At 25.8% G+C, this 72,089-nt stretch overlaps 1 protein-coding gene across 1 annotated transcript; it reads right to left on the reverse strand.

The window, feature by feature from the left end:
* Positions 1–14,502: 14,502 nt before the first annotated feature.
* On the reverse strand, positions 14,503–32,631 carry LOC145836402 (rhodopsin, GQ-coupled-like). The gene is made up of 7 exons (XM_082944203.1): positions 32,519–32,631; positions 23,842–23,978; positions 21,529–21,691; positions 20,971–21,116; positions 17,643–17,863; positions 14,808–14,919; positions 14,503–14,603 (listed from the first exon to the last, which is right to left on the reverse strand). Exons 1-7 carry the CDS (start codon positions 32,629–32,631, stop codon positions 14,503–14,505), a joined length of 993 nt encoding a protein of 330 aa, XP_082800329.1.
* Positions 32,632–72,089: the final 39,458 nt, after the last annotated feature.

A 72,089-nucleotide genomic window follows, 5' to 3' on the forward strand; every position in this document is an offset into this window, starting at 1 on the left:
AAAACTGTTGGAAAAAATAAAGTAATTTTAAGAGTTTGATACAATTAAATAAAGAGTACTTTGATATTTAATCTGAAAAAGAGTTAAATTTATGTATGTCAGAAGCTTTAAAATGATTTATAATTTTAGAACTTTAAGTTAATTGGCTTTCAATCAGTTTATGCAAAACTATGCTTGTAAAAAATTGCTTATAACAGATAAACTAGCTGACTAATATTGTAGTATTATAAAGAAGTTGAAAAAGTACTTTTGTAGCTACACTTGTATTTTGGGTTGTTAATTAATATAACGCTAACAAAGATATCATTTTTTCGTTTTCATAAGTGTAAAATAAGCTCGTTGAAATTGAATATAACATTAAAGTCTATAAAAAATTGCAAAGTTAAACTGTATCTCTTTTTTATTAATATTTCTATTTAAATAACCCCTACTGCTATGTAACAAATTACTTAACAGAAAATTTTACTTAAATTTAGTTTAATCGATACTAATGTAATGAGCAAAGAATACCAAACAAGCAAAAAACATCCATATTAAGAGTTAGTGACTTTAAACGGTCGCAGTTCACTGAAAGTTCATATACTTACACAATGTAGAACCCGTGTAAAAATTACATAAATTTTAAGAATGATCTTTATTTAAACATGTCGAATGCGTTGTCATTAGCAAGTTATTTTAAGTTAAATCTAGGTAGCTAACCTCTTAAGTTTTATTTTAATTTTTTTTATTACTTGATATAATTTTCTGTACGTGTGTAAAATTTACACTTAAAGCTTAATCATTTACAAAAAATAATGATTTAAAATAAAAAAAGTTTCATTTTTGAAAATAAAAAGACAATTAGTTAAAAGTCCTAGTTTACAGTTTTTATATTTGTTTTAGGTTTATAGGCAAAAACTATTTTATATAGTAAGGCTATATATTTCGTGCTATTTAATATTGTATAACTTTTGAACATATTAGTTATTTAGTTTTTTACATGCAAAATATTTTATTTATATCACTTAAATAAACCAAAACTTTTACGAAGAACTTACACTAAAAAAAACATTAAGAAAAAAAGTTCAAAGTTTCGTTTAGATTTTTTAAGTGTTTGGTTACTACATTAAACTCAATTAATTTACTAAGACATTTCAATTGTTGTTAACTGTATTTTTACTTAGTTTAAAAATTCAACGTATATTTTTAAGTAAAACGCTGTAACGAACCACTCATTACATAGTATGTTTCGTTTTATTTATGATTTCAGAAGAGTTAAAATAAAAAATTTCCGGTAGGAATTTTATGGGTACTATTTTATGGGCACTATTTTATGGGTAGAATTGCTGCAATGAAATCTGCCCATGATTTGATGTGATTTCATTAAAATTATGGGTAGTATTGAGATGTTACTGCAATTAAACGAAAAATAAAACAGTGTCTAGCCCTTATATAAATATTATGGATAGTTTTTGTAGTTAAGATTTTATAAACAAAAAAATAAAAAAACAACTTAAATAAAAATAGACTTTTTGTTTGATATATATGTACATGTATTTATTTATACTTTGTAAACTAACAAAAGTAGTGGCTAGACTTATTAAAAGATTATCTATAATATTTTTACTTAAGATTTGATAAGGAAAATAAACAAAAACTTTTATACACTTAAAACATTTGTTTGATCTATTTTTTTATTTATATTTAATAAACTTATAGAAGTAGTGGCTTGGCCTTATCAGTACTATTTTATGTATAGAATTGGTTGAATTAATTCTGCCCATAATTTGATGTGATTTCATTAAAGTATGGGTAGTATTGAGATGTTGCTGCAATTAAATGAAAAATAAAACAATTTCTAGGCCTTATATAAATATTACGGATAGTTTTTGTAGTTAAAATTTTATAACCTTAATAATAAAAAACAACTTCAATACAAATAAAGTAACTGTACGATTTATATGTACATTTATTCAAATTATATTTTGTAAACTAAAAAAGTAGTGGCTAGACTTATTAGAAGATTATGGATAAATTTTTATTTAAGATTTAATGAAGAAAAATAAACAAAAACTTGTATACACTTAAACCAATTGTTTGATTTATAGGTTTTTTTTTATAATTTATATTTTGTAAATTAACAAAAGTAATGGCTTGGCATATTATAAATATTTTGGATAGTTTTTATATTTAAGATTTTATAAACAAAATTAAAAAGTTAAACTTGAATAAATAAACCAATTATTTGATTTATAATTGTTTATATGTAGTTTATAACTAGTAAACTTATAGAAGTAGTTGCTTGGCCTTATGTGTACTATTTTATTGGAACTATTTTATAATTTTAATAAAATCTTTAATTATTAAATTAAAAAAAAATATTAATTTAAATAAATGTACATATATTTCAAACAATTAGTTTATTTGTATTTAAGTTGTTTTTTATTTTTGTTTATAAAAACTTAACTACAAAAACTATCCGTAATATTTATATGAGGCCTAGGCATTGTTTTATTTTTCATTTAGTTGCAGCAACATCTCAATACTACCCATAATCTAAATGGAATCACATCAAATTATGGGCAGAATTGATTCAATCAATTTTACACATAATATAGTTCCCATAAAATAGTACACATAAGGCCAAGCCACTACTTCTATAAGCTTACTAAGTATAAATTAAAAAAAAAAACTTATAAATCAAAAAATTGGTTTAAGTGTCGAAAATTTTTGTTTATTTTTCTTTGTTAAATAAGATAATTTTTGTACTTAAGATTTAAAAGCAAAAAAAGAAAATCAACTCAAGTACAAACAAACTAATTGTTTGATTTATATGTACATTTATTTAAATTATATTTTGGTGAAATTAAAAAAATTAAAAATTTTGTTAAAGTTATAAAATAGTACACATAAGGCCAAGCCACTACTTCTATAAGAATACTAAATATTATCTACATATATACACTTATAAATCAAACAATTAGTTTATGTGTGTTCAAGGTTAACTTTTTTATTTTGTTTATAAAATCTTAAATACAAACATTATCCAAAATATTTATAATATGCCAAGCCATTACTATTGTTAGTTTAAAAATTATAAATTAAAAAAAAACTTATAAATCAAACAATTGGTTTAAGTGTATGCAAGTTTTTCTTAACTTTTCTTTTGTTGACTAAAATAAAAATATCCATAATCTCTTAATAAGTCTAGCCACTATTTTTGTTAGTTTACAAAATATAATTTAAATAAATGTACATATAAATCAAACAATTAGATTATTTGTATTTAAGTTATTTTTGTTTTTTTATAATACCTTAACTACAAAAACTATCCATAATATTTATATAAAGCCTAGACACTGTTTTATTTTTCATTTAATTGCAGCAACATCTCAATACTACCGGGTAGGACTTTTTATGGGTAGTTTTAAATATTGGGTACTTTTAAATGCATAAATTTTGCAAAAAAAAGTACCCAGTATTTTGATGATGTCATTTACTTTACTTTGGGTACTTTTGAAGTTTAAACTTTGTAAACAAAACAAAATTGCTGTCTAGGCCTACGATAAATTCACTTTGTTATTTTTCTAAATATGAAAATAACTATATCTGAAATAAAACAATAAAATATTACTAAATATTTCCCTAAGTTAACAAAATTATAGAAATATAATCTTCAACCTTAATGTTTTTTGTGTAAATTGCAATTTTAAATTCAAACACAAATTAAGCTATTTACTTTTTAAATTTTTTGTTTATAGTTTATTGATGACTATAAGTTATCATATTTTATCAACATTTCATTATTTTACAAGTAGAAGTAGTTTAAAAATTATAGATTTTTAAATTTTTTTTTATTTTACAAACTCAAGGTTTTTCCAGTTTTTATTTAAACTGTCAAGTTTCTGGATTCCAGGTATGTTGGCAACCCTGCTCAAATTTTAAAGAAGTATTACTTTTAATTTTTATTAATAAAAAGAAAAAGGAAAAAAAAAGATGACTAGTAAAACTACTGTACTCTCCTATTTTAATGTTACATATAAAATCTTTATAAAGCTACTTGTAGTTTAGATTAAAATTTATAAAGTGACATCAACTTGTAATAAAAGTGATCTACACCTTTCCTGTACCCAAATTGATTTTTTAGAAATTTCTTCCAAATTTTTTAAATTTAATATATTATTTAATTTTTTAAATGCAAGTCTTATTTACTTTTCTAGAAAAAACAAGTGATCAGAATTTCAAGCCATTCTAGGATTTTATACAGCATTCCAAGATTCCCATAAGCATCTAGGTTTGATGGCCACCCTGTTAACTTTATTTCAAACTAAGAAAAGGTAGCTTTTATTGAAGTACATAACTTATGAACAACTAGTTCAAATTTTTCTATAACTTAAACTAATCAATAAACTATAAAGAAAATTTTTTAAAAATCAATAGCTTAACTTGTGTTTGAATTTAAAATTGTAACTTCCACAAAAAATATCAAGGTTGAAAACTATATTTATATAATTTTGTTAACATAGGGAAATGTTTAGTATTATTCTATTGTTTCATTTTAGATATGATTGTTTTCATGTTTAGAAAAAATAAACAAAGTGAATTATCATAGGCCTAGACAGCAATTTTGCTTTGTTTACAAAGTTTAAGCTTCAAAAGTACCCAAAGTAAAGTTAATGACGTTATAAAAACATTTGGTACTTTTTTTGCAAAATTGCTGCAATTAAAATTACCCAATATTTAAAACTACCAATAAAAAGTCCTACCGATACTACCCATAATTTTAATTACATCATATCAAATTATGGGCATATTTCATTGCAGCAATTCTACCCATAAAATAGTGCCCATAAAATAGTACCAATAAAAAGACCGACCCAAAGATTTTAATGTTTTAAGTGACGTCACGATTCGTACTGGCAATAGAAAATGAGAAAAAGAAGCGTGAAGTAAAATTGAGAGAAAATGTTTTAAACTTATCTTGCAAACGCGAGTCGGCGAATTACTGCCGGGGGAGAGAACGCACACAACGACGTGTTGACGATAGGATTGCGAAACGTATGATGAACAATCGAGAAGGGTTTTGAATGTGGATAGAAAACTTTATTGTCGAGTCTACTTTATGTCCGTGTCAACAATGTCTATAATTTGGTAAATGTGCTTACTGGGCTCTTTTTAGAAAACAATGGTAAAACTTTTATTTTTTTTAATTATTTCACAACGTGTTTATTAATCTTGTGTATAAAGTAAATACACTAGTAACTAGTTTTGATAACATCATTTTTGTAATAAGTACTAGTATATAAAATTAAGTCGGCGTTCCATCTGAACGTCAGTGATACTTTAAATAACCGTTATTAATAATCGTATTTAAGAGCAGCTTTATTAGTAACAAAACCCAACCAATCATCATTATTATTGAGGACAGTTACAAAGCCACTAACATATGTATTTAAAAACATTTGAAAAAAACTAACTACTAAAAAGTAAAGGAACTTTGCTAAAAACTGTTAAAATTTTATTCGAAGTACGACGACTGTTGATTTCTAGCAACAATTTTTTTAATTGATGTTGTTCAATAAACATTTTTATTGTTAATTTTGATTACAAATATTAATTCAACGAAAAAAATAGGTTAAAGTAGAAAAAAAACTCGACTAATAAAGTATATATAAATTAACAACTAAAAACATTGGATTTTAAATTGATACAATAGGAATAGAGTCTATTCAATAGAGTAAAGGTTATATTTTTTTTCTAAAAACTTCGTCTCATATCTAGTTTAGTTTAAATATTAAAACCATTAGTATTTGTGAACTAAAGTCTAAACAATAGTTTTTTTCAGCTAGTTAAATATGTAAACTCTCTAAACTGTGAAAAATATTATGAAAATTATAAATTTAAACCTTATCAAAAAATTTTTTTAATTAAGTGGTGATTTTCTTTTACTTTTTTGAATCAAAGCTGGTATAGATTTACGAAAGGGGCATAGGGAGTCACAAGCAACATAAATTGCCTTGTATACAGTTATTACTCATACTTCAGGCATTCCATTTATTATTGAAATTTTAACATAACTGCGTACTTTTATATAAAATACAATAACATAAAAGATAGTTTAAATTGTTCTGTACCCGGTATGATACCATCACGCTTTATTTCAGATGTTTTAGTTTTTTGCAGATTCGTAACTTTATCGAGCTAGCTACGTACCTGATGTTGTGTAAGAACCTAAATGTAGCAATTATGTTTTATTAGAACATATGTCTGCAAAATTTTAATAATAAAACTGCGGACTGCGCGAGAAAAAATGCGGCCTGCGAAAAAAAGAAACTTACTCTAGACGTTCTGGTGTTTGAGGCACAATTTACGAAATATTTGAAACTTACACTACATGTTTGGGTCTGTAATTCAGAGTAATAATCAAAACTAGAATTTTGGCCCGCAGATATTTTTTATATTTTTAAAGTTTAGCCTGCGACCATAAAATGTCTTCCGACCTCCGAGATAAACTTTATAATCTATGAGTAATTAGTTATTATTATATTAGTTATTAGTTATTATTAATCTATGTTTAATTATTTCATTCCACAGCAAGGGGTTCATTTTCTGCTACGAATTTGTATCACATACGGTGGTAAAATATAGGCACTTGAATAGAACTAGCTGAGTAAAAGATTTTGTAATCAACTATTATTAATGTATTGAGAAAAAGCGTTTATTGGAATCTTTTACACTCCTGTCATTTCAATATTTACCTGTTTTATTTCTTTATGAATTCTAACAAACCAACGCTCCAACCTCCAACTTTTTGATTATTTTATACTAAAAAAAACATAATAAAAGCTATTTACTGTACAAACTACCTTAAACTCATTTGATCGAGCACAAATAAATATATTTTGTGTTATTATCATTTTGAAATTATTTCTTTAACATTATTGTTTTAAAAATAAAAATTGAATACTTTTAAAAAATTAATTCAAGCTATTACGTATAAATTGTCACATATCATTATCTAAACTCTGAGAACACTGATACCTGAAGTTTTGTCATTTGAAATAGTTTACTTTTGACTTGTAAAAACTATATTGCAATAAATATACTACTTTTAATTATTATCTGTTGAGCAGTTTCTTTTATATACAAACAATTTAGTTTTGGTTTTGGATTTTTATTTATACGACATTGAAAATATTTCACTATTTGATAATACGTTTGCAAACCTAATAAGATCTGATGGAAATAGAAAAAACACTTAAATTTAATTTTACAACATTTTAAGTTGATAATTTTTGGTTAAATATTTGTTTCTAAAAAAGTTCACGCATTATTTTTCAGTTACTTATTAACTTAATGCATTTCGTTTTAAACAGTATTACTTAAAAAAAAGTAATTTTCTTAGTAACTTAACACTTTTCATTATATGTACTTGTCGATGAAATAGATATATATTGTAGCTATGGTATCTTGAAAATTAAGCTAAAGTTAATGTTAACACTAAGTAAACTGACTTTAAGACTTTTATTTTAAGTTAAACAGACTTAAAAATAAAATTTCTAATGTAACTTTTTTTTTTGTAAAATAAATCTTGATAAACTAAAATAATGCGTTCAATTAACTTAATAAGCCACTTTATGTCATGTAAACATAGCAGTACATAAGTTGAAAAAACTTTTCAGTTTATTAATGAAAAGAATCTGATGTAGTAAATTAACGCGTAAAAAGTGCAAAAAAACTAAAACAAATGATTCTATGCCATTTAAGTTTTGAATTCTAAAAAAGCACTACAAAAAAAACAATATGTTCAGCCTGTGGTGATCGGTCAGGGAACCGCGCAGTTTTAACCTGTGATCCCCCAACTCCTAACCGCTTACCGACCAAGGTTAGGGGTAACAGTGAGAGTAAAAAATGAATAAAAGACAAAAAACATATATAAAAACATAAAAAAAAAGTTGGGTGGAAATTGAGCGCGGGTGGGAAATGATTGCAGGTGAAAACTGTTAGTATACCGATCGGACGCAGTCTGAGTTGCTTGCGTCATTCGGGTTGTCGAGCGCCGTATTACACAGGGAACCCGAATTCGAACTTTGTTCTGTATAGCATTCTGAAATGTCCTTCCTCGCCTATGTCGTCGGCAAAAGTTCATGTCGGATTCCCTCACGGTCAGCTCCTTGACTTCGCTGATTAATTATAAGGATTTGTATGCTTTAACTGCTGAATTTTGTATTACTTTTTCATTTCTTAAAAAAAAATTGAGAAATGAAGAGAAACGTTACATAAACAAAAAAGGTAACAAAAGCACTTTTTACTAAGTATACATTTTCAAACGTGAATTACGTATACATTCAAACGTATATTACTGTGAATTTTAGTAATACATAAACTATCAGTTTAGAACTGAGTTTCACAAACTTTTTGTCATAAGGCCTCCTTTGATAAAATAAAAAATACTATTCTCCCCTCTGACAATTTTTAAAAAAATACCCTTAATAACGCTTAAGACCTTTTTTTTGCTCTTCATCATCAACTCCAGAATATCTAGTGTAAATGTAAAATTATGGCCTTTTATTACTCACAGCCCCATTTGGTCCCTTTGCAGCTTATGGCCCCTAAATTTATGAAATGTGCTCCAAGAGGGCTTTATGGCCCACTTTGGAAAACCCATTTTAAATCTCTGGTTTAGACTATCCGTAATAATTTCGGTTTAAACTGAAGCTTTTTCAGATTTTTATGCTTTAAAGGTGTAATATAGTCCTGTATTTTGAGTAGCAAATCACATCCCATGAACAAATTTTGCTTTAAGATATTAATTTAACGTTTAAATAAATAACACAATGAATTTTTTCAAGTATGGTTCCGACACTCTCAGTAGTTTCCTCTGTTTGGAGTTACTACGAACTGATATGTTACTGAAACTGTATAAAGCTTTATAATTAAAAAAAATTAATTATACTGCTTTTAACTTCCAAAACTTTAAAATTGTACTAAGTGAGTTTGTCTGTAAAAGTATCTTTCATACCTAGGGCTTAATCACATGCAAAAGTAAGACCTATTTCAACTATGTTTTGTTGACTAGCTACAGACGTACAAAAGCTACGAGTATCAGCTCAAAGTCAAAAACAAGTTTTGTAGTTTTATAAAATCAGTGTTTTAGTACAGTAACCTCTCGCATCTTTACGCACTCGTGACGTTACGCACTCTCGTTTAGTTACGCATTTTAGAATTCTTAAAAATTCAAAAAATAAAAATTTTAATTTTTAAACATTGCACATGTAAAGTTTATTGTTATAGGTGTCTTAACACCCCTCCTTTTATACCTTTAAATAAATAAAATTTTTCAACTCCCCAAATTCTTATAGCATAAAATTTCATTCCTTCTCAAAAATCCATAAATATATCTTTAATACAATGCAAGAAAAGTTTATCCTTATGTGGGCGAAGGTCAAATTAAAAAAAGTTGTAGAACATAACCCATTTTTATTAAACATTTTTCTAATATTTTATATATATTTGTTCATTAGAAGAAATCCAAAACAGCACCAATTGCATATTTTTGTAAAAGGCTATAGAAGCAAATTTTTATATAGACACCACACCATTTCTTAATTGTAAACAAATGCTTAATTATAAGTAGAATTTCCTAAGTAGAATAGAATACAAATGTTAAGTATCAAATAAGTCACATATAAATAAAGATAAAATCCACTTATTACTAAAACTAGTAAAATTTTTATACAAGTATTATTATTTTGTATAAATTTATATCCTTTTTTTAATATATGTATATTATTTTATCTTTTGTTTTCATATTTATAAATAAAGTAAACAGATTGTTAAAAATGGGAAAGTCCCCAGTCTGATTTTAACTAGAAGCAATATCAAAAAACAGCCATTATAGTAAGTATATTTGGTACCTCTTGTATCTTTGCGATCTCTCGTATCTTTATGATTTTTTCTGTGGACACAATGTGCGTAAATAAGCGAGAGGTTACTGTAGTATCAAATACGTACAAAATTTAAATAATCCTGTAATTAGAAAATAAATTACTTTTGACTAAAAGCTTTTACTAGTTCAGTAATTTTTTAAAAACTTTACACGTTTTCTAAATTTAACATAAATTTAAATTTAATAATTTTTTTCATGTTTGAAGTTTACTTTATTTAAGTCAACTGACTGTTATTGGTTCTGATAAGAAAATTACACTTAGTTACAGTAATTAGAATAACAAATATATAGTTGTTGTAGTAGTTTTCTAGGGTCTTAAATAAATTTATTGTTAAAAAGCAAATAGTTTATTTAACACTTTTTAAGTTTGACCTCTTAATCATCAAAAACTATCTATGAACTTCTGTTGATCTTTAACGCGTTTTTCAATTGCTGTTGCTTGTATAGATATGCATATTAATGTATATATCTCGAAGTTTACAAACTCAACATTAAGTGTTTGCCTTGGATAGCCATTTCAGCGCTCTAAACGTTTTTTTAGCAAGTTGTTTTATATATATATTTGTTCATTTAGTTATTTAGTAATTAATCTTTTGCCATGATATGCTAAAGACTAATCAATTTTTAGCTTAGCACCTGTGTAAATGAAAACTTATACAAGTATATGACTTTAGTCACGAAAGTAATTTATCAACGCTTAATATAAAAAGTACATGACTGTAGTGGTGCTTTAAATAGCATGTTTGTTTAGTTAAGCTTAAACTTTATATAAAAATACTTTTGTTTTACTAAACCTAATATATAATAAGTACCTTAAACTAAGTTTAGTTTTGAAATAAGTGCAAATAAAAAAGAATTTTATATGAGCAAATACTTAAAGATTTTGATTGTTTTAAAGCTTTCTGGTAGTAGATTATACCAAGTAATCAAAATTTTAAAATGTTTATTTAGTCGTGTCATAAAATTTTCTTTTTTTCAATAAATATGGTACATTAGTTTTCATTTATTGTAGCTTCGATGAAATGCAGAAAAAAAAAACGTTTTGCTAACTTATGCTTTAAAAGTCTTTTTAAATAATTTTTTAAAATAAATTATAAAATTTAAAAATGAAAACTTATTTTTTTTACCGTTAACAGGTATTCTAGTGTTCAGAAAGTTCAAATAATTTAGATGAGGTTTGCTGCTTTTAATACTTTTTGAAATTAGGCTAACGTTAAAAGTTTTAAAACTTCACATGTGTTTCAATAAACTTTTGCTAACTTTATGAAATAAAAATATAGTTTCAAACTGTTTAAGCAGAAGATATTTGGATTAAAACTTTATCTAAAGAGTCAGAAGTTTTATAAACTGTTGATGAATAAGTAGACTCTACCCAGACCGTACATACGCGCGATATAGATTTGTTTTTTAACAAAAAATTGTTTGTAAATGTACATATGTTAAAGAAAATTAAAATTGGTACATTTCTAAAAGTTTTAAATCTTTAGTAACACGAACCATAATAAAACCATGAAAACTACATTCAAAAAACACCTTAGTAACTTAAAATGTAAAATTGTTTTGTTGTTAATAACTATTAATAAATGAATAGTTTTAAGTCATAAATATCTAATACAGTTTTTCTTTTACTTTTGATATAAAACTGTGTGTAAAATGGTTTCAAAAAAAAACTTTTTAAGCAAAATTATTTTTTTTAACTTATAGATAAATTTCACATTTTGGAAAAGTTTAAGGCAGCAAATTACAAAAAAAGGATAAAATTGGCTTCTTAAATTAGTTGTTCCGTACCAACGACTTTCAACGAAACAGTATTGAAACCTTCACCTAACCGTAGACATATGTTAGTAAACAATTTTACAGCTTAAAATGTAACTAAAAGTTTGCGCTGCACGACTCTAGCAAATCGGTCACACCAAAGTTTTATTTTTTCCCTGCATATGTCACATCGAAAAGTTAGTTTCGCCAAGTGTCTGATGACTTAACGTCAAAAATTTTGGCTTGTGCAGGATCATTTCAACTTTGTAACGAGTGACATACGCCTTCGCCAACCGTGACGAGTGTTACGTAACAAAAAAAAAACCCTCAAAATAAGATGGAAAAATACTCGAAAATTAAGTTTCTACTTATGTTTAATGCAGAATATTGGTTTTTCAAACGTGCTTCAAATAGAGGTGGGCAACTTTTTTAGTTAGTAGGACACAGGGGCGTCGCGTGGGGTGTTGCACTTCCGCAATTGCACCACCTTAAAATTTTGTAAGAAAATATTTCGTATCTATAACGTTCTATTCCTTTTTAGAATAAAATCTTTTATGAAACTCCAATTTAAACAACGACCATTTTTCTCACTACACTGCCGCAAACTCTTAGCTGCCTGCTGCAAACGAACTCAAAAAATCAAAACTTCTTCAAGAATTGCCGCAAAATCAATATCTTGCGGTAAGTAAGCTAAATTGAAATTTCCCTAAAACAGTACAGGCTTAAGTATCATTCCATAAGCTATTGTGAACAAAAAATTAAAACAAAGCTACGCAGAGCAGAGGCAACTCGGGCAGAGGCAACTCGAGCAGAGGCAACTCGAGCACGGGCAACTCGGCAATTTTTTTAAAATATTTAGTACCACCTAAGAAAAATACCACGCAACGCCACTGGTAGGACATATTTACCAAAATAATTAACTTGTGTGCCGGCTATGGTATAAAAAGTGTTATCCTACAATGTATTGTTGGAAGATTATTGTAGCATACACCTAAACAAAGTTTATTAACGTAAACTAAAATATAATATACGAAAAAATGCATGAAATAAATTTAAGAGCACACTTTAAAATATTATTTTTGAAAAATTTAAACTTATTAAATTAGTCATGTTGTTTTCAAGCTGAAGAATATGTTGTCATATTTCTTAATATGTGGTCAAATATTTCTATTGGCAAACCAAATCGGCTTAGCGGGTTACTTTACAACTTATAAATAATATGATATATCAGTAACTTATCTTTATTATATTTAATTTTTAGATGTAACTAAAGTACACCAATGTTCAAAAAAAAAAAAAAGAAAAGAAAACTGCTTAAGTAAGTAAAATTGTTACTGTAAAAAAACATTTGAAGTCATGTTTTTATATTTTTATTCTATCTATCGTCTAAATTTGTACTATTTCATAGTTAAAAACCACAGCTAACTAAATTTGTTTTTTTTTTATAAAAAACAATTTCTATTTATTAATAAGTATTTTTTAATTTATAACTAAAAGTATTTTTCAAGTTGAAGTTTTGTAATTTTGTTGGTGTTCAACGCCTAAATTGCTCAATGTTTTAGACTAAGTACGTTAGTAACTTACTAATAAAGTGCAAAGTCTTGTTGCAGTAAAGCATGCACTAAAAACTTTTTAAAAGAATGTTTTTTATTTATTAAAATTATTATTGTTAGTAGCTTCAATATCATTACAAAGTATTTGTCTTTAAGAGCTTAATCGTTAACTTATTTTGTATACATTGTTGATATAAATCATAAATTAGTTTAGCTTAGGATTTTATAGTAAAAACTGGTTTAAGATTTATCAATCATTAGAACTATAAGCTCTAAATCTGAAAATTGCTGTTCACTTATTTAAGAACTTTATATTAGACTAGGTTCACTAAAAATGATACAAAAAAAATTCAAATGAGCAAATTTATTATGACGTGACTTTCAGCCGGCAAAAAGTCGAAAAGAAAAGTAAATAGAGAAAATACTAAGTAAAACAAAACCTACAATGCTAAAATGTTCAAACGACAAAAAAGTGCGGAGTTGCGTGTAGAGCGCGCAAGTGACAAGTTTTGGCGGGAAAATATTTTGCGGGCGAAATGCGTCGGCCAAAGAGGGTAGTGCACTTTAGAAGCGAAAAAGAACCAATTGCAATTTTAACTCAAAGACGAAAAAGAAATAAATAAGCAGTTAAAGTTAAACTTGTATTAAAAACTATTTCAGTAGTTATAGCGTTAAAAAGAAAAATAATGGTTTACAAAGTGAAAAAACAAAATACTTTACACAAAAAGTACTTGATCAGTTTTTGGAAAAAAAAAAACATCAAAAACTAAAAGATCTAAATGCCATGAAATGCAGTAAACTAATTAATAAAACAAATAAACATTCAGTTAGCGAGATCGTGGTAGTAAAAGTCGTAATCAGGCATGCCGATTTAGAAGCTAAATTTTCATGTTTGCAGCTTTACTATTGCTTTGAAACTTGTACTCATTTACAAGTTTGTTTAAATTTTGAAACCATCAAAAAGTTATCATGTGGTATCATTTATTTTGTGATTTTTTTATTTTGATTTTTGAAATTTAAATATAAAGGACAAGACGTTAAAAGGTATTTAAGCGGTGTGCGACTCTATGACCGAAAGGTTCTTCGTGCAACAGCTCTTGGAAAATAACATTTTGAGAGTCAATATTTTGTTGTTAAATAAACTACAACATAGAAAAATGTTTTTTACTTAGTTTTGTTGTTTCTAATATTTAGCTGCTAAAAAGAAATCGTTCCAAATCGAGCATGCGTTGGCCTGTAAGTCGGTGATTTTAAATTCACAGAGTTTTATTTTTTCTCGGCAGGTGGCGCTTCGGACTTCTCGTTGACTGAGGTCATGGCCATTTTCGTTCCGGTTGCTTGCGTCTGTTCCGCTTGAGCGCCCTTCTCTGTATGGAGGAAAGAAGTATATGTTAATAACAAAACAATAGAAGTCTTTATCAATTGTTCGTCTTTTGTTAAGGAAATACTTGAAACTATTTAAAAATGAGATTAACTATCATGTATTTTTAAGCAACATAAAACATATGTATATATATATATATATATATATGTATGAATATTTTTCACATAAGGAAAATAAAGCAACTTACTGAGTATGTTAGCTTTGAACTGGGGATGATTGTATACGTAGATGACCGCGTTGAGGGCAGACGAGAATTTTGCGAACACCGCACTGAAGGTTTCTGCTACCGGTGGGACACGCTGAATGAAAAATAAAATATTAGTAAAAAATTATAAAAAGAATAATTTAATTAAACAATAAAGTAAATGGAATAACGAAAATTTAATACTTATTCAAGATGTTTACTTAAATAGAACAACTCGGTAAGACGCACTGTAAAAGTAGTTTTAAGCTAACATAAGTGTTGAAAGAAATGCAAACCTACTAGAGTACATCAATTAATTATAAACACATAGTTTAATTAATACGAGTACATGGGACTCGCTGGTTACAAATATAAAACTTAGTTATGAATGATAATAATAATTTTAAAAATTTAAGTAAATTAAAACATTAAAAAATTGAATAAGATTTCGAAAATTAAATGCGAATGCCGCTGACAGCCTCTACTACTTTTGGGACACGTTGAATGAAAAAAATAGAAAGTTACTTTTGCAGGGTTAAAAAATGTTTTATCAAACAATTAAAAAAAATATATAAGTTAAAATCTTAGATGATTCTATTTTTGATCAATACAGTTACTTCGATAGTACAATTTGGTAAGACGCACTGTAAAAGTCATTACAAGTGTTGAAAGAAAAATAAACTTACTTAATTACTTCAAAGGTTTTAAATAGATACATTAATTAATACTAAGTTTTAATAAAACTGTAATAACTGAGAACCAAAATATTTAAAATAAATTAGTATTAAGAAAAAAACATGATAATTCTGTAAATCAGTCTTCAAATTCAATTATCTTAAAAGTACAATAAAATATCAAATCGCTTGATAGCTCAAGCTTAAAATCAGATTTATCCAAGTTGTTTGTGATTTGATAAACAATACATTATTTGAGAATGGTTGCTCAATGCACCATCATCAAGCAATACTCAGGTACGAAGATAAACGTTTAAAAGAATAAAGTAAAGCGTTTTTAGGTATTTTTAATGATCTTAAACCTAGTTTTCAAGCACTAAATTAAGATCTCTGTATGCAAATAAAGACTGAATAAACAATAAATTTTCAATAAATTGTTTTTGAAACCTGCAGCGTTTTTAATGTGCTTAGTTGCAAAAATTTACTTAATTAACTCGGTAAACGCGTAGTCTAAAGTTTATTAGAGAATAAGTGTAATTTGGTTTACCAGTAAGCCGCAGCTTAAAATAAAAAAAAAATAAATATTTTAACTTAAATCATTAAAATGTTTAAGAAACAAGAGTTTCCATTCAGCGCCAATTTACGTGTCTGGTGTGTTTACGTCATCATTGTGAAAAATGCAAGCATTAGTTTTGAAACTAGCACATTTCATTGAACTTTTACATTTTAGTTAACAGTTTTTTGCAGGTAGTTACAATCAAAAATTAAGTTTAAAACACTTTTTGTTTAAAGCAAAATAAATTCATCACAAAATATTTTTGAAAGAGATTAAAAAATGTTTTATAATAAAAAAATACAATACAAAAAAGAGATGCTTTCAAATTTTACAACTTTTAACTTATTTTAACAAAAGCAACAAAACTGTTTATACAAAAACAAGATCGTCTATGAAATTTGCTTTTTTTAAATTTAAACAACCTTCAAAACAAAACATTTTATTTGTGTTTAAAGATTTGATCTTTGCAAAACATTTAACATATCAATTTCAATAAAATAAAAACATTGGTAGACGGTTTGGCACAAATCTTTTAAATCAGGTCTTTTAAATCAATTTTGCAGGGTGTTTTTGTAGTACTTGCCAAGCATAAAAAATTTCCAGCTGAAAACTCAAAGGTCGCCGTATTTATAAGCATCCTACTAGACATACATGCTGAGCGAGAACAAATCTAATAAATTCAACGCGACTACAAGTAACTAGTAGTAGCGACCGGTGAGTTTTAAAATCGATTTTACCGAAAGTATTGTTTCGCTTGTCGTATGTTTGATTGGAATATGGATTATTTTTCAAATAACGATTTAAAAATATCTACTTGATTGATAACATTTTTTTGCTTACTTTGGCTTTGATTTGCTTTCAAAAAGAAATAACCTATAAATTGTTTCAAAAAAAAGAAAACTTACTAATTTAAGCAAAAAATATTTATGCCTTAACTTTATTCAAGTTGTTAGTTTTAGCAACTTACATAAACAAAAAGTATTTTAATACTAAGATTAATATCATAATTTTTTTGTAACTTTTTTTTTATTTACTTCAGAGTCTTTCAAGCTTATCTTTCTAAAAATATCTAATATAACTAGTAAACAAGTTTATTTTTTCATATTTTAAACTTAGTTTTCCGACCCCATTGTTACGATTGATATATGCATATTCCAAATCATGAAAAAAAAAACGCAAAATTAGTTCTTTAGATGAACTAAGCAGCTTAAACTTTCATATCCTTTTTCTCAATTAACTATCATAACTAAACTAAAATTCTTACTTTTTTACACTATGATAATATGAAAATGAATTACTAATTTGCCGAAAACACCCATCATAGCAATGTACGCATATGGAGCCAAAGAAACAAAAAATCACACGATCAAAAAAAGTTGTAACATTTATTATATATATATATTTAATATATAGAAAATAAGGTGATTATTTATAGTTGATCACTCTCTACAGAGCCCACTTGAAGGGCTTTTAAACAATTTATTTAGCTTTTTAAACCAGCTGAAGATTAAAGACAATCTTTTTTTTGTCTTTATAAAACATATGTTCTGGAATTTCAAATATCGCATTTTCCTAATAAATTGTATACATACATATATAACAACTAACCTTGCCAAACACTCCCATCATAGCGATCGAGGCGTAGGGAGCCCACGAAACGACGAAGCACACGATGGACACCGCGGTGGTCTTGGCCAACTTCATCTCCAGCTTCCTCTTCTTCTCCTCCTTGTCGGCCGACATCTTGCCCCCCTTGTTCATCTTGTTGAGGGATGCGCGAGCGATGCGGAAGATGCCGGTGTAGCAGAAGCTGATCGTGGTGATGGGGACTGAAAAACAAATACTTAAATACATAGAGTAAAAAGCTCAATTTGAGAGACCTTTATGTTATGTGATTAAGAGTGTTGTGATAACGTTGCTGTCGGATTGTTTATTTTATTGTCATAGTCATACAGACACAGTTAGTTTATGAAGAATATGTCATTTGTGCTGTTGAATATGTTGAAATAGGTAAACAAGAAGAGTAATTTATTTTTTGTTATTTTATTTATTTTCCCGTGTGGCAGAGAAGCTTATCGGCGTGATGGCGACTGCGTTTGGGTTTGATAAATGTTGTTAAAGTCATACTGCTAAAAGCATTAATAAAGTATCGTAAAGAGCTTAATGAAAAAAAATATTTATTTTACCGTCTTTTTTTTTAATTTATGAACTAATTGTCTACTGTTTGGGTAATATGAAGCTGCTGTTGAAGCATTTATGATGTGTTGATAGAGCAGTAAGCTTACATATTAAGATTAACAGGTCGGTTGACTTTATAAAGAAACTAACAGTGTATGGGTATTTTTAAATTTGCTAGCATTACCTTTAGTCGAACACTGTAAAAAGCTTTATAAAATATTTTTGTTTTACTTTATTTTTCTACTTATGTAGCAATAGCTATTTATGGTAGTTGAGTGATACTTGTGAAAAAATTTATCAATTTTGAATCCCTATAAAGTTTTTTATTACTTTGTTCACAATCATAGTTATAAGTAGCAAAATAAAAGTTGCGATTAAAGAAAAGAGTTGAAATTGTTTATTTATTTTATTTCTTTTAATCAGTTGATAACGACACCGTTAGATCATTATAATAAATTTACTTAGATATAATATTTGGTTTTATAATCACAAAAGACTTTATTTTTTTTGTATGATAATGTAAAATTCAGTGAAAAAGTAGAAAAAATAGACAAACTGTTCTATTGTATATGGTCAGTACTAACTATCATGAAATTTAAGATAAAACTCAACTGTGTGTAACACTTCAAAATAGGGTTTAAAAAAAGCTTTTAGTAAAATTACAACAAAAAAAACAAGTGGTGAAAATTATGATTTTTATGTAAAGATATACTTTCCAAACACTCAAATCTCAAAAACAGCACTTAAAAAACCAGTTTCGACAAAATTGATTAATGTTTCGTCAGTAAACATATTTTCATTAGGAAACGCGTCAAAGAAATTTTAATTATTTATTTAATAAGAAAACTTAAACTAAATCGCAAAAGTGATTGAAAACTGAAGTCTCGTTTAAATATCAGATTAAATTTAAAAACCTTCTGCTTTGAACGATTGCTTTTTGCTAGTTTAATATAAATATGTTTTTATCGGTAAATTTGAAGTTTAAAACAAAGTAGTTATTTGTTTCGTTTGAAAGTTTAGCTTAGATGTTAGAAAGAATTGTTCATTGAAAACATTTTTTTTTAGCTAAACAAAAATTTTTTTTAGACAAACACAGCTTTTGACTAAAATTCTTAAAACGTAAACACAAGTTTTTTTTACTAGTAAAACGGCTAATAAAGTATCAAAATAAACTTTAAAATTACTACAAAAGCGCGATTAAGTCGCATTACACAGCAATTTCCTGTAAATATACGTAATTCAATCCCACTATGAGCTCAGTGAGTAAATAATCACATTGGAAAGCGGCTAAATCGAGTTAAAAGGTTAGTTGCGGTGCTAAACGAATTACAAATTAGTTTAAATTGCTTGCTGCTAAAATAGTTTATATGTTTTGTAACTGTGTGTAGCTATTGTAATTGTAAATACAAACCTTCAAACTTTGTTGGTTGTTTATCAACGATGAAACAACGGGGTTGTTAGGAGTATAAGTGGAACAATAAACATAAACAACTTAAAGCTTTTGCAATTTTACTGTTTTATGATTAAATGTAAAATACTTGATTTTTTTAAATACTTGATTTTTGTAAAAATGTTTGACTAACATGCCAATGAGAGGTTTGTTTGTTTTAGAAAAAAATGTAATGTTTTAACAACTATCAAATAAAAACAAGTAAAAAAAACTTCTATAGAATAAGATAATTTAAAAATCTGAGAAAGAAATGTCTTTTTGATCTATAACCTTGGTTATACAACATATGTCTTGCAATAAACTGCTGTGAAAAATATGGGTTACAACAATAACTAGAATTAAATAATTGGGCAGTAATAAATTTTTTTACACATAACAAGAACAATTTAGTTGAAAAACATGTGACTTTGAGTTTTATTACATCAATTCGTTATTCAAAATTGCATAGTCATGTCGTAAATTAAAATAATGCAATGATTGCTTTTGTTTAATTTTCATTATGTAAGCTTTTTTTTTCATTGCAAACTATAATTAGAAGATAAAAATTTCATTTGAATACTAGTCTTTATTCCTAAACTACATCGTTTTAGCTATTGCAGAATAAAAACAGAACGATTTCGATCTGCTTAAAAGTGCTCGCTATTAGTAATTTACTGGATGATCAAATAGAAGTATTAATATCGATAAGAGTTTGTAATTAAATACTTATAAAATAAAATTGACTTAGCTGATTGTTTTTTTAGTCAATATATTGTAAATTCTTAACATAAAACCTATGAATATAAAAATTTTTAAGAAAATTAGATTATATTTTAATTGATTTATAAAAAAATTCTACACGAACAACAGTATTGATCATAAGTAATAATAGTAATGATTAATGGTAAACGCAATAGTTACAATTTGTTACAATAAGTTTTACAAAATATTAATTTTGATTATGATTTACGTCTAAAACAACCAGAAAGTAAGTTTTTGCAATATCTATTGATGTATATTCACTTACTCTTATAAAACTGTTGGCTTTCTCAAGGGGGCGATATTTAAACGTCCCCGTATTTTTAACGTCCCTCACTTAGACGTTTAAAAGATATAACAATAAAGGACCTTAAAGCAGTTTTAGTCAAAAATGTTAAACCTTAATGCTCTTACTATTTTATTTTTATTTTTCGTTAATATAGGAACATAACTCACATATGAATCTGAACAGGACAGAAGTTATGAAAACTTAATACTTATAGAGAAACTAGTTATCAACATTTCACCCTGAATATTTTCATTTTTTTAAATTGTAGAATCAAAACTAACAGATGAATCCGAAGAGGACGGACGTGATGATGTATGCCACGTTCAACGTCGACCTGTCGTGGTAGTCGAAAGCGCACGAAATTTCGATGCCGTCCAACGTGGGGTTTTTACCGAAACCGAAGAACGGAAGTCCGGACAGCAGGACCCTAATTAAAATTTTATCACGGTTGTTAAAGTTGTTGAATGCTTAATAAATATGAAAAATTTTTTTGTAAACTTAAAATGATCTACCTAATGAAAACAAAACACAAACATTGTTACTTTAAAAAAATCTGTATTGATTTTCTCGAAACAAAAAAGAAGAGTTTACTTTTACAATTTTACCATCGTTGTACTTGGATAACTGAAATTGTAAATAACTGATAATTTCCGTTGTTAATTAAACACAAAAAAGCTATATTTAAGCCAACTAATAACAATTTAATTTTTTTTATAATAATTTTCTTGATTTCTACAAATTATAATTAAACATAACTGACACAACCAAAACTGAAGTTAAAAAAAGTAACGATCAGCTAACGACATAGATAAAAAATATTAGTAACCAGAAAAACTAACGACATGGCCCACACCAGCACGATTTTGGTCATGATCAGGCCGAACTTGGGGTTGACGCTCCTGGGCTGCTTGATGATGTTGTACTTTTCCATGGCGATCGCAGTCAGCGTGAACATCTGGCTGTACGCGAACACGCCGTCCAAGAAGCCCGCCATCATGCACGCTGTGTGACGTCATAACGTAATTTAGAATTAGATACGTTAGATTTAGACGTCATAAAAACAGATGTTGTTACGTTTGGTAAATCTTTTAGTCGTTACTTTAATCTTTTCAACTACAAGCTGTGGGTTGAAACTACAAGGAGAAAGGATTACCAAATGGCTTTTATTAATTTTGTTTTTTCTGTAACTGCGTAAGAAAGTAGAGTAGTTTGATGCGGTAAAAGTTGTTTTAACTACCTTATGCGATGAAATTTTGCACGTCGATTATAATAATTGGGTTTATTTTCAAAGCAATAAAGTAATTATTTAATAAAAAAGGGTGTTAAGTAATTTTCAAAATTATTGTGACGCAAAAAACTAATCAAGTCAATGTAATGTCATGGTCATTATGTAAGTTATAGCAAGTCACGAAAACTTTAAACTATTGTTACTTACAGCTGTTCTTTTTACGTAGCAAACCTGTTTTTCTACCCGTATGTGTTTATTTTGGACAAACTAAAAAAAAAAAAAGAGCAAAAACGCATTTAGTAATATAATTTTACAAACAGCTTTTTATTTTATTTTGTTATTGTTGATTTAAGCGTGGCAATGACGAAATTAACAAACTTGAAAGACTATTTTTTTTTATCATTGTTATGTAAAACAAAATTAAATCAGACTTTACACTATTCTTTTCTTCAAAAAGCAACAAATGACTACAGCTTGTATTTGCGTCATCAAAGCGGAAATCTCAAAGGTTGTTTGAACTTGATTTTCGAACCAAAGCATGTAGAGAGAACGACATTGTGCTTGTTGTAATCAATTTAAAACTTTTTTTTATTAAAATAAAATTTCAAAATGCTTTCACTACAAAGTTAGATGATTTACTGAATGTACCTACTTAATGTTAATAATGATAGGGCCCGTAACAAGTTAATTAAACCTAAAGACAAAAAAAAAATCGCAGTGAAATAAGAAAGTTTAAAAGAGCTTTATGTTTCATTTAAATTATTTGTTTTACTTTACAAGTATGCTATATTAGTTTGTTACTCAATTTTTAGTAGATCTAAAGTTTTTTTTTATATTTTAAACCATATACAAATTCTTAAACTAATTTATTTTAGCCTTAATTTAATTAAATAAATCATTTTTAGGTTGTAAAAAGTTTTATTGAAAACTTAGAAAAAAAAGTTGCAGATAATATGATATTACTCAAAAGTATTTTTTCATCAAAAAATATTTCTCTTTTTAACATACCCGTTAAAAAATTTGAAAAGCTTAAAAAACTTTATCAAATAACATAGTTAACTGAAAAATGATAATGAATCTAGTCGATAAAAATTAATTACTACTTTTAAATATAAATCAAAAGCGTGTTATATGTTTAAGCTAAAAACAGTTTAAGCTCTCAATAAATTGTTAAAAAATAAATACTTTTTCGTTTGAGTTTTTACATTTAAGGTTTCAGCTTGTTACTAAAAGCATGATGAAAACTAAAACAACTTATATGTGCGCTCTGCATGCTATTAATTCAATATAAACAAGTTCCAAGTCAGCTGAACTTGTAAATAACTTTGGAATGTTTTATTGCAATTATCTGTGCTAAATCAATCGCAGATGTTTTCCTAGAATGGTGCAATGGTTAATTTTTGCATGCCCATTGACAATAATTTAAAATGCAAATAAAGTGGTCAAACGATATAAACTTGGCTGTGAGAGCTCGATTAGAGCGCGTATAGAATTAATTTAGTATTGTTTTTAACGTGTCTTTGTTTTGTTATATGGTTTATTAATGTTTATAAGTCTAAATTAATTTGTCTCAATTTTTTTTTAAATTTAATTGACTTGCAGTAAATTCTTTATTTTACTTGTTTATTTTTTGTTTTTACGTTATGGTAATTGAATCAACATAATTTAAAGTAGCTATCGTTATTTGAAGTAGTTAATGACCCAATTAGTATAACGAAAACAAAAGAAAAAAAACATGTAAAAAATAAGAATTCATTTCAAGTTAATTAAACCATGATATGCTTTTAGTTCTTGATATAAAAATTTTACACTTTAATTTAACGTAATAACTTGAACAGGTCTCTGTTTCCGGTTTCTTAAGTAATTATATATAAAATAAACTGAAAGAATTTCACAAAAAAAAAAATAATATGACGTCACACACCTGTTTCGCTGAACCTCCATCCAAAATGGAAGGCGGCATCCAACTCGAGGGGGAAGACGATCACGATCCCGATGTCGGCAATGGTCAGGGAGATCAGGTTGAGGTTGAACAGGCGGGACTTCTTCGTCTTGAACATCCTTGAAAGAGAATTATTAATTAAGAAAATTTATGAGAATATCGACATATATGTACATATTTATTAATATGAGTATTAAACTTTAGTGTTTGGAGGTTTTAATCTCCTTATTTTTAATTTCTACATTTTTTGATATTAAACATGCAAAATTCTTTGTTGCGAAAAATTTTGAATAAATGCTGTTTTCTATTATTTACCCAACTTAAATTAAAATCAGGGCAAGTCTGTGAAGTCTTTATATAGAGAAATTTTTTTTTCCAGTATGATAAACAAAATAAAAGTGAAAACAATTGTAACTTTTAATTTCAAACATTACAGACTTAGCAAACAATCTTCTTTGGCCCTTAAGTTTTGTTTTTTTAGGTTTGTCTGTATAACTTCCAAAAACTTGCCTAAACATCGTTGAACACAAGTAAACAAAAAAATAAGTAGGAATGCAAGTATGTGTCTATCATGGTGCGATTTTCTTTTTGTAATTCATATTTTTCATTTTTGAAGAACTCTAATTACAAGTTAATATCGTAAGAAACGAAACACTGTAGTATCACAGTTAAGTGTGTTGAAATAAGGAAATACAATTTACAGTTAAAATATTCATTTATTACATACCTGATTATTTTATCGTTAGTTAGTCAACTTTTTGAATTGGTTTATAATTTAGTTTACCATAGATAATATTCAAGCGGTTTTTTTTTCATGTTTTTACGCAGAAGAAACCATACGGTTAGTTTAAAAACTTAAATTACTTTGATTGGTTTCAATTACCAATATGTTGCTGTAAGTATCCCAGCGAACAATTTTACTAATAGAATTAGTTACACCTGTTTACTGAAAAATATTAAAATTGTTGCGCTTTTTAGCTTTTAGTTCTAAAGTTTAGATCGAAAAAGCTAATGAAATTTACTGCTCATTACGGATACAGATTTTTTCATCTAGTTATCTATCTCACTGTAAAAATAAAATTCTTATTCCCTTGGCAATGTAATACTTATGTTTGAAAAAAATCTTAATCAAATTAGTTTAAAAATAATTAGCTGAAACTAAAATTCGTACAGCAAGGAAAATTAGTTTTTGTAACATGTATTTTGAAAGCAAGTAAATAAACAAACAAGTAACAGAAATAATCAGCGTTTTGATTTAATTTAGCAGCTAGCTTGTTCGAGTAAAAACTTGTTTTTAGAAATATATGTCTCAGTTACACCAATTACGGTGAAATACTGCTTCAATCTCAAGTATAAAAGCATACAAAGTTTAATTAAACTAATTTTATGTTTTGTTTTAAGATTAAAATGTGTACTGGCTAAGTAACAAGTCTAGTTAATAAATAAAGTAGTTTAAAATTATTAACTATACTAGTTTAACTACAAATCAATAAGTAGAAAAAATAAAACAATATGTTTTAGCGTTTTACATGAGCAACCAACATCGAGAGCTGGTAAAAATCTTTAGTAAACACACTGACCTTTCTGATTTTCTATTTATACAACGTTTTGCGTTAGAGAATATTTTCGTTTAAAACAGACGTTTCCGCTTTGCGCATTTATTTCCATATGCTGTACTTACTTCAAAAGTAAGAATGGTGCATTTTTAATGTTTAAAAGTCAAATTTTGTGTATGAAAAATGTTGACTGATATAAACTGTACTAAATAGCTTGGAATGATTTTATAGAAAATTTACGTTTGGTTTTGAATCATAGCTTTTATTGCGTGATTCATCGGGAATTTATTATCGTTATTTTAAATATTAATTTCAAGTTTTGTTTCTAGTAGAACGAAATCTATAGTTTACTTATGAGTTTGCATAAAGTTTACGCAAACTTTGGTTTTATTTATAAAAAGATAAAAAATACTATTAACAATTTCGTATAAAAAAATAATTGAAAAAACAGGAGTATTTTTTAATCAATTTGAAAAACAAAACTATAATTTTCGCTCTAAGCAAAAAACACTTTATGAAAAAAAAAAATTCTTTCGAAACCAAACTATAAATCATACTTTGAAGAAACTCTTGAAAACTTCAAAATCTTGCAGTGAAACTTTTAAAAACTTCAATATTTTGCAGTGAAACTTTTGAAAATTTCAAAACTTTGCAGTGAAATTTTTGAAAACTTCAAAACTTTGCAGTGAAACTTTTGAAAACTTCAAAACTTTGCAGTGAAACTTTTGAAAACTTCAAAACTTTGCAGTGAAATTTTTGAAAACTTCAGAACTTTGCAGTGAAACTTTTGAAAACTTCAAAATTTTGCGGTGAAACTTTTGAAAACTTCAAAATTTTGCAGTGAAACTTTTGAAAATTTCAAAACTTCGCAGTGAAACTTTAACTATTCGAAATGCGAATCTTCCATCTTAATCAAGTTTAAACTAAACAGACGCATGTCAAAATGCCACAGACAGGTTGCTCTTTTACGTAACATTTAAACAATACCTTTCATTAAAAAAATATATGCATACACATAACAAGCGATAAATGACTCGTCACAAACTTCACTGCATTAGCGGCCTTGATGCTATTTGATAAATAATATGTATAGTATTGATATATGCATATTACATACATATGTATAATATATTAAGCATTATTTCTACTTATCTGGAAAAGTATTAGATATGACCGTATCTAACATGTAATATTTTTACGTAACTTTTTAGCAGCATATGTTTTAGCCAGTAATCAATGCGTTCTAACACTGTTTGACACTAGATTTTTTGTAAAGTCGTTAATATGTTTTTAAATGAAAATTAAATAAAATATGACTTGGTCAACTCAAAAATAATGTTTTTTTTTAGTTTAAACTGTACATTTTATGAATGTTTTTTGTCTAAGAAAAATGCACTGTAATTTTTTTTTTTAGTTTTTAAACACCTGGAAAAGCAGTAATTAAATAAAATTTAATAAAGCAACGTCAGACCAGTTTGACGTGTCGACTCTACAATGTCTACGTAAAATTTAAAACTCACAGATAGCAAGTTTTTAATTACACTTGGTACAAAAAAAAGTAGCAGTTTTAAAGGTTTTTTTTTTCATCTTATAAGTAAAATGTTTGCTTGACACAATAAAACGTAAACTAAAAACGAAACAGTAGTATGCAATTCATAAAAAACCCTTCATCCGTCCAATACCTTTCAAAAAAATTCCAGTCCATGAAAAGTTTGACACTTTTAGTAATAAAAAATTTATTAATGTTTCCTTTAAAATTAAAAATAAAACAAGTGCTGAACATACAAGGCAAAATTTTATATGCAAATGTGTTTAAACAAAACCAGACTTCTTCAAATTAGAATTGAAAAGTGTAGAAAAGTATAAAAAATTTCAGATTATTTTTTACCATCTTGACTTTAACGAAATTTGCCATAAAAGCTGCTTGTTTTACTTTGACCTCGCTTTTGATGGAAGTTAATTTATTGTAATTAGCTCACGCCTCTATTAATTAACTTTTAATAAATAAACTCAGCCCGTAGTATCAAACTTATAGTAGAAAATACTTTTGACTAGTAGTTGTGTTTTTAAAAGCTAATCAACTAGGTAAGACTTTACTTTTAGACTAAAAAGAGAATAGTATTAAACTCACACTAGAGTTTTTTTTTTTTGTTTATTAGTTTTGTTTTTGAGTAATAGAAAAAAAAAACATTTAATACTAATATTGAAATTAAAATTGGATATACTATTAAATAGCTTCAAATAAGGCAAAAAAAAAAAAACTCAAAAAAAGGTACAAGTAAAATGTTACAAAAGCTTTTTGGAAGGAGACTTTTTACTATATACTATCATTAAATGTTTTTGAAAAGAACTATTGAGACTAAATAATTAAACTTTATAGAAACAAAAGCCTTATAGTTTGAGTTTTAATCTAAAAAAGGTACAAATAAACCGTTACGAACGCTATTTGGAATGCCGTTTTAAACAGATCGGACAAGTCTAACTTGCCACTTGTTATCGTTAATTTTTTAAAAACGGCTACTGAGACTAATCTGTCTGAATTACTCGCAAACAATCAGTAAGTACCGGTTGTAGAACTTTGCCAAAAATCGCAGTCTGTGCGTAAAACTACAGCAAAAAATCGATAAGAGCAAGCCACGTTTGACTGCAAAGCGAAAAGTTTTTTGAATTGAAAGTTTTTGAATGATTCATCTTTGCAAACATTTTGTTGTTTCTGTTGCTACGCAATAAATATGCCCTTTGTGAAAAAAAGTGAAAAAGAAGAACGCTTTAAAGCAGTGGTTCCCAACCTTTATGATGCCCCGCACCCCTAAAGTCTCTTAATTTGATCTCGCACCCCTAACACTATATGCTATTATTATTTATTAATAATTTGATTATAAAATCATTGTTTTTATTAATTAATAATTTGTATTTTAATTTTTATGATAGTGTACTATATTAACAAAAACAAAATACTTGGAAATTTAGAAATATAATAAACTATATTCGAACAAGTTTTATCGATTTTATAATTTTTACAAAAACAATGCTTCAGCCTATGTCTTTTTCATTTAGTTTTTTAAGATTTAAAAATATATTAGAAGTGAGGAAAAAGCACTAGAAATTAATAAATATTAGGCTTAAAATTAAAAATAAACTTTTTATACATTTTGTTATGAATATGTGTACTTATAAAATAAAAATCATCTGTTTTAAGTTAAGCTCATGTGATGTTTTATTTTCAAAACTATTAGCAGCTAGGAGGTTTCAAAATAATAAGGGTTTGAGTTAAGATTTTTTAAAGTTAAAAGATTTAAAAGTCTTAAATTGAAAAAGATATGTATAAAAGCAAATACAAAAAAAAAAGTTTGTATGCTTACAACAGTGGCGTAGCATCGTATTTTGGTCAAAAGAATTCCCTAAATTAAAACTTTTGTAATTAGCTATAAAAAGATCTTTTTATAAGTAATACAATTGAAATTAATTCATTAAGTAAAATAAGTTCGAAGTAACTGTTTTAAAAAATACTTAGAATTATTAGAAGTTACTTAAATAGAAGATTACATTATAAATGTAATAGACTTAACAGAACCTGTTCTTAACAGCTAATAAAAAACCTGCTTAAGATACTAATTTTTATTTAAGTATTTCAATTAAAATAGATGCTAGCTCATAAACTGTTTTAAACAACTAATGGCCAGTTAAGAAAATAAAATATTTAAAGAATAGATGATTAAAATTCACAGGTGTTAAACTCTAAGAAAGCTTTACTGAAATGTTAATTCTAAACTAACAGCTATTATATGAAATTAATAAAATGAATTTACTTCTAGAAATGCGCTCTTGCTTTATGATGTATAACTAAAATTAATTTATTCAGAAAATTAGCGCCAACTTCTTTTTATAACAAAATGTACTTTTTAACTTAGTAAACTTTATTAGAGAGTGAAAATCTCCTTATTTATCATACAAAAATGAAAAGCCATCTCGCACCCCCAAGGGGTGCGAGCACCCCTGGTTGGGAACCCCTGCTTTAAAGCTTAAGTTATACAGTAAGAAATTAGCTAAATCAGTTTTGCAAGATATAATAATTTCTATAACGAATGTAGTAATTTATTTATTTGTTTATTTTGATTTTGAGATGAAAAAAAAATTATGAATTGACTTGACTTGACTTAAAAAACGTCAAGACTAATAACTACCCAAGAAAACAATTAATAAATTGGATGGAAAGTACAAAACATTTTATATTTTTTACTGTTAAGAATTTTTTTAAACCAATTTGTGGTCTTTAAATTCTGTTTAAAAACAATGTTAGCACAACATTTTCGTTTATGATTAAATAAAGTTATACTGTACGTAAAACTTTTAAGTCTATTTTTTTAATGTTTTAAGTCATTTTTACATTCATTCAGTTACTTATACATCTTTTGGTTGGTTGAAAGCAGCTTGTATGATATTGGAAAAATAAAATATTTCTTTTGTTAGTTAAAAAGAAATTTCATTTAAAAAAAATAATTTCTTCAAAAGGTTGGTGTATACTGTGCAATTTGTTTGAGTTTAAAAAGTTAAACATTAAAAAAGACATATTTTTTATCAGCAAAACCGCATTAAAACACAGCTGGTTTTAAAATATTTAGCTTTGTTGTTTTGAAAATTAATATAGTTGTACGGCTAGAATTCGTGGCTCACCAAAATGGATTTAGAAAATAAAATGTTTAATGAATAATAAAGTTTAATAGTTTACAAATACGTTTTATTTCAAAACTTAAAAGTACATTTTTTTTATTTATCTTTTTAGAATGGTTCAACTTATTTTATTATTTTTGTTAAATTTTGTTAAACATCATATGAAAAAAAAAATCGCATTTTCCACCAATTATACCCCAGGTAAAATTTGGAATTTGAAATTTATCAAGTATTGCTTCGAAGTAACAAACCAAGCAAGTTTATTAAAATCTCAGTACGTGCTACGGGGACATGCTAGTTGTCTGCGTTTAATCGCCAAATCGCCTTTTGTTTGTTTGGCTCGTCGGCTGAAGACGGTTTATTTTTGTTTACACGACGTTGTAACAAGCCGTGAAAGAGGTCAAAACAATTCCTCGAGCTTGCACGTTTCCGCACAAAGTCTCAAAATAACCTCGCTTGGGAACTCGGAGTATTTTTTTGCTGCGACAAATGTATTGTTGGGAAAATTTAATTAAGTGCTAAAACGTCGCACGCCTGTTAGGAGTCGCATGAAACTTGATTTTTATTTCAATTTGCTTTCATGATGTTTTATTCGATGCTGTTTAATCAAGGCTTTTGACCTATTTATTAGTACGACCACAGCTTTTGTTCTTTGGAAAACCTAAATTAAAACTAAATGTTTTTCAAATCTTAATTGTGATTTTTAAAATTATACACACTTTAGTTTTAAAATATAAAGATTTCTTGTTTGTTTAAGTAAACTGTTTTATAGCTATTTTACTACTTTTTTAATTTGTAAATACATTAAAAAGTTTTGAACCTTATTCAAACTACTTTTTTTTAGAGTAAAAAAATAACATCGATACTTACTTATCTGTTTGATTTTACTCTTAAACAATTAAGTTATCCAAACATTACAAAATTTACTGAGTTATAAATTTCACGATTGCCTTTAGTATTAATAAAAAAAAAATTCAATTTTTTTTTGCATATTTTAAGATAACCACTTTTTTATTCTATAAATTAAAAGTTCTAACTATATCTTCAAACTTTCGTACTTTTACATCAATGTTATTCTGAAAAAGACCATAAAATAACTTGTGGAAAAAACTAACTATTAGTTTTTCTACCTAACACTGTGTTTTAAAGTAATGTAAATTTTTACTATTGTTCTCATCAGAACGTTATAATTTCAATCGGCGTTGTACCAAACAGGCTATCACACAAACAAAATCAGTCACACAACATTTAACAAACCTCACTTCTTCATATGAACTCAACATTAAAGACGATCTGAAATTCTTTTTTCAAATTCTCCTTTCAATGCCATTTGAAACTGACAATCAAACGATCTTGCTTGATTAAAGTTGTCGTGAGAAATCAACTCCCACCGAGATACCCGTGTCAAGGCGTTCTAGTTCTACTCTCGGCTTCGTTAACTTTGTCGAACGTGTCACAACTATAGCGGCATGACATATATACATATTAACTACTTTCGAATTTAATATAAAGTTCACTTGACACTAATTGCACGCGTGTTTTTGTACTTTACACGGTTTAGGGTTAATTTAGTGTGTAATCATGTAAAGATATTAGTCAATCTCTTGGAATTTTTCAGTCTTTTGGCTTGTATTTTTAGTAAAATTTCTTAGTTAATAAGATGAATTTCATTTGATGTTGAAATGAAATTGGTTAATCAAAAATTGTATACGTTGAAAATAATCTTTAATTTAAAAATTTCCTCAACTGCGTTGAAACTATTTTATTTGAAAAGATCGATAAAGTTTTCTCTTTTTCTTATTTTTATAATTTTCAGTTAACTATGCAATCAAAACATTGTCAAGTCTTCAAGGTTTAACTACTGATATTTATTTGTCTTCTTACTTTTATAAAACTAGTTTTTAATACTTTATAGTTTCTGTTGTAAACCAAGTTAGTTAGATACTTTTTTATTTAATTGTGAAAGTTGTTTGACTTGTTATTAGTATTTTTAATTCGCTGTACAGTATTTTATACACTTTTAAAAGCAATGGTAATAAAAAATTTAAAATTTATATTCTTTCATTGTTTTTGAAGAACATACTTTTTAAAAAAAGTATAAACCTTTTTTTCAGTTTATTAATTTCTACCAAACAGCTTTTTGTTCAAGTAACAAGTAAAGTGTTATTCTTTGTTTTGTTTGATGTATGAAACAATATACCGAAGTCATAATAGCGATACTAACAAAAACTTTACCACATATATACTAGTTTTTGAAAAAAAAAACGTTTAGTTCTATACTTTTATTAACTGTTTTACTTTTACAACAACGACCTACTTATGTACATGGCTAGGATAGCAAAACCAATGAAGTTTTACATATTGGTTTTTGAAAGTTTAAATGTTCATATTTTATTTCTCTTAAATTTTTACTTTCATAACAAACAACCAACTTTTTGTACATGGCGAGAATGGCAATGTTGAACACCAGCGAGCAACTTCCCACCACCAAAATGAGGGCAGCGATCAGGTAGAACCACATGGTGCTTGTTTCCTCGGCTGTCATTGTTGCTGTTCAGGGGGTTTTTGTGAGATTCTAAAAAGCTGTTTAAGTTAACCTGTGTGGAACGTTGAACGTTTGTTTAGGTTTAAACTATAAATTCCAAGTTATCAAATTTTGAAAATTTAACTTTTTATAGATAATTTTTTACCAAAATACTTAAAATCTATGTATTAGTGACGAGATATTTTGCAATTTCTCTAGATAAAGTACTATTACTTGATAAAGAATCATAGCTAATCTTACCATGGTTTAAAGTATGCTTAAATAAGTTTAGATAATAAATTCTTGAATTTAATTCATTTTGTTTTATTAGAAAAGTAACCGAAATTAAATTATCGTGTAAAGTGAAGTTAGATACATTAAAAAAAAGTTATGAACACATTATTTTCGAAACCAAACGTTTTTCAAATATAATTTCAGAAACTATTCAAAAACTTTATGAAGAACCTAGACTTAATAAAATTAGTACAGATGATCTGTACAGCTATCACTCTTGCTCATTCGAATTTCGAATCCACGCTGTGCTTTTATAGCCGGCAAAACTCTCGAAATTCACTCTTTTCTTGCTCGTCTCTTTTAAATTTACGCGTTGTCGACGAAAATGAAATTTTTTACGTAATGGTCTGAAAAATATGTTTTCAGGTAAAATATCAAATTATTTCAACCACGTAGAAGAAAAAATATCGTACTTATTTCGAATTTAATATTTCACTAAACAATTTTCACTTTGAAGTAAAAATTAAACTTTTTTTTACTAGCTTTTACCGTTTGAAACAGTTTAAGATAAAAACTGTGGTTTTGATTTAACCGCTTTCCAAAACAATTTGTCATGAAACAGTGTAAAATAAGTTTTAAGAAACATTTATGCAAAATTTACTTAGTAATTATAAAAAAAAACTGTCTATGCAAACTAGTTTGTTTAATCTTGTTTCTATAACTGATCCGACATTGTCGTCATTTTCTCATTAATTTTTTTTTACCGTAATATACATGTTTTTGTATTTTACATTGTACTTTGTGTAGAAACAAAACTTATTAACTACCAAAGTACTAGAAACGTAAACAGAAAAAAAAAAGAAGAAAACTCAACATTTTAGCTTTTGTTTCAGCAAAAAAGTTTTAAAAAATGAATTTAAATACTCAGAGAACTAAAAAGTCCTACAAAGTAGAATTATAAAAGTAAATGAGTCAATAACCTGAAGTTAACATGTGCGTTAATTACTTTTTTAGACAAAATGTGAATGAGAATTTTCAAACCCTACGTATTTAGGTCTAAAACTGTTTTAAATTTAATAAATTATCTTAGCTTTTGAGCATCGAATTGTTAAAAACGTACTGTAGTTTTTAATATACTGTTTTTTATTGAGCAGCTAAAAAAAAGTTTTTTCCATATGTTGAAAACTTAATTATCAGAATTTTAATGCCAGCATATGTTTTTTTTAAATAAAGTACATTTTAAATGTTTATTTATTTTATTTTATGTAGACATATTTGTTTTACCTTGATAATAAATTATTGCTGAGCCATGTTAAACTGAATAATAAAAGACTTAAAATTGCGTTAGAAAAATATTATATACCACACATTATTGTCAAAAGCTACTATCACAATAAATCTAAAATTAAGCCTTTTACTCACGTAACAGAATATTTTGCAGATAAAACACTCGCTATAATATTTACCATTAAGGAACTCCTAAACTTAAAAGTATAATTTAAAACAAGTTTTTTGTTTATTTACTTTTGTTTAATATTATATATCGAAACTATTTGATTAGAGTAGGTCTACTTTTCTAATTTGTGTAGCTACATCTAACTTTTGGTTAAAACGATTGAGGAAAGTGACTGTTTAATAATGTTAAAACTAATCAAAAGTTTAGATCATTAAGTTATTTTTTTTCTCTTTTTCAGATATTTTACGATAAAAAGATTAAAAACAGATTGATTTATTGGTAACTGCCGGCAAAATTTTTTAAATATTGAGTTTTTACCGGTTAAGCGTTAAAAAATCGTTAAGTTAAAATGTATATTTAGACGGTGGCTTTTGAAAAAATTACGTTGTTTTAGTTTTAGTTATACCGTATGATACCTAAAAGTGTTTTGCAAAGAAGTAGCTTTTAGTAGAAAAGTCTGTTATGGTTTTGACTTTATTCTTTTTAATATTGTAAAAAAATATTACTGAACATTTAAGATTGCTCCACTTACTTTAACTAAACGAAATCAAATCAAAATGATTATTGACACATTTACAAATTTAATTCTGCTCAATTGACAAGTTATTGTTTCAAAGGTATACATTTTGCTTTCAGAAACTTAAGTTTTTTGTTTTAAACCAACATTTTACTTCATTAGCTTAAAGTATAGACTTTTTTTTATTACATTATTTAAAAAGCTAAGTAACTAAACAGGTACAGTTTAATATATAAAACAGTATGTATATTTTGAGCCTTTTAGCTTTAGTTGATTTTAAGCTGTTTTTCTATTTAAATACAATTAACAAATCATCAAGCAAACTTTGAAAAGTAGAAAAGTTATCTTTGTAATAAACATCCGTATTACAAAGATAATAAAAATTAACTCTTATTAAAGTAGCTATTGTTAATAAAACTATTAAAATAGTTTAAAATAACTAAAATTTTTAAAGAATAATTAAAAACATTTTGTTGATAGTTTGAATTTCTGAGTTTGAGAACACATTTTAAATACTAATAAAAACTATTGCTTTCAAAATGCTAGCTTTTAATAATATTCTTATTTAAAATATCTTCTTAAGACCCTTCTTTGCAACCCTTCTATTTCCTTTAAACCCTTCAATGCATTTTATTTATATCAAGCATCACAACTACTTTTGTATCGAAATTTACAAATAAAACTCAAGGCTAATAGTTTTTAGCTATGAAAAGAATTTACCAACTTAAAGTTATTTTCTATTAAGTATTTCAACAACAAGAGTTTTAAAAATTTGTTCTTAACTTACACACATCGATTTTTGATATAAACCTAAAATTCGTTTTTTTTTTCAATAAGTTATTAAAAAATTAACTTTAAAGCATAACCAAACAATTCTTAAAAACTGTATCGACATAAGATCTGGAAATAAAGCTGTATCAATTTAAATTTATAGCAAATAATAGATAATCAACACATTTACGTAACAACAGCAACATTTATTATTTTTATGTTGATTTTTATGCAGTTAAATTGATAAATAACATATACAAATTTAATAATTTACGTATTTATATGAGGTCAGCAGCTATTAAGAAAAAATATTTTTATCATTTTTTAATAAAATGACCAAATGATAAATTTAAAATATTATGAAAGAAAATCATTGAATAAAATTGTGTCATAATTAGACTGTTCATTAAGTATAATTAGAACCTTACTTAAATATTTAAGTTGTGTAACGCAACAGTAATTATTGCTAACTTATCTTAATATTTGAAAATTAGTTTATTATAGATTTTATCTGAATTTCTATTACTTTATTAAGAAAATTAATACTTTTTTTCTAGTGGTTATTTTTTATGCTTAATTTTAGTTGCGTTATAATTTGTTTTAATGTTTTTTACGTTTGGGAATCAGTTATAAGTTTTATTAACCAGATTGTTTTTTATTACAGTTTGTACTACATTTTAATGATAAAACTATTTATAATGAATATAAAGATTACGACATTTCAGTGAAATAATGGCTTACTTTTTGTTAAGATTAACAAAGATACTATAAAGTTCAAATATGTTAAGTACGTAATTTCTTTAGTCAAATAAAATGCTACAAATTATAATGACCAAGAAAGCTTTTAAATGTTGAATGTTTATTTACTTTTGTTTCAAAATATAAATGTAACGCTGTACTGTATATATTTGATAGCGTTATATGTAAAAACCTAAAAAAATGTTTTAGCGCTAAAAAATTTGGTGCGAAAACAAGAAAAAAGATGAATTCAACATCCTGTTGTGACGTCATAAATCATTAAAATTTTACGTAACCTCAAAAATAATCTTCACTTTTTTTGCGCGACCTTATTTACAACTCTTAATTGTAGTGGGCATGTTTTTACTATTTTATGTTTCTTTTGAAAGATTGTTATGTTGAAGAGGTCAACAAGTTTTTGTAAATAAATTCATATAAGCATAAATATCATTATTTGATTATTTAAATTTTTGCTTTCTGGTGCCAACATTGTTATATTTTACGTAAGATACTCAATTATGAAAAAATGATATCTTTTTGAACTTTAATTGATCTCAACTTTGTGTTAATGGTGCAAACGTTCTGTTTGAATTACACAAACAATGAACTTACATACAAAACATCGCAGACAGTTTACAAAAATTGCAACTGATCGAAAAAGGTTACAATCATGCACAGTATTACTCTTACTACGACAATTGGTTTGGGTAGCGGCAATTGTAATTTAAATGCACAGAAAAAAAAGCTACACTAAATGTCATATTGATAAATATCTACATTGCATCACAAAAAGGTTAGTTGGGTCTTTTATTTGCCAAAAGAGTTGCGTGCCTTAAAAACTTAATAAAGATTTGGTCAGATGACTTTAAGTTTTTAATCATCAGGAGTTTTTGCTTTATTTTCAAATCTATAAAAAAGTACTTGTTAGGTTTAGTAACAAAAAAGAACTATTTTGATAAAGCTGTGTAACCAAATATTTATTAAAATCTCTAGAGTGCATGTAAATATTATATATTCACTTACTATACATAAAGCATCAAAATAGTCAAGTTAAAATAAAATAAAGTTAAAAATTACTTATAAAGTTAAAAAGCAACTTAAAGTAATCTTTCTTTTCTTCCAAGTTAAAACTATTGTTACAGTAAAACTTTAAGTATATTTCATTTGTACTTATTTTGACTTAGTCTAAATACAAAGATTATTTAAATAGTTTAGAATATACTTGCAATGCCAAACATTTAAGTAACAGTTTTTTATACATTTGTCTTTTGGTTAATTTTTTTAAGTTAAAATTCTGGAAAATTGTTATAGTTGTAGCTTTTGTATAAACTTTTAGATAACCGTTTTTCCTATTAACTAGAGTTAACTAAAATTATTATTTTGGTAAAAATTACATTAAGTTTATTACTATTATGTAAACTATACAAAACTATACTAAAAATTTTTTAATACAATACGTACAATGTAGTAGTTTAGTTGTGTGTTTAATTATAAATTAAGTTTTGGTTTGGCAAATAAATAATTTTATTATTTATTTTTTCATAAAAACAAAAAAAAAAAAAAAAATTAAGTAGAAAGCTAGCCTGTACACTAATTTACAATAAAAGAACAAAAAGGAAACATTTATTATTGTAGATTTCAAGTTTTGTGTATAATTTTGTCTTAAAACGGTATTTTTTGACCTAAAAGGAAATTAAAATTAAATAAAAATCATAATGTATAATCATTAATACCAATTGGAAATCGAAACTTTTAGAAACTGTTAGGTAAATGTTTTTCCGAAAAATAATGTTTAGTTACTCAATAAAATACCAAACTAACTAAATGTGTTTGAAAACTTTTATTAAGTTATTACTACAAAAATTAAATCCAAATGTCTAAGTACGTGGTTTTGCTTTAATGTAATTTATTTATATGCGTTTTGCATCTTTTTGTTTTCGGTTCTGCATTAGTAGCAGTGGGTCCACCACTGTTAAAGTTCTGAAAAATAACAAGTTTACAAAATTATTTGACAAGCCGTATAAAAAAAGTATAACAATAGAAAATATGAAAAATGCTTTTGTTGCCTTGGTTATTTTAAAACGTAGTTAAAAGTATGGCTAAACTAAGTTTGAAATATTGTAACTTTTAAGTTAGAAATTTAAAGCCGACAGAAGGGATAACTTAATTAAACGGTACGAACTCTTTTATTCCTGCCCGCACTTCAAAAAATTCCACTTAAGTCTGAAGTTGTTCATAATATAAGTTTATACGTGCGCTTTAAAAGTTTTATGTAGCTACTATTTTTTTGAAACTAAAACTTTTATAAAAAGCATTCAATCAAAATATCAATTTCTTATAGTTATTACAAGTCTATAGTTATTTAAATTTTGGTTACAATAAAAATTAGCTACATTAAAATGTTTTGCAACTTAAAGCTCATTTAACTACATTTTTATTTAAGCAATGTTTATTTTGAAAATTGACTACAAGAAAAAAGAAGTTTACATAAAGGTTCTTAACATTATTTTTGTTATTATACTAATTTTGAAACTTAAGTCAAATTTAAATGTTATTACAAGTTCAAACTTAAGATTAAAACTTAATATGTTTTATTCAAGTACAAATTTAAGTAAAAAATTTTAGTAAAATTAGTTTTTATTTAATTGTTTAAGTACTATTTTCCTTGATTGTTATCTTTTTAGATCTTTTTTTTTAAGCGCTGACGAGGTCTTTGACCGAAACTTAGTTTGCATAATGAAGTCTTGAAAGAATAAATATATTGTAACTTCTAGTAACTTCAAAAACTCTTAGTGAATAAAACATTCTTTCAACTATTTTTTAAGTGTTGAAACGTAACTTATTAGACCCACAAAAGTAAATTTTATTTAATTGAAGACATCTATTAGTTTTTAAGATTTGGCCTTTAAATACTTTTTTATTAGAATCCAAACTAAAAAAGTTACCTGCATTATACCTGAGTTAGCTATGTGAAACAGCAAAATATCAGACCTCATGGTATAAGCTTAGAAAAGATTAACATATTTATAGTTTGTCTATTTTTGAAAGAGATACTAAATTGGTGCTTTTGAAAATAGTAAAATACGTAACAATTTATAATGAATTTTGTTTGCAGTCGTCAATTCTTTCTACGTAAGTTAAATTATTTTCCAATGGCTATAACAACTGTCTTATCAATTAAGTGTCACAACACATATGGTGGAAAACTAATTGAGGAAATACAAATACGTAGTGTTTCAAACTACAAAAATACCATAATTTAATAAACAAAGCTATGTATTTTTAGTTTTTAAAGTAATATGACTTTGGTTGCTTTGTAGTTTTTAAAATTTTAAAACTTTTTAGCTAAATATTTTATGCAAGTTTTCTTTGAAATGTTTAGTTTGCAACTTTTTTAATAAGTTGCACTTATATCTATTCTGGTCTGTCAGTGTTTTAAAGTATCGATTGGACTTTTTTGTTGTTAGACTAGTTTTTTTATAAAATTTTTACGTATATACTTTTAACCTTTTTGAGTAAATTTTGTCTGAATATAAACGGTTAAGTTCGAAAAATATGCTTCATGTTTTGAAACGAAGCCTACTAAAACAAATTTTATCAAAAAAAACTTTAGACAATATAAATCATACTGTTTATAATTTTCAGTTTCAAAATCAATACACTTAAACTAATATAAGCATGTTAACAACTATGTACCCGCTATTATTATTGATTATAAATTATTTTTTATTTTTGTTTAAACACTACAGCTTACAAAAGAAAAGTGAGCCTGCCAGCAAATAAAGATATTAAAAAAACTTAAACGAGTTAAACGTAAAATGTTTGACGTATTCTGTCTCGTGTCCCATTATGTTGTCTTCACAGTGAGCATGTGTACCTGTAAACAGTGTATCGGTGCACAATGTATCGGTGAACAGTGTGCACGATGAATAGTAGTGTGAAAACAGCATCAAAAGAAGTCATCTTGGTTTTTTCGGAACGTTGAGTAAAAAAGCACCTTCATTTGAGAATGTCTTTTTTCAAGAAAAAGTGAATAGCATACTAAAATAAAAACCTGCAGTTGTTTGCATACTACAGAAACGGTATATTTAACAATGTTTTATGTTTCATCATAATCTAGTTTTATATCTATATAGCACAGAACTTGTTTTATAACAATCTACTGTGTATGGCTTTCAAACAGGTTTTAAAAACACTCGTTTTATGTATATTTTATGTTCGTATTTGTTTATGCACTAAAATGTGTACAATAACAACTTATTTGTCAGCTTGTGTGCACATTATTATATTTTTTCATAATTGTTTAATTTTGCAATCAACAACATTTTTTGTTACTTTTAAACTGTTCAGCTGAGTCGTAAGATATTTGTTTAATTTTAAACGCATATGGTTAGCCTAATTTAATTTTAAAAATAGTTAGTGTATTTTTGAAAACTTTTAACATTTGGTTTTAAAGTTGTTATTTACGTCTTTAGTAAACTTTTACTCGTATTTAAACTTATTTAAAAATCAAACTTTGAAACCATTTTGACTTTTATATTTTATTTTTTACTGCTTAAAAGAAAACAACTTGTACTTATTATATCAGTTAAGATTAAAGTTAAAAGTACACTTTTTGAAGAACTTATAGTAATGAAAATTGGATTAGTAGTTTATTTCTAGAAACTTGCTAACTTAGCCAAAATATAACTTTTAATATGTAGTATATTTCTATTTTAAAATGGTTAATCTAAAATTTAACTATTTCTGTTTGTTTTATAGGTAGTTGAAAAAGTATTCAAAAAAATAAATTAATGTCTAAATAAACAAATATGACAGTTAATTTGTTATACAAGACACATTTTACTTAAGTCAATAAAATCTATTTTTTTGTTGTTGTAAATCAAAAACGGTATTGGTATATACAGTTTTAGGTAAGAGAACTAACAAATGCTTTCAACATCTGAAGGCTTACTTAAATTGTGTTTATTTATAATTATATTAAAGTCAGTAAAAGTAGCGTGCTTAGATAGTTTGTACTTGGAACATTAAAAAGTGTATTTTTTTAAATTTAAAATATTAAAATTATAAATATAAAAAATTACAATGTATTTTTATAGTTTTGTTATAACTAAAAGATTACCGGTATATAATTTATAAAACACAAAGTATAGTTAATTCATTTGAGCTCATCCTAAATGAAAACAACTCAATATTCGAAATATAAGACAAGCAGTTATATTTAGTCAGAATACTTAAACATCTTTTATTTGAGGCAAAAAAAATTGAATCATTTTTTAACCAAACTTGCTTATCATTTGAGAAGACCTAGAAAAAAATTATTAGATATAAAATAAAAAACTTTAAAGCAGGTATTGCAGAAGATAAAAGACCCCGAGGATCTATCATACAAGGTGAGCTTACGTAATTGCAAAGGTTGACCAATGAAACCTCCGAAAAGATCAACCAGTATTTGATTGTTCTTCTGTTCATCACATTTGCAGTTTCCTTTGAAACAACCGAACTTCTTAGAAGTCTTTACACCAGTCACGTGCCTGAATTGAAAAAGTTTTAAAGTTTTAAACGTTTTTTCTCGAGTTAAAACAATCAAGCTGGCAGAATAAGGCAGTTGTGGTGTCAAAACAACCGAACTAAATATCAAACTGTTGCGTTCGAGGATGCTCGATTTTGTTTTTGAGGTAGAAATAGCTCAACTAGTTGATTTTTTGCAGGATGCGGAAAAAAAAAGAATGAAAGCTTCAATTACAAAGTTGACTTTTCCTCAAACAACAGAACGGAAAAGTTCATCCGCAATTCAGACGGTCTTGCGTATGACTCGTGCACAATTTATTATGACGTGTGCAATAGAATACGCGGTGAACAGATTCAAGTAGTTCGAAGATCAAAAGACGCAAAAAAATTTCAAAAACACGACAACCCGACGAAGCTAAGAAGCATTCTGACCAAGGTTAAACAATAAGATGCGACGTATTGGACGGTGATTGGTTAGCGAAATACAAGAATGCAAAGATCTTATAGAATTAAATGTGGGTCGAGGTTAGTTGCATTGAGTGTTCAATTTGTTTTGATTGTTTCGTAGAGAAGGAAGTAACCGAATTGAGGTGTTATACTATTAGGAGTGCATAAGGGACTGACTTGAAGAGAAAGTTGTTTGGAAATTTGACATGCTCGATGTGCAGAATGGTTTTAGCAATTGACGATCATTGTTCGGTGTTTATAAACCTAAGTATCACTAATTTTTGTTAGATTTTTGTATGCAATATATATTTTTTTAATTTGATAAAAGTGATAAAACTAATTTAAAACTTAGTTCAAAATATAAAGTTAATAATTTTAATACGATATGACTGTATAAATACTGTAACGTCAACTAGATATTAATCAAAAACTTCTGATCTGTTATTAGTTGTTAAACTGATTAAAAAATTTATAACTATGTTTAAAACTCATAAGCAATTTTAAAAGTATTCTTCAACGTAGTAAAAAAAACTTATATTGAAACGAAAAACAGAAAACTTCTATTTATGATGAACGTTATGATTGCCGAGTCGACTATCACTAAAAGCATTTAAAAATTTCTAGACTTATTTTGGTATTAACAGTAGTATTTTTAATTACAACTTTTACTTTAGTATAACCAAATATATTTTTATAATTGTCTATAAAAAGAAATAGTTTTTATAAAGTTTAAGTAATATTATAAACTTTTTACTTAACTTTATTAATAATTTTTAGTGATCGCTTTAAAATTTGCTTATAACCTAAATTTACAAGAAACTTTAGATATTAAAAAGTGTATGACATAAATCAGAAACAAAATGTTTGAATATTCTTAGCTTTTAAACTAATAACAAAAAAATCTTTTCTGAAAAAACATTTAACTTAAATAGTTATGCTCAATTTCGAAGTAAACTATGATCACATTTAAAAAGATAAATTATATTTCACATAAGTTAAATCTTTATACAAAAGCGATTTAAAAAAACATACAAATGTAAAAATAACAACCGTACAATAAAATTAAAAAATAAATTGAAAATATTTCTTAGTTTTTTGAGTATCTTAGAAGTTATACTTTAATATTAAAATAGATTACCTGGAGAAATGTTTTATTTTTAAGTTTAATTTCATATTTTAAAAAGCTTATTTGAACAATAATAACACTTAAACGCCTAGTTTTGTGTTTAAATTTTTGTTTTTTAGTTTATATCTTACGCTCGAATGATTCAAATTTTAAATTTGTTCGGAAAGTTTATACTGAATTTAATTAAAGACTTGTTACTCTTTAATAAAACAGGCTTTGTATTGAAAAAATCGAACAATTAAAAATTAAAATCGCTTTACCTAATAAAAAACGAGCCTGAACTTAGCTTAAAAGCTTTTTCAGGAATCTTATAAAAATTTCCAAACTTAAGACCCAATTATTTTCCTTATGTTAATAGCTAATTGAAAACTTTTTTTTATTCTAAAGAACGGTCTTTTGTCTTTATTAAAAAAAAACTCATTGAATTGAGGTTTGACTTTTTTAGTGGGCCCAGTAAAAAATTTTGTGTTTTTTTCAATTTTTTTTATTTATGCAACCTGTTCTCCGAAAATAAAAACTAAAAAATATTTTTTTTTTAAACTTATTTATTGAAATGTGTTGAATGATGTTGTTTTTTTTTTCAATTTGTTTTTTAGTCATATGCCTGAATAAACTTTTCAGAAAAATTCCAATTTTGCACGATTTTTGTATTTCAGATATACAACTTATAATGCAAAAGTAAAATATTTTTTTTATTTATATTTTCAACAGATTTGTATATTTATGTATTATGATGTTGTGATATTTTTTCCCAGTTTATTATTGCTTTTAAAACATGTGACCCATACATGTTTTACCTAAATTCTTAGCACTTGAGAAAAAAGTAGCGTTGCTAAGAATTTAGGTACAACTTGTTTGGGTCATATTTTAAAAGCATTTATAAACTGGCAAAAAAGTATTTATAAAACTCACATATATAAAAGTTACTACTATTAATATTTTTTTTTATATTTTACATAACTTAAGTTTAAATAATCATTTGTCTTTAAAAATATTATTAATATTACGCTAGTATGTTGGAATAGATATTTGCTATTATTTTAAGCCTTTTTCTCATTATAATAATCATTAAACACTTAACTAAATAAAAACTAATTTTTGTTCTAAATAAACTAAAATTTGTCATAAAGTGGCTAAACTATGTTTTAAATATTGTAACTTGTAGTAATTTCAAAAACTTTTAGTAAATAAAACATTTTATTTCAACTACTTTTAAAGTATTAAAATGTAATTAATTAGACCTACGAAAGTATTTTTTCTTTATCAAAAGATGTATAGTAATTTTAAGGGTAGCTGTCTAAATTTCACGAACGTACAAAATTGCACGAGGTGACAAAATTGCGCAGGTGCACAAAATTGCATTAAGATACTTTGCTCAAGAGGATAAAGTTGCACGAAGATATTTTTTCACAAAGGGTCACTTTTGCACGAGCAGAAAATTTTGCTCGGGTGAAAATTTTTATTTTTTAAGTTTTTTATTAAATTTATTTATTGTGTTTTTTAGTTTATTTTTTTACAATCATTGTTACCCCTAACCCTTACAATTATTCGGTAAGTTTTTTATTTTGTTTTATTGTTTTTTTTCCTTATCACTGTTACTCCTAATCCTTACCCTCGGTTAGTAACTCTTTTTTTTTTTAATTAAAAATAAATTTTTTACGTTTTTTTTGTTTTAACTTTTTTTTTAATCTATATTTATTACTCCCGTGCAAAAATGTAAGTCGTTCAAAATTGACCTAATGGTGCAAAATTGTCTTCGTGCAATTTTGTTCGCTCGTGCAATTTTTCGCTCTCGCGCAAATTTGGCTTCGTGCTAACTTGGCTTTGTGCAATTTTGTGCACTCGTGCGATTTTGTTCTCGTGCAATTTAGTCCCCTCGTAAAATTTAGTAACCTCGTGCAATTTTTTCTTTGTGCAATTTAGACCTGACCCAGTTTTAAGATATGCTTTTTAAATACTTTTTTTAAGGATCCTTGAAAAAATAAAAAAAATACCGGCCTTACACCTGAGAGAGTAATGTGAATTAAAAAACTAGTAGACATCACGATATCAGCTTAGAAAACATTAAAATATTTATAGCTAGTCTAATTATGAGTGAAATACTAAATTGGTGCTTTTTAAAATAGTAAAAGACGTAACAACTAGTAGTAAATTTTTGTTTGCAGTCATCAACTTTTTTAAAGTGAGTTAAATTTTTTTCCAATAGCTATAACAATTGTCCTATCAATTAAGTGTCACAACGCATATGGTGGAAAACTAATTGAGAAAAATAAATGTGTAGTGTTTAAAAATACAAAAATTCCATAATTTCCAAAAAAAGCATTTTATTTTTTGTTTTGAAGTTATGTAACTTTGGTTGCTTTGTAGTTTTTTAAAGTTTACGATAATATTTTAGCTAAACATTTTATGCAAACTTTCTTTGAAATATTTAGTTTGCAACCTTTTTAATAAGTTTTACTTATATGTATTCTTGTCTGTTAATGTTGTTCTAAGTATCGATTAGATTTGTTTGTTAAGATTAGTTTTCATATTAAATTTTTTCGTGTATTCTTTGGACACTTTTGACTAAATTTGTCTGAATATTAATGATTAAGTTCGAAAAATATGCTTTATGTTTTATACGAAGCACTAAAAACAGATTTTATCAGTTTTTCTTAAACAATATAAACCATGCTGTTTATACTGTTTAGACTTAAAATTAATCATGTTAGCAACTATGAACCAGCTAAAACTATTGATTATTAATTAGTTTTTATTTTTGTTTAAGTACTACAGTTTACAAAAGCAAAGTGAGCCTGATAACAAAAAAAAAAAAACTTAAATTAATTAAACGTAAAAAGTTTGATGTGTGTATGCTCGTATTCCGTAAAGCAGCTGTCTTCACGGGACACGTTCAAAGTCATTCCGCGTTCACAATCCACCCAGCCAAAACGAGAATCGAGGTTAAAGGTAAGGGTAACAATGATAGTAATAAAAAAAACTATATATAAAACTATAAATAAATGAAAACAAAAGGTCTGATTTTGAACGTGGGTTGATTTTGATAGTACACCGTCTTCACAGTGTAACGGCGAACCGTGCTGTAAACAGTAGTGAAGAAGTTATCTTAGTTTTTACTCTAAAGTGAAAAAACACTTTTATTTGAGTATATTTTTAGCTTTAAAAAAAAGTTTATAGCTAATTAAATGGAAACTAGCAGTTGTTAACACGTTACTTATATATTTAACAAGTGTAAACATAATAAAAGACAGTACTTTTAACAATATTTAATGTTTTATCATATTTGAGTTTGACATTGAGTTTGCTGTAAAGTAATTTACTGCGTATGGCTTTCAAACAAGTTTTAAAAACACTTCTTTTATGAATATTGTATGTGTATGTTTGTTTATACTTTAAAATATGATTATAAATACCATGTCAGCTTTTATGGATTTTATTAAGTGTTTCACAACCGTTTACTTTAAAAAAAACTAATATTTTTGTTGCAACAACTCTCAAACAGTTCAGTTCACGCATTTATTTTATTTTAAACGCATATAATTAGCCTAATTTAACTTTAAAAATATTTAGTGTATTTTTGAAAATTTAGTTGTTGAACATTAAATTTCTTTTAAAGTTATTGAAACTTATCTTTGTTCTGAAATTTTGTTTTATATATTTAAATGAATTAAAACAGCAATTAATTTTAAAGATATTAAGAATAATCAATTTTATGCTTAGATCAAACTTAGTTAGTATTTAAGTATTGTTATATTTAAAGTTTTTAATGAAAATCTGTAAGACTACTTTTATCAGAGTCAAGTCAAAAGTTGTACAATAAACGCTAACAACAAAAAGAGTAGACAAAAACATTTATTAAATATTCAAATATTAATAAGTAATGCCCTAGTATCAGTTACAAAAAACGTCCGGAGCAGAGGACAATAATTTTGCTAATTTTGACAATAACTGTAAACACTTTTTATTTTTGTGCAGCCCAAAATTGAATGAAATAAATTGCTAAAAATACGTAAAAAGATCCCATTTAAATTTTTTTATGACGAATAGAGCATTATTTTTAAGATGTTAAATTTTATACACGTTGTGCTGCTCAGTTTGAAACTATACTCTTTTAGTAAACGAAAAAAACTGAGACGTACGAGAAAAGAAAAATACGTATAAAGTTTTAAATTATGAATATTCTAACGGCAGTATGTACTTGTAAAAACTTTAGTTTTTATTTCAGTTTCAATCAAAATCAATACTAAATCAATAAGTTTAGTTTTATTTTGAACTTTTCAATAACATATTAATACTTGTTGTTGTATATAAAATACATTTTTTGTTTTTAATTAAACAGCATATCCGTTATTTGGACTTTAGATTTAGTTATAAAACAAAAAATTATTAAACATTAAAGGTTATATAGCTTTTTAAATACTTTAGTCTACCTAAAAACAATTTTTAAAAAACTATTATAAATTATCTTCAAAATTTCCAATAAGTATGGTGATTAGAAGTTTTCCTTATTTTGTTCTTTACTTTAAATAACATATGTAATTTTACATTAAACATGTGTTTTAAATTAAAAGTTAAGAAAAAACAGGTCTGTTCAAATTATTTTTACCGAGTAAAATTTTTTGTTTTGTTATGATTAAATATCATTGAAATTAACAATAATTTAAAACCTTAACATCAAATGTTTATAAAAAACTTTTCTAATAACTTTTCGTGTTGATAGATCCAAAGGAACCGAATTCGCTAAAAAAATAAGGTCTAATTATTTTAATTACTTTTTTTTGAACTTTGTTTTCAACAACTCCTTTGAGTATATACGAACTAGACTAGAAAAGTGATTTTAAGACTTTTTTATATTGGTAGAGGCGTTTATTGTGATTTTCCCTTGCATGCGATTAATTTTATGACGTTTTTTTTACTTTTTTAAGTTTTATTACTCTAAAAAGATAGAACTTTAATTCAATAATTATTGTTATTCATTAAGTGTAAAAGTATATCAGTTTAAACTAAATAAGATTGTTATTTTATAATTAATTTCTAAAGTAAAACTATATTTTAAAACCATCACAGAAATTAAAAAAAGTATACTTCATAAAATGTTTTCAATCTTATTCAAAAAAAAATCAAGTTTAACTTATTTGTATGGTACAATTTAACTTATTCAAAAAAATATTTTACTATTTTTTAAAATTATTGTCTCAAGCATTCAAAATAAAACACAAAATTGATTGCTTTAGTATTGAGGTTAAATTTAATTGCAGTTTAAGTTTAGTATCTAATTCTAACTGTGATTAAGCATAAGTTAAATTGTTTTTAGATAAACTATTATTTAAAATTGAAACTGGTACTCGACTAATTAGTTTTACAAAAAGTACTGAAAAAATACAAATAAAACTTATTTCATAGTTATATCCAAATAAGTGTCAAATTCATAGCTATAATCTTTGTATCTAAATTTGTTTTTATGACTATCATACTAACTTAATTGCAGTTAATAATTGATACAAATATATTTTTTTTTTCATAACTTACAAAATATAAATCGGTTTTTCTCAAAATGAGTTACACGAAATATCAAACGATTAAACCTAACAGTAAAATTTAAAGTTTTAACGCGCTAACATTTAGTTTTTGTTTTTACTTGCTTTATTTTTTTATATAAACAGTAGAAAACTGGATAACTTTCTACTACTTGCTTTTCAGTATCGTTTATAGTAATTTAATTATTTTTTTAGTTGTAGTTATTAGCTATGTAAATTACCTTAAAGTACAAAACCTATACGATTATTGTTTTTAATCAGTAAATAATTTACAATAAAAAAAATACTATAAAAGACAAAATATGTTTAAGATAAGTTCGTACCTTAACTACCGCAATTAGAGTTTTATAATTTCATTAAATGAAAAACTTTTTATTTAATTTTTTTTTGCCAAGAACACAACAATTTTCTACCATTTTTCTTTTTTTGTTGTTAGTTTCTATTTCAACTGTTATCATATTAAATATTTTAAAAATTTTTGAAAAACATAACATTTCTGAAAAATAACAGTTTTAACTGCTATAAAAATCTTACAGCATAATTTAGAAAAATTGAAACAAACTCACATATATAAATACTACTACTAATTTTTTTAAATAGTTTACATAACTTGAGTTTAAGTAATCATTTGTCTTTGAAAATTCCATTAATATTACGCTAGTATGTTGGAATAGATATTTGCTATGACTTTAAGCCTTTTTCTCATTAATATAATCATTAAACACTTTACCAAACAAAAACTAACTTGTGTAGTATATAAACCAAAATTTTCCATAAAGTGTTTCTAAAATTTTGTTTTAAGACTTTTTATACAAGCTTAAAATCTCTATGGTTAGTTTGATTTGAACACTTACGAAGGTTGAAGTTGCTTTGAAAAAGTAAAGTATAATTTTCAATGGCAAATGCTAACAACCTTAATATGTATTTTATTGTCAGTGTACTTTATAAGCATGTGATTGTTGTAATAAACATCTACAATTTAAGTTATATCCAAATTATAAATGTATTAACTATTAATTGTTTAAGTACAGTCTGTACTGTAGATACTTTAGCTTCACATATGTTTTTATCAAAATCAATACAAATCGATAAGCCTAAATTTGTACTGCCTTTCTGAAAAATTAACCGATAAAAAGTACTATCAATAAGTTATTTTTAACTGACACTAAAAACTAAATTAAAAGGTATAAAGTAACTGTAGAAAAAGTCAGATGTTGTTGTATACATATATATAAACTAATTTCTGTAAATAATTTAAAAAAAAATTATGTATTGATTTACTAGCTGTTCTTTTCTTCAAAATTTCAAATATGTTGAGTTATAAGAAAAAATGTATTATTAGGTTGTTTACTTTATATCATGTCTTTACTTTTTATTGAACTTGATTTTTTTAAATATATCTTTAATCAAAATTATTTTAACAAGTAAAAAGTGTTGCTGTTTAGCTATTATGCAAATTGATGAAAACAAATTTTGTGTTCAATGGGTAAAATGTAGGATTTTTTATTTAACTTTATTTATAATTTACTAGCTTAGATAATATTATTTTTTAACGTCTAAAAATTTTATACACTTTTTACTAGAATTTTAAGACGGAACATTTTCGTCAAAGTTTAAGTTTTACAACACTTAGCCTTTAAATTGAAGAACAATATCTTTTTATAGTATAAAGAAAAATAACAGTTTATTCTAGCTACTTAAAAATACTTAAAAGAAATACTTAATAGAGGGTAGTTGTCAAATTTGCACGACGGGACAAAATTGCACGAGTGCACAAAATTGCAAGAATATACTTTTGCACAATTTTTTGTTATATTTATTTTATATTTTGTTTACTCTCATGCATAATTGACCCTTGGTACAAAGTTTTCTTCGTGCAATTTTGTCCCCTCGTGCAAACTTGTCTTCGTGCAATTTTGTATACTCGTGCAATTTTTTTCTTGTGCAATTTAGTAACCTCGTGCAATTTTGACTCGTTCTTTAAATAGTACGAATAGCACTTTGATTGAATTATTTATTTTACTTTTTAACTGTTTTTATTAAAATTTACTTAGTTGCTACTCTTTTTGATACTTTGATTTTATTGTACTGTTTGTTTCAACTACGTACGGTTTATAATATTTTATAGTATTACTAAAAAAAAACATAAATTATATTTTAAAACCTGTTATGTTTCTCAAAAGTTTTTGTTAGGCTAAACTCATGCTTTAAAAAAACACTTTTAATTATTTTAATTATGATTAATCAGGTGTAGTTATGGCTTTTCAAAAAATAAAAATAAAACAAACATTTTTTAGTACCTGATTTATGATCAAACTATTCATATGATTTGAATTTATTTCAGTACATTTGTGACGAAATGTTTTTACATTATACGCACAAACGAAGCTTTTTGAAATAGGTAGCAAGAATTTAAATATTTTGCTTTACTCTATAAAAATAAATATCTAAAAATTATAAATCTTTTACAACAAGTTATTTTTACTGCAAAAAGTTAAAAAAAAAGATTTTTTCTATTTTTCAAAAAATTATAATACATCTAGTGTTAAGGTGTACTACACCATATATTAGTAAGAAACAATAACTTCTTGAAATCTAAATCTTATTTGAATTTGAAAATTAGTTAAGGATTACCATGAGTTTCTTTTAATCGTGTTTCTTGGTTGTTGTTTACTTTTGAAATAAAAATAAATAACATTAAACTTTAATATCCGAAAAGAGGTAGGAATTCCAATACTTAACAAATAACATTAATTAGTTATATTAATCTATTGACTTTATACTTGAAAATGATAAACTAAGATAAAACAGAAATAAAAATCATACTGGATGGTAATTAAACGCAACAGGAGTTTATCGATTGTGAAAGTTTAGTTTCGTTTTCCAAACGACTAGTTATTGCTATGAAGGCAAATGCATTCACCACAAACATCCACAGTAATGCTCATTTAGCTTAGATGTTAGTTCTCTACTGTATATTTACAAACTGTGAAATAAAATGATTTTTTTTGCATAAGCGGGCTAATAAGACTTAGTTAATAAGATTAGGCCTTTTTGTTAACGAAAGTATTAAGACCAACATGTTTACACTTTTTATTTTTATTGTAGTAAACTATAACAGTTTTCTACTCTTTTATGATAAATATGTGTTTTATTTCATAATATAAGTACTAATTATGATCATATATAACTAAAATAGAAAGAAAATATATTTTTCAAAATAGCCTGGTTAATTTAAAAGATATGTTTAGATTAGAGTTTTTTAGATTAGAAATAAAAAAGTATTGTTATAAAATTTGTATTAAACTTTAAGTTTATTAAAGACGTTTAAACTAAAAGCTTCAATTTTTTTATATATATACTTTTTAAACTATCTTTCATTTTCTAGTTTAACATTTACTTAAGAAGAATTTCTTTTAAAAAGTATTTTTATTATTGAGTAAATATAAAACCAACGACCTATTTTAGTAATCAGTGACTTTTAAAACAGTCAAACCAAATTTAAACTGAATAATATTAAATCTTTTTCACAAATAAACTTTAAAGTATTTTATGTAACTGAAATCTAACTGAAATAGATTGAAATCTTTGTTTTTGCAAATTATCAGCACATTTCTGTAATAAATAAAGTATATATTTGATTCATGTCTCTGTACCATAACCTTTTTATATTAGTTTTTACGTCACATAGCACATTTTCAAAAGCCAACTGTTAGTCTAAATTTAAAAAGTAGTTTTTTTTTGCCTTGTAAATAAACGATTTTTATATTTAGGCATTATCTTTTTATGAACATTTTAAACTATTTATAATATTCGGTTTTTTTAAATGTTAAATAATAAACGTTTTCTTAAGCTTCTAGAACTTTTGCATCTAAAAAATAGTTTGATCATTTCAAAGTCTAAATTCAGAACTAACTTTTAAAAACTTAGTTACAATATATTTTAAGAAATTATGTGACAAAAAATGTTAATAGAAAAATTTTTTGTTTTATACATTCAATTAATTGAGTATAAGACATAGTTAGTGTCTGTCATTAAGCCAAGAAAACTAAAAAAAAAGAGATCATTGTTTAGTTTAGTGAGCTAAAAGTTTAACTTGTATCTTTAAAATGTTTTACTTTCATTTCTCCTTTGGTTTAGTGTTTCATTATAGTTTTATTTTTTTTTAGTTGGGGTTTTACTATAATTAGTTTAATTTTTTCAATTTCCGATTTAAAAAAATGTGTTTATAAGAATTACTTAAAAATGATAATTTCTTATACCAAATTTCAGTACGAAAAAAAGCTTTAATATGACATTAACGCACAAAGATACTAAGCCAAACTAAACATTCATAGAACTTCCTAAATTTTCATTAAAATATTGTTTCTTTTTTATTCACACATATAAAATTTAAACACTTTATTCTCAAACTGTTAAAGCTAATATTTATAAAAATATTATAAACAATTATAAAAGTCAAAATCAATTGCAGCAAAACTTAAAAACATTTAACAAAATTTTTATTATTATTTGCGTTATGGCTTTTTTGCTATTCTGCTTATATTTTTAATTAATGTGTATTTTTCTTAGAATATTTTTCTGATTCTTTGTAGTTAAAGTTTTTTTTTGAGTACTTTTATTTAGTTTACGTTACAATATAAAGTTATTTGTTTCAAAGAGTGTTTACAAGAATACTAAAACTATAGCCGTACTTTGATACATAAAAGGTGATTATAAACAAATAGTGTAGCTTATTACAAAAAAAAAATGTTTAGATAATTTAAATATGTTTTCTTTAAATAACCTGTTTCATGATAAATGAACTAGATCTAGAGCAGGGGTCGGCAGGCAGTTGGTGCTTGCGGGCCAAATTTCAATTTTCCAAAATCTTCGCGGGCCGCAGTTTTAGTTTTAGTTACATTAAAACATATTTTGATTCTAGTTTAAGTCACACTTAAGAAAATTTTACTTTTAATCAGTTTACTATTTTTAAAGACTTTTAGCTTTTCAAAAATGCTTATTTAAATTAAACATGTTTACTGAAATAAATTTACATTAACTAATGTACTTAAGTCTTAAAAAAAGTTGTACTATCTTAATCAAAAATAAAATTAACTTTATGTAATTTTTTCACTTACAACCTTACTATCTATAAAAACCGAGCTTAAAAAACATTTATGGGTCACTTTATACATCTTTATATCATAAACCACTTTTTCATATTTTCAAAAATATAAACTTTTGAAAATATTTTTTGCGTTTTAAATAGTTTGCACTATTAAAAAAATGAGTAATTAGTTAATTAAGTATAACTAAAACCTATTTGTATCATAAAAAAAAAGTTAAACATGTTTCTACCATAACTAGTGCTCAAATGTTTAAATAAAATAGCTTGTTAGTAAATTATTAGTCTTTTGCATGGTTGCTACTCTAAAAGCAAAAGTGTCTGACTCATATCAAACCAGCCTATAAAAAGTTAAAAATGCTAAAAGACTGCTGTTAAATACCTAAGTAAAATATTGTTATTATAAAAAAGTAAATTATATTTAAGTAAACTAGAAAAATAATAAAGTTAATAAGACCTATTCTGAGAATTCGAAGATTTGTTAATAGTGTTTAAAATAAAAGTTTCACACACCTGAGTTTTTAAAGATCTCTAAGGCAGGTCTTACCTAGTCTGATTTTTTCAGTTTTTTAAACTAGCTTGTTTGTTTGACAACCTTTATTGAATAACGTTTACATAAAATAAAAAAAATAACGAAGTTTATAAACAGTTTATTAAATATTTAGAAAAAAAATAATTATCATATGTCAGCTTAAGTGAACAATAAGGTTTATTAAATTCTTTTAATGGAAGTATATAAAAAAAATTTGAGCCAATAATGAAGTAGAAAAACTTATTTTTCAGTAACCATTATAGCAATTTATTATCTTCAGTAAAAATATTGCGTTTAAAATGAGTAAATCTAAACTTAAAAAACGTTAGTTAAAAGTTGTTGTAAGAAAAAAAAAAACAAATCGCTTAAGTCAGTTTCAACGAAGCACATGATTATGTTCAGTAACTACATACTGATCAGAAAGAACTATTGAGAAGTTTATAAAGAAGCAATAGTAATTATTGTTCATCAGTGGCGTTGCGTGGTATTTTTCTTAGGTGGAGCAGAGTAAAAAAATGCCGAGTTGCCCGTTCTCAAGTTGCCTCTGCTCGAGTTGTCCCTGATCGAGTTGCCTGTGCTCGAGTTTTCTCTACTTGAGTTGCCTCTGCTTAGCTTGGTTTTCATTTATTGTTTACGATAGCTTGTTGAATGATATTTAAGCCTGATCTGTTTTAGGGAATTTTCAACATAGCTTACTTACCGCAAGATATTGATTTTGCGGTAATTCTTGAAGAAATTTTGCTTTTTTGAGTTCATTTGCGGCAGGCAGCTAAGAGTTTGCGGCAGTGTAAAGAGCAAAATGATGATGTCTGAATCTAATTTTTATAGGAGATTTTATTCTAAAAAATAAATAAAACGTTATAGATACTTTATTTTTTTCTTATAAATTTTTAAGGTGGTGCAATTGCGGCAGTGAAACACCCCACGCGACGCTTCTGCTGTTCATTACAACCATGTCTATGATATTTTCTGTATAATGTTAAATATACAATAAAAGAAGATTATACTACGTAACTATATAAATCTGATTACTAACAACGGATGTTAAAGATATGAAATTTAAAGTAATTAGCTATTATAATTAAAACTACCAGCATTACCTATTTAAAAAACAAATGTATTTGTTGTATAAACAAGAAATATGTCAAACAAAATACATTTTTAAACTACAAAAAGAATGTAAGCAGTTTTAGGGTTGCCAAAGGTTTTTAAGAAAATTTTTCGAGGTTTTCTGATCTTTTCGACGTTTTTGAAATTTGAAGTTTTTACTTCTATTTCAGTATAAAACTTAGTTTAAGATAAAAACTGTCTTTGATAGTATAGCAAAATTAAAAAGATATTTTTAAGCCACTTTAAATATTATTAATAAAAAAATGGTGATAACAAAAATATAATATAATGGATTTTCTATGTCATATCGAAACTTCATTATTTTACATGTAAAAGTTGTGCATAATTTCAGATTTTTTCAAAAATTCCCAAATTCTAGGTTTTTACAGATTTTTTAGTATATATTGTCAAACTCCAAGCTTTTCAAGAATTCAAGGTTTTTTGGCAACACTGATTGTTCACCATTTTTTGCATACAGTTAGTATGAATAATATTGTATAGCAGCTGCAAGACTTAAAGTTCTATATATATTATAGTTCAAACCAACACTGTGAATTGAACAAAACATACATCATAAGTTTACTTTGCCTCTCTTCAAAGCAAAAAAGCCAGCGTAAGTTACTTAAAACTAGCCTGGTTTTTTAGAATAAAAAATAAATTCAAGCCAAAGTTGAAAAAATGTCTAAACTGGTATGAGGCTTGAAAAGTTTTCAAACTAAGCTGACTTAGTCTGAGTTGGTGGCAACGTTTAGTTGTTTATTTGTCTAAATTTGACTTATTTTGATTAATGATACACAAACTTATTAAAAAGCCACCCCTAAATCTAGTTTGTATTAAATTGGCAAAATGAACATCTGTGTATATAAATATACAAAGCATAGAAAATGTTTAATTTTCCAAAAAAATGTTTTTTGAAAAACGAAAATGTATACCTAGCATAAAGTGTAATAAATTATATCATATACATTAATTTAAATGTGTCTGCACACACTAAGATATTATATATACAAACAATAATAAAATGTTAATTCTTAATCTAACTAAGTAATAAGTAAAATAATGGTTCAAAAAACGAACATCTGTGTACATTGGTGTGCTTAGAAAACAGTTTAAAGTGCACAAAAAGTAACTAAAAAATCAAAGTGTGTCAAATCAAAAATAAAATAAACCTTTGTTTTTATTATTAAGTTGTTTTAAATGTTTTAGTGCACACTCAAGTACAACTTATAGTGATTAAACATCTAAAAGAAAACTTAGGTTTGAAATAGATACCTAAATTGTAAAAAAATTACAAATTACTTAATTATTGTGCTCTTTTTTTTTTTACAAAATAGAAAACAATTGCATTTTGTTAACTTTTTAAGTAGGTTTTATGTAAATATATTACTAAATTAAAGCGCTCTTTACACTTTTTTTAAATAATAACTTGCTGTTGTATGAAGGAACTTATTATGAAAATGAGAAAAAAACACTAGTCGAATGCTAACCTGTTTTTCTAACATTTTAAGCTAAATCTGTAAAGTCTTTTGATTGTTTTAAAATGTTATATCGGGACTTAAAACGAGATTAATCAAATTCAACCATATTAACAAAAAAATGTGACTTTAGATATGTTTATGCTCAGCGGGCCACATTTACCTGCTCGCGGGCCGCAGAATTTTCTTTCGCGGGCCGCATTCCATTCAAAAAATAAACGTGCATGCGGGCCGCAGATTTATCTTTTGCGGGCCGCAATTGGCCCGCGGGCCGCAGTTTGCCGACCCCTGATCTAAAGCTATAAAACAATTTATCAGTTACTACTAAAAATGGCTATTTAAAAAACTAATACTTTTCACGAGACTTTTACACTCAAACTTAACTAATACATATTGCTAAATTGTCAAAAAACAATTTTACTTAAATAGATGATTTACTTACCTGTTGATATAATTTTTACTGACTTAATCTGTCTTACAAACAAGTATTTTACTCAAATACTTGCAGTAAGCATAAATATTATTCCTAAAACTTTTCAAATTTACTGAATTTAAAATTGAACTTATAAGACTGACATTAATTTAAAGAATCTGTCACACTTTTGGAAGATGCGGTGTACAAAGCAACAAATAAAAAATTTACGTGATGGACTACACCAGCTGACACAAGTACAGAGAACACAAGAAAACAGGCGCACCTGTAACAGGCTCAAGCTCAACTTTTACACCAAGTTAGTTGATAATTTAAATTGTTTCAAAGCATTGCGTGACGCTGTACATTTTTTGAAAGTTTTTCCGTCAAATAAAGTTTGTCATGGTTGTTTTTAGTATGCGTAACCTAATAGTAGTTAAAGTCCTGACACGTAATATTTTGTAATGGGGTAAAAAACTATTTAAAAATCTTCTAACTCAAATAAATAGTTTTAAGGTGCGAGCGTTTCGTGTTGTTAACTTCTTCACTCGTTTTTGATAAACTTCGCTTGTTGTCTAGCTTATAGCTTCAACCGCTAACATAGCCTGTTGATTCTTTAGTTGTTTCTCTACTCGCGCACCCGTTAGCTCGTATCAGTAAGTTTTTGTTTTCATACTTTAGCTGACATGCTACTTGGCCTGCTCCTGTTGCTTCGCTTGCTGACTTCACCCGCTCGCGCGGCCTGCACGTTTGCTTGTTTTTTTTTATTTTTACCGCTTTGTCTAATATATTGTTTACATTTAGTACATTTTTCAGTGTACAATCTTCGAAGACTAGATTTCAATTTTGGTAAAATCTACAATGCTAAAATTCAATCAGCTCAAGCATTTAGCTATTCAAAACTTGTATATGTTTAAGACTCAACTGACACAGATCCAACATTACGAAAGTTTAAAATATTAAACAGTAATTAAAAAAAAACTTAGCAGTAAAACTAAGAACCTTCAGTTATAATTTGGTGGTATTTTTTGTGGTCGGGTGTCACTTTTGCACGAGCGTCATTTTAGCACGAGGGGACACTTTTGCACGGCGTCACTTTTGCACGAGGGTTTACTGCTAAAATTCAATCAGCTCAAGCATTTAGCTATTCAAAACTTGTATATGTTTAAGACTTAACTGACACAGATCCAACATTACGAAAGTTTAAAATATTAAACAGTAATTAAAAAAAAACTTAGCAGTAAAACTAAGAACCTTCAGTTATGATTTGGTGGTATTTTTTGTGGTCGGGTGTCACTTTTGCACGAGCGTCATTTTAGCACGAGGAGACACTTTTGCACTGTGTCACTTTTGCACAAGGAGACACTTTTGCACGGTCGTCACTTTTGCACGCCGACTTTTTTTCACGATGACATTTTTTACGGCAGCATTGTTGCACAACGATACTTTTTATTGAAATATTACAGATAAAGACTAATATGGTATATTTTGCTTGAATATAAGTTCAAGCTTCCAAATGTTACTCGCTCATTGGCTTATCATGATCATGCAACATTATAATAATGAAATAGTTCAAATTTAAATCATGAAAAATGCGCTATTTTATTGCTCTTTTTATTCTCACCATAACTTAAAAAATTAACTAAAAAATAAGCATCAAGTAAAATCTGAAATACCTTTACACTTCATAACTTAACTAAATCTTTTTTTTTAGCTAACAATTGTTTAAAATTATAATAAATTTAAAATATTTGTTTAACAACTATATAATACTAATTTTAACATCAAGAGAATAAAAGTAAAAAATAATACTCAAGATTCGTGTTTTAAAGCCTTACTAAATTAATTTTATCTTTCTGTTTAAAAATTAACGAAATTCTGATTATTTTTTAGTATCAAATATTCACAGTTGTTTTTATTTAAAATTAGAAAATGTGTATCCATCTATTTAATTTAAATTAAGGCTATTAATATAAATTAATGAATTGTCGTACGTTATTATATTGTTCTACGTAAAAACTTAAATTAAACCTTTTATTTAAGAACTTTATTCAAGCACTGACGAGGTCTTTGACCGAAACTTACTTTGTAAAATAAATTCTTGAAAGAATAAGTTCATAAAAACTTTACTTTAAAATTTCATTAAAAAACTACCATACATTAATCATTCAAAACAACTTGCGATTCAAAACGAATACTACCTAGGTTGACAAAATAACTTAACTTAAATTTATGTTTGAGAAAATAAAAATTAGAAGCATGCAAAAGTGAAGTTAGGTTCAAAATTGACTGATTAAAAAAACTTTTTGCAGTTCATAATATATACGTGAAAATATAACGCCGTGCAAAAGTGACGCTTTGCAAAAGTGTCGCCATGCAAATGTAATGTCGTGCAAAAGTTTTGACGTGTAAAAATGTCGCCGTTCAAAACTTACGCCATGCAAAAATGACCCTGCGTGCAAAAGTGTCTCCTCATGCAAAAGTGACGCCGTGCAAAAGTGTCCCCTTGTGCAAAATTGACCTTTCGTGCAAAAGAGTCGCCGTGCAAAAGTGTCACCTCGTGCAAAAGTGACCCTACGTGCAAAGGTGACGCCGTGCAAAAGTGTCCCCTCGTGCTAAAGTGACGCTCGTGCAAAAGTGTCCCCTCCTGCAAAAGTGACCCTTCGTGCAAAAGTGACACGTTCTCATTTTTTGTACAACACCACTACTAAAAACCTTTCTTGTTTTTTAAGCTAATATAAAAAACTTTATATTATTTTAGAGTTCAATTTCTTAGCCTTAGACAAAGTGGTTTTAACTTAGTACATACTTAGGAATGGTACAGGGCCAAATTTAAAGAAGCTGGTTTTAAAGCTTAAACTCAAAAGTTGTACTTTTTGTATACTTTTTTTTTCTTTTGGGTAAAAACAGCTACAGCGATTCAACCCACGCGTCGCCCCTGATAATATAATAATATGCTTCGTTAAAACGGTAATTATAATAAAGTTTAATTTATAATGATAACGCTTTAAAACAACTATCCCAGTTTAAAAAAATTTTGAACATTGATTAAGTTTTTTTTCTAACAACAGAAATGTTTTTATTTGATTTTAGAAGTAATTAATTTTTTGCTTGCTTATAAAACATGCTTAGAAGTTGATGTTTTATATTCTTAGAATTACGTTTTTGAAGATAGTGGATTACTGTTCTATTGTTGATTATTTGTTAATATTTTGGTCGTATTTGTATTATTAAAATTGAAAATCAGTAATTAGCCTACTCATTATCTTAGAAATCTACTATACAGATAATAGAGTATGATAAAACGTAATTCTTTCGAAGCAGAGCAAACTTTTGTTTTAATTTGCGAACACATTATGTCAAAATCAAAATATTTGTTATGAACCATAGATAAAAACTTAAAATCTAAAACTTTATGTTTAATTACTAATTCAAACTTGAATCAATTTCTTTAAAAAAACTTTTTTTTGCTTTTATAAAACAGGTTAAAAGTCAGAGTTGTCACACATAAAATAAGGAGCTTAGTTTGCAGTTTAAAAATGTAGTTAAGAAACAAATTGCTGCAGTAAGTATTTACTCAACAAAATATTAGTAAAAAGTAAATTTAACTGAACAACTTTAATACCTCCTTTCAAATATTTTATGGTCATTATCGAAAGGTAACAATATGCTTTATTACTAACAAACTTTTGCTCATGTTAAAAGCTATCAATAAATATTGTTATCACTTTAGATTTATACAGGATAACTTTTTGAATAAAAGTTCACTTATTTCTTCGGTTATAAGTTGGATTTGCTGATAATTTTGTTCAAGACAGTACAGGAACAATAATAATAAAAGTATGACTTATAAAATTTGTAGTTTATTTTAACAATATTCTGTATTTATATGATTGCATTTATAGCACTAATGATAGTTATTAACCGAAAATTTTAGGTTTAAACAACAACAGTTAAAGCATTTTATAAGTTATGTAATTAACTAAATATTAAAATAAAAAAATACATTTCAATTAGACAATTATTGTCAAACCTACTAATTAAACTATTAAAAAATGTATTAACTCACGCAATGGTTGAAAATTTATTAATTAAACTACACTTTAATTTCCTAAGTTTTTAAATAAAGTCTCATAATGTGGCGGTTGATATGAATTTTCTTCTTCTAAACTTAGATTTGTTTCAAGACTTTTTGAGTTACCATCAATACTGTTTGTACGATAATTTTCTGGATTTTCAATGTACTCACTGTAAGTAGGAAGCTTATCATTTTGTTGTTCTCTTTTATCATAATCTAATGTGGCAGGATAAAGATCTTGATTTGCCATAAATTCATCATATGCCGGCAAACTTTGAAGACTGTCAGTATCTCCTGGACTGCCTATCACTGACTCTGTACAAATATTGAGTTATATAAAGTTTACAATAAGTGATGTATTAGATTACTTAAATAGAAGCTGCCTTGATAAAAATCTTTATAAAGAACAATATTTAACAAACCTTCGTCCAAAGTTTTGTATTTTCTTCTTAAAATGTACAAATACAGAAGACTTAGGGCTAAAAGTAGGGCTAACATAACACAACAGACAGTATCACCTGTTAAAGATCCGGTAATGTAATATATTTTCATTTTTTATAATTAACCTAAAGAAAAATTAAGTTTTTTTAAAACTCGTAGCGTTAAACCTTTAATTGATTATCAAGATAATAATATTTAACATTGTGATAAAAATAATAAATAAACATGATAAAAGAACAATAAGTATGCTGTGTTTAGTGGATTAAAGGTATGTTAAGCGTTTTGTAATAATTCAATTCTATTGTATTTCAAAAATGCTTTTATGACGTTTGAAATTTAAAAATTATTATTATTTTTAACAAATGATAGTTTGTTTAATACATTTTTTACGATAACTGTATGCTTTAAAAAAATGACCATAAAAAGAAAAATAATGAAAATACAAAATAAAAAACTAATAGACTAAACATTGTAATAAGTAGTTATTAGTTGACTTATTACATGAAGTGTTACAGCACAAGTTAGCTACAAATTTTTAAAACAAAAAAGTTAAGTTGTTTGAAGATAAAAGGTTAAACTCAAACTTTTAAATAATGATTAAAAAAAAATCAAATATTAGTGTAAAGCTTAAAGCTACTCTGAATAAGAATATCAAAAAATTTATCAATAATTTATGCTGAAGGTTTAAAAGTAGTTGAAATAAAAGAGAAAAATATATTATAGGCATTTAAATAAAAACAATTAAATGATCTTGTTATTGTTACTAGTAATAATTTTATTTTAATTAAGTTAAATGTATAAACTTATTACTAGTTGTTTTAATTTTATTAAAATAATTCAATTTCTGCTATTTTTAAATTCACTTTTTAAACCAAATTGAAATGCTAATTTATTTTCTCAGTGGTTGTCTACCGAAAGTTGAATATATTTTTTTAAATTTATATTTTCTAATAAGACCATTAAATCACTGCTTTGTAACAAAAAATTTGTTGTGTTGACTAAGGGTGGCCAGTTTCTTCAAAGCAAATCCTTATTTATTTAAAAAAAATTAAAAAAACTTTTTTAATAGTATTACTGTTTTAGGTTAACTTTATATTTTTTTTTTTGAAAACTGAAGCATATAAAATTAATTCTGTGTGGTTTATATGTAATATGTTGCTTTAAAATTTTGCTTAGTAAACAAATTCAGCGGCTCGTGTTTTATCATTAGCTGTTTATTGTTAAGAACTTTCAGCAAAGCTAAAAAATATCTTAGTAAAACAAACTTAAATAAAAGTAAATTCAAATTAAAACATCAAACATTTTTACATATAAAACCACTTAATAATCAAGTGTGAAATTAAAACTCTTAAATTTTTTAAGTGTTAATAAAAATAAAGTTTCAAATCTTGCTTATATAGTAAAAATTTCTGCAATGTAAAAATAATAATATTAGAGCAAAGGGTAATTAATAGCTTATTTTGAGGCTATATTTATTTTAATAAGTTAAACAAAAATTTAGTAAACATAAAACCTTTGACTATACTGTTTGTTTGTGTTCATATATAGTTTAATACGTTCTTACGTATGTTTTTTTTAGTTGCATTGTAATTACAAGTACTTATGTATTGTTAATCACCCTTTGCTCTACTAATAATACTTTTATATTGGTTACATTTTCACTATATAAGCTAGATTTTATTTCTTTGTAAACAACTGATGAGTTAAGCACGAAATATATATTGTGGTGAAATTTGAGTCTTGTGTATTTTTTGAAATAAATTATTGAAGTTTGATTTTCTCAAAGGGAAACATTTACTAGAAAAGAAATTAAAAAAAGAGGTAGAAAAACTTTTGTTTTGATCGGACAAATTTTAATTAACAATCACGAGTGTTCTACACGGTGATAAAAAATAGAAGAAAATTGAAAAATTTAAGTCTTTTTAGCTACATATTGTGTAAGTTTTATCTATTTTCTCATTACAACCCAATTTATGTAAGGAGAAAAAGTTTGCTTACTAGATACGAACTTTAAAATCTTTATGATAATTAGTTTTATAGTACCTGTTTTCTTTAATAACTTAAAAGTTTAATTTCATTATTGTAAGTTTTTATAAATTGGATCGTTTTACTAAGATTTTAAATCTAGTAGTTTTGAAGGAGAAATCAGTAATGTATCTCTATTGTTATTATTTCGTTATTTTTTAGATTTTAATGTTACACTTGACTATTTCGTCCTTTATATTTTATAACGTTTGTACGTTTTGCTTTCGATTTACTTTTACATAAGACTATTTTACTAAGATGCTTTTTCATAATACTAACTATGGTAAACTTAACAGCTAATAATAATAAAATATGTGCTGTTAAGTTTTTTAAATAAGTTTGCATCGAATAAAATTGGTTTTAGGTTTTATTAAAAAAATTATTGTCGACCGTAAATGTTTTTAATAAAATTTTCACAGTGTATACCAGTGGCGTAGCGTGGTATTTTGGTCAGGGGGTGCGCAAGCTTTTTTCTCAAAAAATCCTAAAATTAAAACTTTTGTAATTAGCTATAAAAAAACTTTTTATAAGTAAAATAATTGAAATAAATTTATTAAGTAAAATAAGTTCGTTAACTGTTTTAAAAAATATTTATAAATTACAAAATTAAACAATTAAATAAAAGTATAAACTTCATTAGAATTTCATTATACTTGCAAAAATGTAAACTTACTAAATAAAAATTGTTTTTATTACTTATAGTAAACTTTATATCTTTAAAAATTAATATATTTGATAAAACGAAAGTATCTGTTTTATTTACGAAAAAAATATCAATCAGTAGTTTTAACAATGTAGCATAAAAAAATTGTAAAATTGTTTAATTTTTCTTTAAGCGTGACGTTTTTTGTAATCTTTTTGTAGAAAAATAATCTGCCATAAGGTTATACTACAGCGGTGCGCTATATTAATTGCGTGCTTTTTGAGTCTAAATTCTTATGAAGTTAATGAACTTATAAAATTTTTCCTTATGGAGTTTTTCATCAACATCGGTGCGCATTTGCAATTACGCACCGAATCAGTATATTGAGTAATAACACGTACTTTCCTAACTTGTCACTAATTGGTATTCAAAATTTCGTTTAACTTTTTGAATACTAGATAAACATAGTTGAAAAAATGCAAATTAAGCATAAAAAATAAACTATAAACGATAAAGATACTACATTCTATTTTTTACATTTTTCTTTTTTTGGGTGGCACGCTTGCGCCAGTGTCCCTCCCCACGCTACGCCCCTGGTGTATACATTAATAGTTTCAAATAAAAAATTATAACACTTCGTTTTGATTGTACAGAACAAAAAATAAACTTATATTCCTTAAAGTCAATGTATTTAATAATTAAGTTGTTAGGTATTATAACAATCAGATGAAGTTTGATATACAAGATTAAAATTTGTACATATACGATTTAGGTTGCTATATGTACAAATTTAGAATTTAATATTTTACCACTTAATTTTAAATGTTGCATTATAAACATATATTAAGTACACTTTACAATTTAACAAAAAATTCTAAAACACCTGTTAATATGCTGTTTATATGAGATATAGACACTAAGTTATAGCTTATTAGGGTAGGAAACTGTTCAATGAAAAACCTAAAGACTTTAAAAAAAAATCTTTTAAAATTCCAGTTTTATTTCATGTTTCTTTTCTTAAAATACCTATTGACTAAATAAATTGTTCATCATTTAAAACAAGTTTACTAAAATTAAACTTTGTATGAACATACTTTTTTTTAGTGTTTACTGAGGTTATTGATGCTTTATAATATCGTTGACTTAGTCTGAATTGTATTTTATCGAGAATTTATTAAGTTCTTATCCTAATTAACAACATTATTTTAACTACGTTTGCCGAAAATTTGAAAACGTCTTTGAGTGTAATTTTTTTTAAATTTCATTATAATAAGTTTAGGGAGATATAATGTTTTGTTTTAAATAAGTACTTAGAAACAGGATTTACATACGGTCACGAAACTCAGGATAGTTAAGGATATTTTGTAAATTTAGGAACTTTTAAAATTTCAAAAAATATATATTCGAGGTGTTTTTTAAATAAGATTTAGTTAAATTCAATTTTTTATAACCAAATTTTTGATAAAGACTTAAACTTTTATAATTTTTAGAAGTTTAGAGAAGATTTTAAAGCATTTGATAAAACTCAAGATGACTCAGTACAGTTTCATTGGCAAAATAGCAACAACCATGTAGAATTATAATACTAATAATATAATAATAAAAAAAACTAACTTATTTCAGTTAGATAATTTATTTGTCCTTAAATAAAATTGTTAATTGCATGAAAATTTTTCATCGTAAGTGAAATCCCTTGTTATGCAATTTGAAGTCTTTGCAATAAACTCATAAAAGAAGATAATGCTTATTCGTGCAGCACTTCTTCTTTACTTAATCATTTGAATTTATAACATCGAAGAAAAATTTCAGAGGCTAGGAAATCATCATCATTACCAAAAATTCAGTCAATGATAATTCGTCTCCAACTCTAAAACAAAAGAAGCTAAAAGTAATTAACTAATAATTAATTAATGAAAAATAATTTAACAAAAAAGCAATCAAACTTCATCAAAACATTATCAACATGGTTGCTATGGACAACCAATAATTTTCAATTACTACCGATCAAGGTTTCATAGACCGGATCTTAAATAGTGGATCCGTTAGATCACTAGAATAAACATTTTGAAAACTTTTATGTGTCATACTTCAGTGAATTTTTAACGAGTTGCTAATCTAGTAATGGTTAGCCTTTTCTTGCACTATACCTAAAGTAATGGTACACATTTCTGTAAAAACAAAGATTATAACCTTATAAAATTGGTTAAAATTTTACTTTTTTAACATTCTAAAAAAACTTTGTCAGCTTTTTAAACAAATGCATTCTAATGCAAAGCAAGTTTAACAAATTTGATAAGGACACCTTTTTGTGTATGAATAAAAAGAATAAATTTTATTAGTTTATAATAACTTATAAAATAAGGTATTTAACACAAGGGTTTATGACTTGAAAAAAGATTTTACAGCACTTACTATTGAATTATAATATAAAGTTAGAAAAAACAATTTAAGTTTTAAATTTTCATAAACTAGTTAGCGTTTACTCATTTCAATTAGCAACTAAGTGATAAACTGGGTAATCGATACAAATCTAATTACTAAATCTTATTTTATGTTTTAAGTTTTATATCATATCTCATGTTTAGGTGGTGTAAAAGATATATCTTCCTGAATACTTTTAACTGATTATAGATTTTTAAGTTTTCTGGAATACCACCATCAGCTTATTTTATTTGATATTTTTTGTAATTTCAGTGAATTAACTGTAACTACGAAGTTTATAATCAGTTTCTAATTCATTCTTATAACTAATAGTATGAGGAAAAAGTTCTTGATTTGTCATTAACTTATTATATGCTAGCAGACTGTGAAGACTTTTAGTATCTATTAAAATTCTTATTTAATTTTTTTGTAAAACAGTAAAAGCTTATACAATAAAACACAGTTTAATAAATGGACTTCATTCTAGAATCGTCAGCGGTAAATTAAAAGTTAGACTATAATTTAAACAAACCTTTGTCAAATAGTTCATGCAAACGTCGCCTATAAGAAATATTGTAAATTGGATTATTGCAAACAATAAATAAAGTAAAAGATCTCCTACTGCGGAACCAGTAAAATAGTAGCTTTTAATACCTGCATAGTATTTATTTACTAATTTTTTTCTTAAAGAATTTAAAATCTTGATATTTGTTAAAGTTATCAACTAGCTTTACAACACTTATAGATAAATTCCAGACTAATAACAAAATAAACAAATGTTGTATAGAAATAATTGTGTAGTGATTACTTTTATTACAATATTAGGTATTTTTTTTACAAAACAAATCTGCAATAATACATAGCTCTTCATTAGGTTCATTAGGGGTCCGACAATTTGTTTTACTAAAAATAACATTGAATTTTTTATGAAAGCTTAAATTACAAACTACAAGCCAGCTTTTATAGAACTAAAATAATTTATTTAATTTTTGAGATTTTGTAACTTTTATAAAAAGTATCCTATACAAGCATAGAAACCGCAAATTTTTAAGATCAATTTTCTCACTAATTTAAACACTAAACATCTATCTTGTTTTTATCTTTTGAGCTGGAGACCTAAAATTTTTAGGAAACGTTTATTTTATGGTATAAAAGACTTTTTTTAATTAAATTTCGAAAACATTTAAAAATTTAAATTTAAGATTATGAAACAAAAAAAATAATTTTTTTCTTATAAAAAATTTATTTTTCAAAATCAAAAAAAAAAAAAAAATCATGCATTCAATCTTTATAAATTTAAAATAGTACTATTTCTGTTAAAATTTGAAGAAGATTGCTTGAAAAATAAAGAAGGAGATACATTTTACTGGAATGGTATTTTTTCGCTTTTTAGTTTGAGCCTTTTATTAGGAAGCTATTGAGGTCACCGAATTTAATCGCTCATTTCTCAAAATTTACTTAGAGTTTTTTCAATCGGTAAAAAATATCTGATATCTCAGATAAAACTCTACAAAATAAGATTAACTTGTAAAGATCAAGGTGGAAATCCGCCCTATGCCCTTTATTTAGTAAGTACTGTTATAAGTAGATAATAACAAATATACAATAAAAGAAATTAATCAGTTAACTAAGCAAAAGTCTGATAATGAGTTTTCTATTATAAGTTTTTTAAATCCTTAAACTTACCATCATTAAGTTTACCTGGAAGTGGAAACATATCTAGTGAATATTTTTTAGACATAACTCTTATAACTTTCAAGTTTAAAACCTGCTAAAAAAACATTTTCAGTTTGCTAATTTTTCCTAACCTACACTAAGTTTTTGTAAAACTAAAACTAAACACAATACACTCAATGAAAAATAAAACATTAATGCTTTGTTTATATTCCAGGTTTTTAAAATTACACGCATAGGGTCTATTCTTAGTTTAAAATTAGGTGTAAGGTAAAATAGTTGTATTAAGTAGTATATTAATTTGAAACGAAAATTTTAAACTTAAAATGTAAAAGTTCTAAAATATTTTTAGATTTTTAGTGATTCTTGTTCAAAATTCAAATTTTTTAGCCTAAACTCTTAAATTCCAGAATTTTCCAGGATCCCAGATTTTTGGCAACCATGTCAATAGTAAATAACAAACTTGTACTTGCTTAAAACGTAGAATAAACTCTTTATAATACTAATAACTTAAATTTGTAAAACTACAAGTGTTTTTAATGTTTTTGCATTTATTGAGAACAGGAAAATAAAAGCAAAATAGTTGTGGGTTGCCCATGGTTGCTGTGGTTGTAAAATTATAACTGTAGTTCTACTTTTGTATTTAACAGAACTAGCAAATTGTAGTTTTAATTTTTTCTACCTTTGTTTTATTCTATTTTCTTGTAGCTAATAAGATGAAAAAAATATTTTATAAGTGATGTTTTTTAAATTAAATTAGATTTTTCTACGAACTAGATCCATCAATAAAATAAGAAAGTAGTGGTTTTTGAAAATTTGTCAAGTTTAATGTTAAATTATTAACTTCTTCTAATACAATTATAATTTTAAACCTAACTTCTAAATTAAAATTTTAATATACTTAAGACTTATTTACTTAATATTAACCATGATCTTATTTTATTAATATAAATTTAGGTTGAGAGCTAGTAAAGTAATTAAATTTTTTAGTTTATTTTGAGTTATACTCAAGTGTTTTATGTTTCTAACCTGATTTTGCTACAATTAAATTATTATCTAATGTGATTAGAACTTTTTATATGTTATAATTGCCACAAACTTACTTTAATTTGATTTAATTGCAGATTTATTGTTATAATTACTTTATTAAACTTCTTATTCCATTGTTACCTTTTTACTGCGTAACCTTTAACTAATTTTATATCTGTTAGTGTTTGAACAAACAAGTAGTTTTTTTTTTTGAAAATACTGTTGCAAACTAAACTTGAACTTTGTTTAAAAACAGCTTTGTTTTAGTTCTATTAACAGTCTACATTACAATAAAAGGTTATTTTTTGGTGACTCAGGCTTGTATTATTCCCTCGACTAGAATTAATTACGTTAAGAATTATAAGCAAACTAACTCAGTAATTTTGTTAAATATTTTTTACTTTAAGTCTAACTCAAGCTATAAGTTTATGTATACCATAATTTCCCAATTTAGGGCCATGAGGGTCAAAGGGGCAAAAAGGGGGACTGAGGTAATAACGTGAAACTTATGCTAGATATTCAGGTGTTGATAAAGAAGAAAAAAAAAATTTGATATATGCAATCTTGTTGGTTAGGGCTATAGCTTCTTTTTTTTTCTGTCTGGGACCTTTTCAACACTGATGGAAAACCCTGATGTATATCATATTGGATATTAAAAAGTTTTAAGTATGGTGTGCTATTCTAGTTAGTCTACATATTCGTATATTATAGTATTTTAGCTTACAGTTACCCTGTAACAGTTACTGTCTGATAAAAAAAACGTTTCTTTACATAAGTCAGAACCAAAATAAAAAGTTTCATAAAAATGTTTTGTTAAACCAAATGCCTGCGAAGTTATAGTTATTTGAATAGAAAATTGTCTGAATAAGTAGTTAAACTATACTAAGAATATGATAGGTAGCATTGGAAAATGAAGCTAAAAAAATCTCTTACAACCAAAACTTTCAATTTAATTTTTGATTTTTGTATTAACTAATCATTATTACAACAACTATGAAATAAAGTTTTAATTTCAAGTAATAGTTGCTTAAATTTTTACCTAAACTTAAATAAATTTTGCCTAGAAATTAAAAATAACTAGAATTTTCTTCTAAAAAAGTAAAATTTTGCTTAAGCATAAAAGTACACTGGATTAAAGACTCGTTACATTTTTAATTTTCACAATAATAAAAGCTTTACAACTTTATTTACATGCTATAAAATTTATTGTATTAAGACATCTTTTTTTTCATCTATATAACACATATAATTAAAGTATATTTAAACTGCAGGATAATATTTTAACTTCAAAGGAAAATTCTTGAAAAATAGTACATAAGTTGTCATTAAGAAGATGTTTAATTTTTTTTGTTGAAACAGTTGTACAATTATAAAACTAAAAAATAAGAAACGAGTAAATAAAAAACCAAGCTTAAAAACTAGACTGTAATTGCAATCACTAAACTAAAAATTTATATTTTGACCTTATATAAATTCATTTAAAAAGTAAACACATCTACTGAACTATGTTAGAAATATTAGCATACAAGCTAATACATTACGATTTATGACAAAAGGTGTAGTAAATAATCTAAAATCCCTAACATTAGTAAGCGTTTACCCTCTTAATTAAAATGTTCAAAATTTAGCATACTAACTTTAAAAGCTCAATGTTATATTCTTTTTGCACGGCATTTCTTTTGTATATTATTTTTGTACGCAATAGTTGCGGCAGTCGTTTATAGTTTCAAAGTAATTAAACTTTGTATTCTTGTTTTAAATAATAGTGCAACAATATCAGCTTCTATTAGTTTTTTTTTTGGTGAGTTTGTTTCTAAAGTACTCTCAATCGGCTTCTACATTTTAAAGTCAGTCTGAGCTGAAAAAATGCTAAATCAGAATTTTTTTTGTAATAATTTTTAAATCTGGTTTGTTATGCAGAGTTACATATTTGGTACAAGAGTATAAATAAAAAAAAATAAGGTAAAGCAGCTTGCGGACTCAGCGTTTTTCTAAGATTTCTTTAGCTTTAAAAATAGTTTACTTCTTAATCAGACATGTTTAAAAATTCCCAGCAGTAGGATTTAAATAAATTAAGATGGCAATTAAAGTCCAACTTTAAGGTGTTCTTTAACATTAAAACACTGTTTTTAACTACGTCTGCCCCTAATTTTGTTTAAATTGTTGCATACATAAATAAATTTTCAAATATATTT

This window comes from Thalia democratica, chromosome 5 (genome assembly GCF_965202585.1).
Source record: "Thalia democratica chromosome 5, ktThaDemo2.hap1.1, whole genome shotgun sequence".
Taxonomy (NCBI): Eukaryota; Metazoa; Chordata; class Thaliacea; order Salpida; family Salpidae; genus Thalia; species Thalia democratica.

Coding starts and splice junctions, on each gene's coding strand:
- LOC145836402 (XM_082944203.1), bottom strand. CDS start 32,631: ATGACAGCCGAGGAAACAAGCACCATGTGGTTCTACCTGATCGCTGCC. Junction 21,117..21,528: donor GTGCTGGTGTGGGCCATGTC/GTTAGTTTTTCT, acceptor AATTTTAATTAG/GGTCCTGCTGTCCGGACTTC. Junction 17,864..20,970: donor CGTCCTCTTCGGATTCATCT/GTTAGTTTTGAT, acceptor TTTGTTTTTCAG/TCCCCATCACCACGATCAGC.